This window comes from Xenopus laevis, chromosome 2L (assembly GCF_017654675.1).
Source record: "Xenopus laevis strain J_2021 chromosome 2L, Xenopus_laevis_v10.1, whole genome shotgun sequence".
Classification (NCBI taxonomy): Eukaryota; Metazoa; Chordata; class Amphibia; order Anura; family Pipidae; genus Xenopus; species Xenopus laevis.
This window is the reverse complement of record NC_054373.1, coordinates 52783203-52855291: the sequence shown is the minus strand read 5'-3', so window position 1 is coordinate 52855291 and position 72089 is coordinate 52783203. Positions and strand designations below refer to the sequence as shown.

The 72089-nt window shown below is 37.3% G+C and overlaps 1 protein-coding gene across 4 annotated transcripts; it reads left to right on the top strand.

Annotated features, from left to right (window-relative positions):
• Positions 1-18071: 18071 nt before the first annotated feature.
• LOC108707687 lies at positions 18072-46446 on the top strand. 4 transcript variants are annotated; one of them, XM_041581876.1, is made up of 7 exons: positions 18072-18472; positions 18774-18918; positions 39389-39463; positions 40089-40253; positions 40933-41052; positions 44655-44720; positions 46170-46446. In XM_041581876.1, exons 3-7 carry the CDS (start codon positions 39397-39399, stop codon positions 46415-46417), a joined length of 666 nt encoding a protein of 221 aa, XP_041437810.1. In that variant the 5' UTR covers positions 18072-18472; positions 18774-18918; positions 39389-39396; the 3' UTR covers positions 46418-46446. The 4 variants fall into 4 exon arrangements, with proteins under 4 accessions (XP_041437810.1, XP_041437811.1, XP_041437812.1 ...); XM_041581877.1 differs by having other exon boundaries at positions 18730-18918; XM_041581878.1 differs by lacking the exon at positions 18774-18918.
• Positions 46447-72089: the final 25643 nt, after the last annotated feature.

The following is a 72089-nucleotide window of genomic DNA, read 5'->3' as shown; positions in this document are numbered from 1 at the left end:
CAGCAACCCCTAAAATCCTGCTGCCTTGGTTGCCTTTCCACAAATCCGGGCCTGACAAGGACAAAGGTAATCTTATTTATTCTAAGAGAAAAAAAAAAGCCAATGGACATTTTAAGCTGTATGGTAATGTAAGCATTGATATGCCTAAAAATCAGGGCACATGTCATTTGCAGAGTACTCCTATGTCTCATTAAAACAAAACATACATATCTTTTTCATACACAGGACATACAGTAATTTCTTAGGGATCTCTAGGGATACAAATTGTGGACTTTTGGCTCTCCCAAACTGAATGTATTGTGATCATACCAGCAAACATCCACCATGTTCAGTTTAAAAGAAAATGTCTCATTAGTAAGAAATAGTTTTAACTGTCATTATCATTTTCAGGTAATATAGGTCAAAAGAAACAATCATGGGCAATTATTTATGTATCTTATTTTGTTTAGTAAAGAATGTGAAAATGAAGGCGGTTATGCTATGAGCTGGGGAATGTATAAAAGGGATAGATGAATACCCAGAGCATGTCAGTCAGAGACAGGTCTTGTTGGCAATATTTAAAAGAGTTATTACTCGGTAGACTTTAGGAGCAAGTAGCAGGAGCAAAAATCATTCTGCCACCTGAGGCAAAAATCCTTGACTGTCTCTTGCCACTCTCTTACCTTTGGCAATCATCTATGCTGAGAAGACTGCTGCTGTGCTTCTGTCCTTAGAAAACTTTTCTAGTTTATAACTGCAAATCCAGCTTCAAAATGCACACGTTTTATATGAAAGCATATAATGGATTATTTTATTCTAGGTGACAAATTGTAACAATAGATTGGTTTATAGATAGGATATACAGACAGATAGATGGATGCTGTACATTGGTACTTGAGCTGGCTGGCCTTTGAAAGTTGTTCTTGCCTAATGCGTTATATATAGATAACTATAGATAACTTACCCTTCTTTTCTCACACAAAACTCCTATTACAGAACCAGTAAAAATGTGACCATTGGTTCATAGCGGAAACTTGATTTTATAGTTTACTGCATGATTTGGGCACAAAGAATAGCTCTACTTTTCAACAGTCAGAAGGCCTAATAATGTTCTTTTCTTTTAATTAACTGACCCTTTCCAAACGTGTAAATGTTTAAATGGCAGCATTGAAATCAGCAAAGTTCATGAAGCAAGGGAAAAAAAAGTTTCGCTGTAATGAAAAAATGCTGATCTTTTATAAATGTTATATTACGACGAATAAGGAGTTGGTGGTAAAAATCACTGACATTTTCAGCTTACTATATGGATGATATCCTTTAGAACCCAAAGAACAAAATTCAAAGCACATTACTTTTCATCAGAAGTCTCTATTGACATATGATTACTGGTCATTTACTCTTTCAGCAGACAATGAAGTAGCATGGCAGAAAAAAAGAATCTAGCGGGAATGCTGCTTAGTTTCTGGTAGGAAATACACTGTTATAATAGCTTTGTCGTGTATGCACTTGTCTGCAAAGGAATTTGTTTGAAGGTAAAAAGGGTTTGGCTCATTCAAGCTGACAGTCATTTGGGGGCTTAAGAGTAGATGAACTACAGGCAGGCATGTGCAGACACATTCTGGAAGAAGGCTTTCTGGAAATGACTTTAACTTACTTGCATCAATATTTTGCTCTCTGGTGCAAACAATAAACAGAAATTAAACAGATATTAAACCATGGCTCAGCAGTAGTTGCACACTGAATAGTATTAAGAAATGTAATGTTTGTTTTGTCTAGGCTAAAAATTACTGCACATGACATGTCAATAGCCTATACATTAGTCCATTTTTTGCATGGAGTTTATTTTTCATTTAACAAGCATCTCAACATCAAATCTGAATCACAAGATGTCAAATCAAAACAGACATGCACATTTTTGCTTCAGAAGGCTCCGCCATACAACTCCTTCAGATGTTCTCTTGTGGTGAATACGCATATTTATCAAAATGCAAAATTTCATCTTGGCAAATGAACCACGGCGTAGTTTCGCTAGTGATAATTCGTCAGCGCAAAAGTTTCTTAGCGTTAATTTCTTCCTAGCGTAACTCTGTAACATACTTACGCTTACATCAATTTTTTTATGATGGGTATATAAATGTCATATGTGTGTATGTATTAGTGATGTTGGTGAAATTGCTGGAAGTGGCCACTTATTATTAAAAATAACCAAGGAAGCAAAAAAAAAAAAAAAATAGAGATCCTCTACTGTCCTAGACATGAGCCCATCCTAAATCAAATGCGGCATGAGCTTCAAATGGTTAAAAAAGTTTAAATAATCTATATTTAACAGTTACAACTTGTAAACTTAATCCCACATTAATATATGGAAAAACACTGGTGTTTTGTCTTTTTTTATGACTTTTTTTGGAGTATGAAGTCACTGAGGCTGTAACTTCAGACTCTTATCAATTTGCCGGGTAGAACCTAGTGAAATAGACTTTGGAGAAAAGGGTAATGTATTGAAAAGTTCCCATTGCTAAATTTGCAGATTTGTTCGCCTGAGAAAAAAATTGCCTGGCGAAACAAAGCAAAACTTCTCTTGCACTGAGCTTTTTCACTAGTGAATTGTCTTATTCACCTTTTACTAAATTGGTGATGTCCCTGCTAATTGTCACTTTTTTGCTAAAAATCATACTTTGCTCTTTAGTAAATTTGCTCCCTTGAGTAGGGTAGAAGTTGTACATCATGTTAACAAAGTGAAATACAGTGTTCACGGTGAAAAGGGGAAACATACAGTAAAATCAAAGTGAAACAAGAGAGACAAGAGCATTACATTACATTGTACCTACAGCTTCCTAATATAAAGAGTATCTTAGGTCAGGAGGTAAATGTCAATCCACATACCCCAAAATAAAACAAAAGTGATCTACATAATAAGATAGCGTTATTTTGGGGTAGGGTTAATTTCAAATACAGAGAATTCAGGGGAGATAATGAGGAATAGCAAGATTGTCATTAAGAGTCTTCATGGTTCCTTTCCAAAATGTCACTATTTGAGTGCAGGACCATATTAGATGGAGAAAGTCTGCTCGAGAGTGTTGTCACCGGAGGCAATCTGAGGATTGGAGTGTAGTAAATGTGATGTAGGATTTTAAATTTTATCAGTTTGTCTTTTGTAGAGATTAGAAAATAGTATTCAGAGTCTGTGAGTGAGTCCCAGTGTTCATCTACAAAACATTACTCCATTTCGGGTGCTACGTGGACAAATCATAATGTGTCCACCATCAGAGCCTTAGGGTGAGGGCAGATGGGGAGATTTGTCGTCTGTGGTTTAATCTGCACTACCACGGGAGTCAGATCTCTTTAAAATACTTTTCCACCAGCAAGAAAGTAAATTGCAGGTGGGAAAGTATTTGTGGTACACACCCTGTGGAGCTTGCATCACAGTTTGGTAGTCCCACTAAGCCCATGGTCTGTGATAATGTTACCATGTAAACTGTCTTAAAACCAATGAAACCTAATTATGCATTTGTAATCAACCTGCAGCACAAATAAGTTACAGGTATTGATATCTATACAGATAAATTGGAAATCCACCCTAAATAGCAACTAAATTAGAGCAAACTTTCAGACTAGAAATCCACCTGCCAGAAAACAGTAAATGTTTCATAGAAGCAATATATACCAGAGCAAAAATTATATGTAGATTTACATATGTTGCAAAATATTGGGCCATATTCAAATCACTCAGAATACCTAAATCTAAGTTATTGGACAAGCTATTACAATTTTGGAGAGGTTCTTCTCACTGAATTGTAAAAACAAAGTTTATGTTAATAGTTCAGTACAGGCTAAGAGAGATATATAGAATAATTCATTTTGAGGCCCCTGGTTCTTCCAAATATATCCAAGATTTTAGTCAGGTTAGGCAAGAAAACAAATGGTCCAGGAACAAACATTGTTTATGATGGTTTTTAAAGCTCCTGGCCTAATCTGACTCCATGTATGGGGACTTCCTACTGAATGCAGCCAAGGGTTCACAACTGGAATAAATAATATAACGGAAACAGGGCAACTTTGTCTTGGGCCTCTACACTGGGATGAGTTTAGACCTATATGGTTTATTAATTGTAGATGGCTTTAATAGTGGCTATATTTTTTACCCCAAACACCTGGAATGTTTTGCCAAAATGAAAATGGTGAATCAGGAGGTTTTTCTTGACATGTTCTCTTGCTTGTCTCTTACAAACAAGTTATACAGTATGTAGTCAGGATCTGTCAATATTATTAGAAAGGTATTAAGGTGTCCTGACAATATTTTAGAGAGTAACTTAAGAACCATTTTGATTATTAAATTTACAGGTCAGTTTCCATAATAAACTTTGATCTGTCTATGGCTACACTGTTTTTAAAGGGACACTAACAAGTTAATATGAAAGTAATAAGGAAGTGAGCATGTCAGTTTTACTAAAGAGTTGTGGCATGAAAATCTAGCTAACCAGAAGTTCCCTAAAAGTTCCCATGAAAATCTAGCTAACCAGAATTTCCCTAAAACCTTTAGGCTATACTGTTTCTCAACTCTTTAATACAACTGACTATTTCCTATAGATTTTTATGGGAGTGTGTCAGTATTCCTTTAAATATCTTTTGTAATAACCATTTCACTAGGCAAGTTTTTACAAGTCCTTTACTGGTGAAGCATCATTTATCCAAAATAATTGCTCAGGATTTGTCAAATAGTTTTCTAAATGGATTAGGGTTAATCTGATCAATATTGTAAACTCTTTTGTGTTGAGTGTCCCAACAAAGGGGCAAATTCACTAAGATGCGAAGTTGCGCAGGGCGCAACTTCGCCGCACTTCGCCGCACTTCGCCAGGCGTAGTTTTGCCAGGGCTCCGCAAATTCACTAAAATTCGAAGTTGCGCACAGGGGTAGCGTAAGGTTGCGAAGTTGCGCTAGCGTTGATTCGCTATATAAAGCGAAGTTACGCTAGCGAAGGCTAATTTGCATACGGCGCGAAATTCAAATTTCAATGGAGGAACACGTATCTGCACTACAAATGCCTAGAAAACCTTCAAATCAGCAAATAAAATTTTTATTTTGCCCTACACATGTGCCCACTGTCTAGGTAAGTTGCCATGAGTCAGGAAATGTAGGGGGGAGGAAGGGGAGCCCCAAAAAATTTTTGATCTTTTTCAGCCTATCAGCCATCATGTAGAAAACACGCCAGCGTTTTTTTGGGACTTAGAAAAAAAATTGACTTTTTTTTAAACAATCCCTATCTACTCTATTGCGCTTCGCCAGGTCGGAGGTGGCGAAGGAAGTCTAGCGTAAAAGGTAGCGTTCAGTACACTGCGCAAGTTAGTGAATTTGCGTAGTTTCGTCGCTAGCGAAAATTTGCCTGGCGTAAGGTTGCAAAGTAACACTAGCGAAACTACGCCAGCGTTCGTTAGTGAATTTGCGCAGTAGCGAAAATGCCAACCGCTAGCGTTCGGCGCTTCACGGCTTAGTGAATTTGCCCCAAAGTCTCATGGTATTAACATCCATCTAGAAATACATCTTTAAAAAACTACCTGGGCAAATAGGACTATAGAAAAAGTTAGAAACTGAAATTTGCAATCTGCAGAACTGCTGAATAAAATGCTACATAATTAAAAAACCACAAAAAATTAAGACAAATTTTCTTCCCCAAAGGGATGAAGCCCACAGGTCATGTGCAGCTCTCCAAAGCATTTTTATGGCCCTCCAGACCATGTTGATGAAAAAAACTATTTATTTTCAGCAACCCTTTTTTGACGATGAAGGAATTCTTGCTCAGAGGCATAATTGTTAGTGATAGGCGAATCAGACCCGTTTCACTTTGCTGAAAATTTGCAAAAAGGTGAAAATTTGCTTAAAAGCATTAAAGTCTTATTTTATGGCTGTCATTTTCACGGCAAAACATGCTGAAAAATTTTGCTTATCGCTAACAGTTGCAAAAAAGAGTCAGGGCATTTTTTTACTTTCTCATGATGAAGAGATGAAAGTCAGGATTCACGATTTTCTTTGCCATCATTTTGCAGATTTTTTAAAAATAAAATCTCAAAAATAAACATTTTTATTCATGCCACCTAAAACTTGCTGAAGTGCTAGAAAAGTCAAGAAATATATGTTCATAATTTTCCAAAATTTCTTTTCACGATTTTTCACCAGCGAAATGAATGGAAAAATTAAACTTTTTGAGCCATTTTTTATTTTTCTTTACGCAATTAAGATTAACCCATTCGTGATTTTTTGTAAATTAATGCAAAATTGTGCCAAAAATCAACATAATTAGATAATGAGATTACCAATAGTCAGATAATCACCTGCACATTTTACTTCTATTTATTTGTGCCTTGGTAATTATATACCTAAGAAGGACCAAACATGGAGTAGCTACAAGTTACCTGAAGAAAAAAAGTTGAATACAAAAAACTTTTTTCTTTGTAGCAGGGATGTTAGGTATCTAGTATGTGTGTGTTTGTCTATAATTAGAGCTGGTCCAACTATTTGACTGATGCATGTTCTGCAGGAAATACATAGTTTTAGTGTTCAGTGATAAACAGGGGCTTTTTATTTTGAAGGGGAATTTATCCTATTAGCCACTAGTGAATTGTAGGAAATATCCATTGCACATTTCAGAAATGTTCTGCCTATGGCAAATACGTTTGCACTTACAAATGATGGCTTTGCCAGTGTCTGACATAAGTGGAGCATTTGAGCAGGACAATTACAAGATACTGTTTTCTTATTACAGGTATGGGATCCGTTATCCGGAAACCCATTGTCTAGAATGCTCCGAATTAAGGAAAGGCTGTCTCCCATAGACTCTATTTTATCCAAATAATTTTTAAAAATGATTTCTCTTTTTTCTATAATAATAAAACAGTAGCTTGTACTTGATCCAAACTAAGATATAATTAATCCTTATTGGAAGCAAAACCAGCCTGTTGGCTTTATTTAATGTTTACATGATTGTCTAGTAGCCTTAAGGTATGATGATCCAAATTACAGAAAGATCCATTATCCAGAAGACTTTAGGTCCTACAGATTCTGAAAAACGGGCCCCATACCTGTATAGGGAAATAGCTAATCAGTTAAGGCGAATAATTGTTTCAAAAGGAAACAATAAATAAAAGCATTTAATGGATGTACAGATAATAGATTCTCTACTTATAACTTTTAATCAGAAAAGCTGTGATATTGTTTATATCTATATATACTATAAATGGAAGGAAAACACTTTCGATTGCTCCCCCCATCGACATCATGCATTCTGTCCTGGCAGTAAACTATTAATATAATATTTTTTTGTTTTGTATGCATACTGTAGTTTATAAGACCCAGTGCAAGACAAAGATAAAGAATCAAATGTATATTTATATATATATATATACAGTATATACCAAACTCTGCAATGGGCTGAGCTGCATTGTGTGGCAGTTATCCCATGTAGGTGCAGTTCTTGTTGAGACTCATTGTAATCCTTCTACAAATCTCTCAGATTCCAAAGTCTAGAAGATTCCAGTCTTATGACTCCTTTCTTGAACCACCCTCCCAAATTATTTGTTGGACTAGTGTATATAGTATTTTGTGTATGGAAGTGCCCTACGTCTATAACACTGGATTGGTTATGATTTTATAGCTTAATTCTTCACTTCAAGGTGAGAAAAGTATAAAGCTGCACTGAAATATTCCAAAATCCAATTTCAAAAATTACAAAAGTAGGGATGTAAAATATTTTCCTAGTATCAGAGCACACATTCTGTATGCCTCTATAGTTACTATAAGCTCTTTACTATATGCTCAGCAGCTCAGCTTTGACTGCAATGTGAGTAACTCAAGTTTGTGGAGAAATCTTTGGCACTACTGACGTGGCAATGCTTTCTTCTTAGATTTACAGCAGAACATGTGCCAGATTTTTTTATTGCTTTGTAAGAAACATATCAATTATCTTTTTTTTCTTGCTTAATCCACTTTAGAGCAGTACAAGGCACCCTGAATAAAAACTGGTTTAGATGCCCCTTAAAAATGTATAAAGATACAGGCATATGCAGGTATTTATACAGTGCTGTATAGATTATGATCACCCCCTATCCCAATAAAGTTTAAAGTCTATAGGGTATATTTATCAAAGAGTGAAGTTAAAGATCGCCCAAATCCTAGGGGTAAATTTACTAAGTGGTGAAAATTCGCCAGCAACGGCTTCACCACCATCGCAACACTTCGTCATGTGAAGATTTGCTCAGACAACGCTAATTTACTAAAATGCGATGTTGCGTCCAGGGTGCCGAACCCGGCTACCCCAAAAAAATGTTAAGTACTTTTGCAGGCTATCACTCTGAAAAAAAGGAAAAGACGCCAGCGTTTTTTGGGACTTAGAAACGTTTTCCACTAAAAATGTGATGTAAGTAACAGAAGATTGAGGAAGATAAATGCATGTCAATGTACTTCGCCTGGTCTGAGCTGGCTAAGGCAAGTCTGGCGAAAGAGGTAAAATTCAGTAAAATCCGCATCTTACTGAGTGCTAATGATCGATATCGGCTGTCTCTTTCGGTAGCAAAGTTATGCCTGCGCCTGTAAATCGGCGAAATGCCTGAAATCGAATCGTCGCCAGCGTTACTCACTTCGCCCTTTAGTAAATCACTCTAGGGGGCAAATTTACTAAAGGGCGAAGTGACTTACGGAGGCGAAAATTCGCCAGCGTGACGTCATTTTGGTACTTATAGCGTAACTTCGCTAGCGAAGGAGATACACTCTAGCAGTACTTTGCTCCCTTCGTGTTAGGGAGCGAAGTACCGCTAGAGTCTATTGCTTCCCTGGCGAATTTTCGGCCGCGTTAGTCACTTCGCCTTTTAGTAAATTTGCTCCCTAAAGGGGTGGTTCACTTTTCAGTAATTTTTTAGAATGTTATAGAATGATAAAATCTAAAGCAACTTTTCAACTGATCTTCGTTATTTTTTTTTTTATTGTTTTTTAATTATTTGCCTTTATCTTATAACTCTTTCCAGCTTTCAAATGGGGGTCTAAAACACAAATTCTCTGTAAGGCTACACATTTATTGTTATAACTTCATTTTATTACTCATATTTCTATTCAAGCCTCTCCTATTCATATTCCAGTCTTCTATTTAAATCAATGAATGGTTGCTATGGTAATCTCGACCCTAGTAATAACATTGCTGAAATGGCAAACTGGAGAGCTGCTGAATAAAGCTAAATAACCAAAAACCCACACATTCGCCAGGTGTAGATTCACCAGGACAACGCTAATTAACTAAAATCCGAAGTGGGCACCGAATGCTGGCGAAGTTGCTCTAGCGTTACTGCACCAAGCGAAGCATACGGCGGGAAGTTAAAGTTGAATGGACGTATATGTTGCAGCAAATACATTACACTACACAAGTCTGGGAAAACTTAATAAAATAAAGTTGTTATAATGCCCTACACACGAGCCCAGTGTATAGTTTATTTTCCATATTTTAGGAAATGTAGGGGGGAAGCCATACAGCCTGAGCCAGAGTGCAAATTCGCTAGGCGTTAGCGAGCAAAGTACCACTATAGTCTATCGCGAATGGACATTACTATGCAAATTCACTAAGATGCGGATTTTACTGAACATCACCTCTTGCCCCAGACTTGCCTTCACCACCTCAGACCATGTGGGGAAGACCAAGTGCAACAGAGTAGATAGGAGTTCCTAAAAAAATAGTCCCAAAAAACGCTAGCAACTTTTCCTTTTTCAGGGTGATAGGCTGAAAAAGAGTATACATATGGCACATAAACTATACACTGGGCTCATGTGTAGGGCAATATAACAACTTTTATTTGTATTTGCTGCTACATATATGTCCATTGAATTTTAACTTCCCGTCGTATGCAATTAGCCAACACTAGCGCAACTTCGCTTCGCACAGTAATGCTAGAGTAAATTCACCAGCTTTCAGTGCCCTGGACGCAACTTTGGATTTAACTGAATTAGCATTGTTCTGGAGAATCTAAGCCTGGCGAAGTGTTGCACTGTGAGCAAAGCCGTCGCTGGCAAATTTTTGGAGGTTTGTGAATTTGTCCCTAGAGGACTGTAAAAAGAGCCAGTTAACTTGCCTGCATGCCTGTGAGTGTGGAAGATAGAGTCCTTTAAGGAAAACCACAAAGACACTTGGAGAATGCCCAAACCCCTTGTATATGTTGCTGATGTCATAATTAAACACAGGGCCCAGGACTGCTAAGTACCAGTGCTACTCAATGAGCTACCATTCCTTCCATATCTGTTATGCTTTACCAACCATCATGTATGTAAGCAGCATTAAAAAAAAACCTACTGATAAAGTAGTACAGGTATAGGATCCGTTATCCGGAAACCCATTATCCAGAAAGTTCTGAATTACGGAAAGACCGTCTCCCATAGACTCCATTTTATCCAAATAATCCAAAATTTTAAAAATAATTTTCTCTGTAATAATAAGACAGTACCTTGTACTTGATCCAAACTAAGATATAATTAATCCTTATTGGAAGCAAAACCAGCCTATTGGGTTTATTTAATGTTTATATGTTTTTCTAGTAGACTTAAGGTATGAAGATCCAAATTATGGAAAGATTCGTTATCCGGAAAGCCCCAGGTCCCGAGCATTCAGGATAACAGGTCCCATACCTGTATAAATATTTCAAAAGAAAATTATATTTTGTGTGCAGATTCATGAATAACTTTCTCAGACCAGTGCCATGTACCCCAAGGGTAGAACATGAATTTGCTAGCAGCACCATTATTCTTATGTAAGAAATATCACATTACCTTGGCACACGATTTTCAGATGCCCACCTTTCTTTCATATATGCTTATGAAATTATACTTTAGAATTAGCATTATGAAATGTTCTCTTATATTGCGCAGTGGACAGAGGTGTGGCATTTCTATACACTGTTGTTTAACTATTTCTGTATTTAATTTAAAAAATGTTTCCCTGCTTCCATTTTAGTCACGTACCATTGACTTGAGACTCCGAACGAAACATTTACTTTGGTGAAAAATGATTTATTCATTGAATGCGGGGAAAAAAATGAAACCTGGAACTGTGTGTGTGAAGTGGTGGGAATTGAATGCAGCACCATGAAGTCTGCAGGTCCTAATAACTTACTTTGCCTGCAGGCCTCCGTAAGAACAAGGAGAGTGAACGCCTCGGATATATGCTGTAAATTTGACAGGTCCCAACTCGCTATTTCTCTCTCCTGGCGGGAAGGATATGACCTTTTTTAAGAAATCAAAAGTGAGCAGTCGCACTGTGTGAGAAAGACACTTCGGTAAGCAAAGCACAATGGCTGTTTTCTTTATCTTGTGAAGGCAAAGATGGGTGTGGCACAACAGGGTACAAATTCCCTTCTCATTATTACAATTACTATTATATAACACGGATAATTCCGCAATAGTGTCTCTGGGGTAGAGGTAATTATTCAAGCACTGTACATCCCTAATGCAGAAGGGAATTAAAGGGGTTGTTCACCTTTGAGTTTACCTTTAGTATGATGTAGAGAGTGATATTCTGAGACAATTTGCAATTGGTTTTCATTTTTTATTATTTGTGGGTTGTGAGTTATTTAGCTTTATTCAGCAGCTCTCCAGTTTGCCATTTCTGCATTCAGCATTGCATTCAGCATTGTTAATACTAGGGTCAGATCACCCTAGCAACCATGCATTAATTTGAATAGAAGACTGTAATATGAATAGGAGAGGCCTGAATAGAATATGAATATGAGTAATAAAGAGTAGTAATAACAATAAATGTGTAGCCTTAGCCCCCATTTGAAAGCTGGAAAGAGTTATAAGAAAAAGGCAAATAATTAAAAAACAATAAAAAAAAAACAATCAAGATCAATTGAAAAGTTGCTAAGTTTTGATCATTCTATAACATTCTAAAAAAATAGCTTAAAACTGAACCACCCCTTTAGGGAGCAAATTTACTAAAGAGCGAAGTGACTGACACGGGAGAAAATTCGTCAGCATGATTTCAGTATTTTCAGTAATTTCAGTACTTCGCCAATTTACGAATGGTCACTGGCGTAACTTCGCTAGTGAAGGAGATAGACTCTAGCGGTTCTTCGCTCCCTTACGCCTGGCGAATTTGCGCTCTGGCGAATGGACGTAACTACGCAAATTCACTAAGATGTGGATTTTACTGAACGTTACCTCTTGCGCCAGACTTGCCTTCACCACCTCAGACCAGGCGAAGTGCAATAGAGTAGATAGGAGTTCCTAAAAAAATTGTTGAAAAGTCCCAAAAAACACTGGCATCTTTTCCTTTTTCAGGGTGATAGACTGAAAAAGAGCGTACATTTTTGGGGTAACCCCCTACATTACTATACACTGGGCTCATGTGTAGGGCAATATAACAACTCTATTTTATTTTAATAAGGTTTCCCGGGCTTGTGTAGTGTTATGTATTTGCTGCAACATGTACGTCCATTAAACTTTAACTTCCCGCCGTATGCAAGTTAGCCAACGCTAGCGCAACTTCGCTTCACTTGGTGCAGTAACGCTAGCACAACTTCGCCAGTATTCGGCACCCTGGACAAACTTCGGATTTTAGTGAATTAGTGTTGTGCTGTGAGCAAAGCCGTCTATCGCGAATTTTCGGAGGTTAGTAAATTTGCCCTAATATTTCTTGGTCAAGGTTACAAAACCTTGACACACAAGCCTTAACCATAAATTATTCTCCCTAACCAGAGAGAAGTAAATTAACTACAAAACCATACCTTTTCACTCTCACTCCAACAAAAACATTTTAATGGGGGTTGTTTATCAGAGGTTGATTTTGTGAGGGTTTTTTTACCTTGAATAAACTCATATGAATAAACTCCAATATTTGCTTATTTATGAAAAAAAAAACAGAACGTAAAAAACTCGAATGAATGCAATCAGGCTGGGAGAAATTGAGTTACCGATTAAAGAAACATTGAATACCTTAAATTGACTGAGTTTTTGAGCTAAAACCATTGTAATAGAGCCGCAAATCATGAAGGCAAAAAACATCTTCAGATGGTTCAAGGGACCTCTGTCATTGACTTCTACGTGACCTCAACAAGTTTTAGCTGGATTATTTTTGGATTTGGGCTTTTAACAGCTTCGGGGTACAATAAATCTATAAAATTTGAGTTTTTTTTAATCCTGAAAAATTCGAGTTTTAAGTGAAACTACCCTTGAAAAACTAACATTTTTCGGGAAAAACACCCGACCTTTAATAAATAACTCCCTTTGTGTTTTTTTATTGCTTCATGCTAGTTGAAGGTTAAATGTCTCCTGTGTATATTGTTGGTAGGTTCATTTATGCTGTTGGATGATTTAACATTTCACTGTAATTATTCTTTATGGCTACTTTCATTTCATTGGAGTGTTATGCTATCTTAGTTAGTGCCGACAAAGTCACAGTAAGAGTACCAAAGAGTTTGATATTATCGCACTGAAGTACAATATTTGTTCTGGAACAAAGCAGTCCTTCAGAATCTTTAGCAGTACAGCTGTAAATGTCAGCCCCTATAATTATTTCAATCAAGGTTGCTCCAAACATGGATTTAGCCATGATTAAATAGGCCTGACACCCATGTCTGTTTCTAACATACAGCAGAACAGCTGATGATACAGTTCTGCAAATTTAAAATATGACTGTAAGGTTATGCACAGATTTAAACCTTTTTATTCAAGTGCCACCATACCCTACATACAGTAGTCGCAGGAAAAAGGAACTGCTTATTCAGTGAATGGAAAGGAACGTTGACCAGATAATAGCTGCAGGGTAAATACAGCACATGAGTTTGATAAACAGTATTGCATAATTGCAAGGGGACATAGCTAATGATGGGCGAATTTGTCCCATTTCGATTAGCTGAAAAATTAGTGAAATTCGTGAAATGGAGAAAATTAGAATTTTTGATGCCCGCGTCAAATTTGATGCTGGAGCCAAAAAATGTTGACGTGTGGCGGTTTTGACGCAAGCAACTTTTCTGACGCGCGTCAGAAATGTTTGCTTCCAGTGGTGAAACTCAGAAATTCGCACCTGGTGAATTTATTCGCCCATCACTAGAGATTGCTTCAAATATATTGGTGCTACAGTTCTAGTCTGCCTAATGGTTGGACAATGGTCCATTCTTTGATTAGTTGTGCATATTCATAGAGTTGCTGCAGCAGAGAGAAAACCAGTAAAACATTACTCAGATGAGAGCCCAAAGTGTCAACATCTCTTTTGATCTAGGGGCTCCCAGTCTGTTAAGAGGAGGAAATCATGAGAAGGGGCACAGAGTAGCATCCCACCCAGTTTTCCTAATCTGTTTTGAAGTTATAAGTGGGGTAAAGGTTCTTCTCTCTTCCTTTGTCTTTGTTCTTTCACAGATTATGGGGGAATACTAGCCAGTGTTGGGCTTAAAGCCCAGGTTCATATGGCTAATAGCCAACAGTTAGATGGTAAAGGTCCTCAGTGAGCATTGATCTCAGGCTCCTTGCTCCTTGGTTTGGGTGGCCAGTGTGGGAAACGTTGCATTTCACAATAAACAAGCAAGGCAGCTTGCTTGCATTGACCCTGTGTGCCTTGGGATTCTTTCTGCTAGACTGAGAGTGGCGTCCAATCCTCTACCTTTATGCACCAGGTATCGTTTTGATAATTATCAGAGGGTGCGCGGGAGCCAAAGTTGAATTACAGTGTGGCAGGAGTCACATCAGGTTTATTCTTCAGCAATAATTTCCATTATTAAATTCTAATATGTTTGTACAAACTATGATTTGTTACAGATAATGAAGCTATGGCCTTTCAGCCCTATACTGTATTTGACATTGGTCACAGGGTAAAAAAATGAAAACTAGGGTAGCAAACTTGTGAAATCTATTAGTCATAAAGTTTTGAAATTCGGTTTGTATAAGAAATGATTCATTCTGCTACTGTTGTTTATCAATTCCTGGGATTATCCTGCAAACTCTTTTGGGTCTGTGCACATCAGGATGGAAAACAAATATTATTATATTGTTGGAAATGTGACAAGACATCAAGTTATTTCCCTTTTTCTCAAAAATAAATATTTGAAAAACTTTTGCCATTAACTCCCCAGGGATGCCACATGTAGATCATTATCAAACCTTAGCCTTTTCCCCAGGTAGATTCAGTAATTCTGTATTTGTTATGGTAATTGTAAAGCTCATTTATTCCCTGTATTGTAATTGACAACATGTAATTACACGTAATTATTGTTTAGCCACAACATGACATTTCTGCCATTTTCTGTTGATTGCTAGATACCTAGTGCACTTGTTTTTTTGTGCATATTAAATTCATGTTGTCATTCCTCTCTATATTCTTATTCCACCTCCAGACCGATAGTTTAGAAGAGAGATAGAGACCATCAATACTTTGGCATTCATATGTTTTATTAATTGTGTTATGAGTCTTTTGTCTTTTGCTGCTGCTCCTTCTTGCAGAATAGTTTTGCACTTTATAAATAAAACATATAGAGAATAAACAGTTTATTATGTCCATGTATTTAATACAGACCTGTTGAAACTGCATAAAACTTATGTAAACATATTTTGATTTTCTGGCGTTATGTTGCCCTAAAGGTTTCATTATTCATTGTAACACTTTAAAGGGATACTGTCATGGGGAAAAAATTTTTTTTTTCAAAATGAATCAGTTAATAGTACTGCTTCAGCAGAGTTCTGCACTGAAATCCATTTCTCAAAAGAGCAAACAGTTTTTTTTATATTCAATTTTGAAATCTGACATGGGGCTAGACATATTGTCAATTTCCCAGCTGCCCCCAGTCATGTGACTTGTGCCTGCACTTTAGGAGAGAAATGCTTTCTGGCAGGCTGCTGTTTTTCCTTCTCAATGTAACTGAATGTGTCTCAGTGAGACATGGGTTTTTACTATTGAGTGTTGTTCTTAGATCTACCAGGCAGCTGTTATCTTGTGTTAGGGAGCTGCTATCTGGTTACCTTCCCATTGTTCTTTTGTTTGGCTTCTGGGGGGAAAAGGGAGGGGGGTGATATCACTCCAACTTGCAGTACAGCAGTAAAGAGTGATTGAAGTTTATCAGAGCACAAGTCACATGACTTGGGGCAGCTGGGAAATTGACAATATGTCTAGCCCCATGTCAGATTTCAAAATTGAATATAAAAAAATCTGTTTGTTCTTTTGAGAAATGGATTTCAGTGCAGAATTCTGCTGGAGCAGCACTATTAACTGATTCATTTTGGAAAAAATTTTTTTTCCCATGACAGTATCCCTTTAAGGCAGTTCAGAAGAGGATGCAGCCTTAACTGTGCCCTTATACACATATTAAATGGAGAGATGATGGAGAATATGTAATGGTAAATGAATTGGAATGATAAAGGAGGGGAATATATAGGGGAGTCAGCAACGTAGACAGTCTAAAAGCTAACCTTTTTCTGTGGAATATAAAAAACAACATGCCTGTCATCATCAACCATATATTAAATGCATAGTGTTTTGGTGTGAATCTGCAGAAAAAGCTTTTGCCACTATTAAAGTGGGAGAGATATCACAACACAGCAGTGAAATCAACAACATGGCTGCAGCTGCTTTTATACATTACAAAATACTTGGTCCTGGTAGTTATAAATAAGTAGTGATGGGCGAATTTATCACCAGGCGCGAATTCGCAGCAAATTCCCGCGATTCAAAAAATGGACACCGGCGTAAAAAAACGGATGCCGGCGTAAAAAAAATGGACGCCGGCGTCAAAAACGGACGCCAGCGTCAAAAACAAAATTTCGCAATTTTTTCTGCGAATCGAAACGCCCCAAATTCGCCCATCACTATAAATAAGTACAAACAATATAACTGGACTTGGAATATTACAATTTCTCCTCATGTGTTTAGATTTAGAACAATGATTGCAAAACTTGGATTTGTATGATAATCTGTTCATGTGGGGATTAGCTAAACAAAGGTGCTGATGGATCACATAGTTGACAAACTAAAAGGGGGATCAGATAACCCAGAACACAAGGGACAATGTAGAGCCAACTCAGGGCATTCCACCAGACCAAGAGGAGAAGTTTATCCATGCACCGTTTTCCTCCGACCAGTTATCTAAAGTGGGGGTTTTCTCACTTCTCTTTATAGCTGAAATGCAAATGTGGCCATAGACCTAAAATATAAGTAGCAACATGACCAATAAGCTTGGGGGGCTTTATATCAATGCCATGTGGACAAATTACAGACTACATGACTGATTGGTCCATACTTTGGGTTGTGTCCAAGACAGAAACAAAATTATTTCTGGTAAAACATCCAAGTAAACCCATTCTCTCCAGCTCTAATGGGTGTATTCACTCAATTTAGGATTACTGGGCCCAGTTCAGGGAAAGGAAATAAATCTTGAGAGGTTGATTTTTCTCAGTGTCGCATGGAGTTGAAGTGCTGATGTGTACTGTACTCTAATGTATGGAGGCGAGACTGGGGCAGTTATTATACATATGCAGATTGCAGCAAGGGGCAGAAACGAAAAAAAAAAATACAAGGGGGTTGTGGGAGCACTCTAAGTAAAAATATGTTTAAATACAATGGAAGTACAACTGATTTGTCCAATTAATCTATGCACATTCCCTGGTCCCCTGTCTCTCAAGTAATTCAGTATATATATGCAAGTGCATGTGTTTATAAAAACAGGGGTTTTTAGTTACAACGTTATGATCATACAATTGGTACGGGGCAGAAAGGTTTACTCTTCATCTATTCTGTGTCTGCAATTCTATTGTACGCCCCCTTTTTGACTGTGTATTGTGGCAGAATCAACGCTATGTGGTGTTTAGTGGTCTTTAGCATTATGCAGAACAGCTCTTTTTACCTTTTTCACTGAAAAAAAAAATGCAGCTCCTGAGACTTGAGAATGATGCTGAGAGAATTTCTTGAGTTCTACTAAGGTGTGGCTTCCGTGCAATTTCTCTTTATGCCCTTCAGGTAAGAAGGCGTTGATAGACAATCTCTTACATCTGCTTCAAAGCTCCTGATTGGCTGACTCCATCTGTCTATCACAGCCTCCTTAAATGATGCGGCATACATAAGTGATCACCTTAAAATGGGCAGAACACTCATGAAAGACTCAAACTTTTCTATGTTTCCATGCTTATCTGAACCTCCTATTCTCTTATACTTTCCTGCAGTTTCTTGTTTTCTTCCAGCAAAGCTGTAACTTTTACAAACCTAGATGTCACAAACATTTTAGCTTTCCTTTTCATACTTTTGCAATGCTACATGTTTTAAATACATGTTGTGACTTGGAATCACTGTTGCACATGTTATCGAACAAACACTGCAGCAGCCTTTTCAGTCCTGAATGAGTTTAACCTTCTCTTTCATTTACATTTTCCTGTATATTCCTCATCCTTGCACCTTTGATCCAAGGTTGCTGTTGTTTTCTCCTTATCTCTGCTATTTATCTGTTTAGAGTGGACTACAGACCAGATGCTGGATTGTAAAACCCTTGAAAGGTAAGTTGGACTATAATTAAGCTGTGTTTGTCACGTTGCTAAATTACAGTTATGCTATTAGGTCAATTCATTCACTTCTAGAAAGAGGAAGCCACGCAGAGTTTGCATATATGTTGAATATTTTAGTGCCCATTGCTCAGAATTTGCCATTTTGGAAAGAATTCTGCAGGCTTTAAAGCTTGTGTGTTTACTAAACTGGTGCTTTTAGCAAAGCTGTAGCAGTAATTCCAGTTATGTCTGTCTGTCTCTTGTCAAAGGTCCAGATATAACTTCTCAAAACGGACTTATTTTATGTCTGCAGAGCTGACCAACATATTTACTATATGCTGAGTGCCCCACCCCATGGTGCATGAAAAGTGCCAACTTCCACCAAATATGCCATAGAGAACATAGATACTCCTCTGAACCTGCAGAGACAATGGCAGAGATTGCTTAACACAATACAGGTATGGGATCTGTTATCCGGAAACCTGTTATCCAGAAAATGCTGAATTAAAGGAAGGTCATCTCCCATAGACTCAATTTTATCCAAATAATCCATTTAAAAAAAATCATTTCCTTTTTCTCTGTAATAATAAAACAGTACCTTGTATTTGATCCAAACGGAGATACAATTGATTACTAGAGGCAAAACCAGCCTATTGGGTTTATTTAATGTTTAAATAATTTTATAGTAGACTTGTATGAAGATACAAATTATGGAAAGATTCCTTAATCCAGAAACCCCCAGATCTTGAGCTTTCTGGATAACTGGATAATAAACAATTATAGAGGAGCACATATTCTATAACTGTTGTATATACCCTCTGAAGTAATCACACTTTACTTTTTAAATGTATTGGTCCACTAAGCCATAGCAACAAATCAGACGTCCGTTGCCTACTAACTGGTATTTGTACTTGATCATTGCAGATTTTGCTCAGGTTATTTTCTAACTCCCATGGACAATATGAAGCTAATGCATTGCTTACCACTGTTTTTTTTTTTTCATAAAGTGTTGGCTGACATATTGCTTGCCACTGAGGAGGTAAACCTGAAAAATGCTAATAAAACACAATGTTCTTAAATCCTTTGTATTTGGCATCCTAAGACAGGTGTTATTTCCAGGACTCCTTGCATCTGTGCTCACTTTGCACCTTATTCAAGAAAGCAGCCTTTGCATTTTGCTCCTTAATCCAGATGCAAGGGAGCTCTGCATTAACACCTGCCTTAACTAGTTTTTACTTTCAGTGCTCCCTATGAGTAAACTTGCAAACGCATTACAAGTGGGGATCCTAATTGAGTATGAGTAAACTATGAATAAACAGGAGAAGTGTTGTTTGGTACACAAAATGCAATGCATTTTTGGTATTATTGCCTTAATATCATTATTTTTCAATATAATGTTTGTTAAATGAATTTGTAACGTTTCTTGCAGCAAAGTAACATCGTTGCATCAAATTAAAAATCTGGGACCATTACTATTTTACAAAACACCCAAACAATACTTTTTTTCCTTTTTCATTCATTTAAACCTATCCCTACCAGCAAAGGAATTTGTATGTCAACCAAAAAAAAAAAAAACACTGTGGGAATTTCCTTTTTCACCAGATCACAGTGCCAGCAAGTTCTTTAAGACAATCCTTCCCTTAAGCTATTTTTGTTCATTGCAAGTCCACTTTATTTCAGTGTGCTGAGTGCTGATGCAATGGGAGCTGTTTGCACAGGGAAGGCTCGTTGCAACCTGTCCTGAAAAAGCAAAGAAAAAAAGACATTTCAATTAGACATGACTTACATGGAGGAATTTAGGTGTCCAGGTGTATTCAGTTCCAAATATGGGGATTGGAAGACAACCAGCATCGACAAGTCCAGACAGATTTAGGGAGAGGCAGAAACACTAGCAAACAGCAGACTTGCTCAAGATTTGAAACATTTTCTAATCATAAAGGGTCTAGTGTACCACAACATTGAGCAAGCTAACTTCTGTAAAGTTTTGGGGGGGTATAAAACTGTTTAAGTGAGTTTTTGTTTAACTGAACCTGTATATCAGTCAAGCAGGGCCTTTGCTACTGTTCTGTATTTCTCAGCCTTTTTTTTCTTACAACTTTCTACTCGACATGTAATAATGTAAATTTTAACTGCTTTGGCAGATGTTTATTTAATTGCAGTCTATGTTTTCATTTGGCTTTGTTTGGTCTGGATTGTGGTCAGTTGGCACATTGTCATTTATGTACAAGTGTCCCCATAACTAATACAACAGCGCTCATCTTACCCTTCACTAGTAGCTCCACTAGAAGCCATTCATTACAAAATCAACTAAACAGTTTCTTAAAATGTAGCAATATTTGTGCCACAGATGATTTATGTTACTGGATTTGCAGAGAAAACTTAGTCTAGAGAGTACAGTTAAATCCTACAGTAAAGATCAAAAAAGAAGAGAAGTGGTAACACTGTAACAACACAGCATCTCATATGCTATAAGGAACATATTATATTGAGTAATCAGTCACCAGCATTAGGGCAATAATGATCCAGTCCTGGATTTTTAGTTGAAAAACTAGTTCTCCTTCACTTTGAAATCTAACATGAAATAAGGTTCCAAAAATGCCCTGAGATGATCGTTATAACAGCAGTATTGGGTGTGTTCTGCTGGGTGTGTACAGTGTTTTTCTGTTTGACTTGGTAACAGGCTCTGCACTGGGTCATGCAAAAAGATCATTTTTAGAGATTGGTTTTGGCAATGGCCTCATGAAGGGAGACTACTGGCCATGTGAAATTGAAATAAACTGGATATTACCATTATAAAACCAAGGTTACCTCTTTATAATTGATTATTTCTGTGGTCGCCATAGATGCCATACGGGTAAACATTGTTCATCAGTTTCTATGTTGCTTTTAATAATAAAATATTGCAAGCACTTTCATAAATGCCGCCCTTAGTAGTGCAATAGAGACTGGCAGACTTTTATGTGATGAGTGGTTTAACTTTTTAGCACAGCGATTCATTTGCATTACAGCTGGCGATGGAATTTAAAAATGATATATTAAGAAAATATATTTCCCTAGGAATGCTGTAAGTGTTAACATTTTTATATTTAGGTCACACTGAAAAGAAATTTGGAAATGACAGTGGATAAAGGTTTTCTGGCAAGTATCAGTGATTTAGACACAGACATGAAATCATCACCTATCTATGAACGGAATGTACTGTATTTTGTAATAGCTTGCTTTTGAGTATTTGCAATATACTTTCTGTTGGGTGGAACATAAAAACACAAAAACTTTTGCAGACAGATAATGACAGCCAAAGCTTTTGCTGCTAAAGTAAATTTCTCAATTTATGAGACTGTTTCACCAATTTCAGGTCAACGGTATAAAGAACGATCCACATGTCCTGCTGTCCTTCATTCCACCGGAGTCTGTCTCATACGTAATCAGATTTCAATGGAGTGAAGCACAAGAGGCATGTAGCAGTCTCAGCACAACCTGCAAATTCCAAACTCAGCCAAGATGGTATGTACAATGAGAGTTACAGGCCGCTATTGTTGACTGTTGAATAGTTAAACACATTCATTTGACAATAACCTGTTCAATGCCCTTGCTAGGGAAAGGAAAATTGTAAAAATAGTATTTATTCAACACTAGAAAAAAACATTATTTGTTTTTATATCAGTTTACATATATTGCACTGAAACAAAATAAAATAAAGTATTGTCTCTTCCTTCATTGTGTCATGTGTAATTTTGTTGAACTCAGCATTCTTTGCACTGGTAATAAAAAAGAAATCCTCTCCATTATACCAGTCCAAAATCAGGAAAGCTTGGGACCTAATGAAATTCCATCAGGCATGGGCCACATGCAAAGACTGATGCAGTCTACATGGGATAGGATTTCTGTCTAGCCTATATAAAGCAGCCCAAAATAAAATAGGATTGTTGGTCAGGGCAGTTACAAAGTACTTTATCAGAAGAAACAGCTTGCTTAACTGTACTGTATGTGTGTATATATATATATATATATATATATATATATATATATATATATATATATATATATATATATATATATATATATATATATATATATATATATATATATATATATATATATATATATATATATATATATATATAAATATATAAATATAAATATATATATAAATATATAAATATATATATATAAATATAAATATATATATATATATTTCAAAAATTATTAAAGATAATGCCATAAAATGAATGCAATGTCATGCAGCAAACAAAAGTATTAGTGGTGGGCAGAGTTGGGATGGTTAGAGTCAGCATCGCATCAAGTATACTTAATCTGTAGTGATGGACGAATTTGGGGTGTTAAGCTTCACTGAAAGATTTGCGAAATTTCCCGTGAAATTTGTGAAACTATGAAAAATTCACAAAACGGCGTCTCCTTTTTAGGCGAAATTATGCCGGCATCTGGATTTTCATGGCATGGCGAATTTTCATGGCAGTTTTGCGAATTTATTCACTGGCGGCGAATCACGGGAATTTGCCACAAATTTGCAATTGGCGAATAAATTCGCCCATCACTATTAATCTGTTATCTAAGATATGTGCTCTTACATATGTACAACAGTCATTGCAACATACATTGCAAATTGTCAGTGTTTATAAGGCAAAAATGTTAGATGTAAATGTTAGATGTCCTATAAATCCCAATTGGGCATTATCTAACAGCTAATCCTGCGTGGAGCATATGACATATTCGTTTTTTTCATGTAACCTATTTCCATTTAGGATCCTTTTATGTAAACCTGAAATAAGTCCAGATATAGGGATATCATTTACAACATATTCATGGTTCTTGTGTATTATAATACAATATGGGAGACTAAAATAATATAGATAAAGTGGTTTACTGCTATCTACTGAGATGGCATCACTGTATAAATGCAAGTTGATTACATCATCAGAACAATTACAATGTATTTATAAAAAAAAGATAAAGAAGTAATAGGTTCAATTTCAACCAGGACACTTTCACTTTGATTGTGTGGGTAATAGGGATGTAGCGAACGTCGGAAAAAAAGTTCGCGAACATATTCGCGAACTTGCGCAAAAATGCGAGCGGTTCGCGAACGGTTCGCGAACCCCATAGACTTCAATGGGAAGGCGAACTTTAACATCTAGAAAAGACATTTCTGGCCAAAAAAATGATTTTAAAGTTGTTTAAAGGGTGCAACGACCTGGACAGTGGCATGCCAGAGGGGGATCAAGGGCAAAAATGTATCTGAAAAATCTGCCTGTGTGTGCTTGGAAGAGATAGTGTAGGGGGAGAGCTGTTAGTGATTTCAGGGACAGATGATAGTAAGTTTGCTGGCTAGTAATCTGCTTGATACTGCTCTGTATTGGAGGGACAGAAGTCTGCAGGGATTTGAGGGACATTTTAGCTTAGGTAGCTTTGCTGGCTAGTAATCTACTGTTCTCTTTAAACAACTGCCTACTACACTACTGCACTACTACAGCGGTGGATACGGATTACGTAAAATATATGAATGCTGCTTGAAAAAAGTGACTCCGGTGTTTTTTCTGGAGACGGTAATATTATGGATATTTAGACAGAATGGGAACAAGGTCACACAGCTCGATGGCGGGTTGAAGAAAACAGTGTGCAAATAATGCCTACAAGGCCAACGTATACACTACTACAGCGGTGGATACGGATTACGTAAAATATATTATGGCTGCTTGAAAAAAGTGACTCCGGTGTTTTTTCTGGAGACGGTAATATTATGGATATTTAGACAGAATGTGAACAAGGTCACACAGCTCGATGGCGGGTTGAAGAAAACAGTGTGCAAATAATGCCTACAAGGCCAACGTATACACTACTACAGCGGTGGATACGGATTACGTAAAATATATTATGGCTGCTTGAAAAAAGTGACTCCGGTGTTTTTTCTGGAGACGGTAATATTATGGATATTTAGACAGAATGTGAACAAGGTCACACAGCTCGATGGCGGGTTGAAGAAAACAGTGTGCAAATAATGCCTACAGGGCAAATAATGCCTAAAAGGTCAACTTATACACTACTACAGCGGTAGTAAAATAAAAAAAAGTAAAATAAAAAAAAAATGAATATTAAAAAAAAAAATTAAAGTTGGTGCTGCTGAACTACTAGGAGCAGCAGATTAGCACACCAGTCCCACTCCCCAACACTGCTAGACTAATAGCACTGGGCTCTTATAGTAGTAGTAGTAGTAGTAGTAGTAAAACAACAAAAAAATAAATAAAAGCAGTCCTTACAAGGACTACTGTTATTGCAGCAGTCAGCAGATGAGATCAGAAGCAGGACAGCTGCCCACTGCAGCTACATACAGAGCACTGCAGTAGAAGGTAGATTACTAGCCAGCAAAGCTACCTAAGCTTAAATGTCCCTCAAACCCCTGCAGACTTCTGTCCCTCCAATAACAGAGCAGTATCAAAACGATTACTAGCCAGCAAACTTTCAACTGTCCCTGAAATCACTAACAGGCAGCAGCTCTCTCCCTACACTATCTCTTCAGCACACACAGGCAGAGTGAAAAAACGCTGCAGGGCTTCGGTTTTTATAGGGAAGGGGAGTGGTCCAGGGGAGAGCTTCCTGATTGGCTGCCATGTACCTGCTGGTCTGGGGTGAGAGGGCAAAAAAAAGCGCCAACAATGGCGAACCCAAAATGGCGAACGTCGCGCGACGTTCGCGAACTTCCGGCGAGCGCGAACACCCGATGTTCGCGCGAACAAGTTCGCCGGCGAACAGTTCGCGACATCTCTAGTGGGTAACCACCTGAGGTTTTCTCCCAGACTCCAAAAACATACAGGTAGGTTAATTGGGCCTTAACAGAACTGAGGAAGGAAGACAGAAGTGTCTGAAATGTTGTGCATGCCACACACTATTTGCAAAGTATCATTTATAAAATAATAAAATATAAAGGTAGTAGTAGTTTCCCATTGAAATGCTGGTTTGCTTGCCTCTATTCTATTTTATGTAGACTTTTGCACAATGAATCTTGCTGCGAGAGGCTTAAAGCACTCGACAACCCAACAACTGTAGCGGAGTTACAAGTCGGTGAGTGAGGAGAAGTTTGCTTTCCTAATAAAATTGAACATAGTGTGTGTGTAGGTGATAGGAACCTTAGATTGTAAGCTTTACTGCGCCAGATACTGATGTGACATGTATAGTTTGTATAAATGTTGGCACTTTATAAATAAAGAATAAAAATAAAATATGCTGTGCTAATAAACTCCAGCCACAGCATTCGTTGAAATAATGCTCCGAGGTTGTCTGAGAGTGAGTCCCCTGTAATAAACATAACTCAGTATTACATTTTTGGTGCTTTTAGGTTTTCTTTTTATGTGTGTCCTGAGCATTACATTTTGGAAGAATATCTGAAGAATCTTTGATACCTGGTGGATAGTACTTGAAAATGCATATGAATTTTATTTGTTTTATGTTTAGGACTACCATCTGAAGAATTTTTGATGTGTGGTGCATAATACTTGAGAATGCATATGAACTTCATTTGTTTTATGCTTAGGACTACCATCTCTCTACAAAGCACAGGGATTGCCCAGAGCACAAGAAGCTTGCCAGTAAAGTTATTATGCTGGGTATATAGATTTGTTTGTGATTTTGACGTGTTGCTGCATTAAACGCATACAAAAACTGAAGAGCAAGCATTATTTGAGTAAATATAATAAGGAAAATACTGCATTAAGGTACTAATTAAAATATTGCCGCATAGTGCATTTTAATATGCCTCGAACAACTGTAAAATCATATAAAACAGATGAAAACAAGTGCAAATACCACTCATATCTCTGCTTATTAAACGTAAATGGATATTTAAAGAGTATTTGGTGCTTCATTTGATTACAGCAGTTCAGATAATGTTCTCTAGCAAGACTGGAGATCCTAAAGCTTTGAACGCACTAAACTGAAAACTGTGTTTTCAATGAAACAAGCAGATTACTGATTGGAAACTGCTTTGACTTCAGCCATTGTTTCTGAATATGTATACTGTAAATTGCCAGATGGAGGTCAGTACTTGCAAGCACAATTTAGTCTTCCAACTGCCAAAAGACAGGATCACTAGTCAATTTGAGCCACTAGGTATTGCTATTAATCTCTACTTCATTTTACAGATCAAGGTACAGGCAGAGTTCAAGCAGGGCCAGGCGGAGTTGAAGCAAGGTCAATCAGGCTGGGTCGGTACAGGCAGCATTCAAAGGATAGTCAGGCAGGCAAGGATCAATACCGGTAGAATTCAGAATAGTCAGGCAGGCAAGGGTCAGGATTGGCAGAGTTCAGAATAGTCAGGCAGGCAAGGGTCAAAACCGAATCAAACAATCAAAAAAGGAATCACACCCATGATACTAACAAGTTAGACCTAACAACGGGCAATGAGTTTAAGCTCACAGCCCCTTTAAATATTCAAATTTCACGCCATTGGGCATAATGACATCACGTGCACGGCGTATAAAATTCGGAATGTGAGGCGTGCATCGTTAGTAATAACAGGCAACAGCAGAAGGAAGACCACACTGTGGGCCCACTGGACCACCAAGGTACTTTACCCCCCCCCTCAAGGAGGGGCCACTGGACCCCCAGGCTTGTCAGGAAACCTAAGATGGAATTGTTTCATAAAACGATCAGCCCTGTCATCACAAACAGAAACCCAAGAGTTCTCCTCAGGACCTTATCCCTTCCACTGTACTAGGTAACGTACCCTGCACAAGGAGTCTCTGGATAAAAAATCCAGGCTGACCTTCTACCAACACTGGAAAAGATTGCTGTTGCACCTGTATGGCTGGTTTTAAAAGAGGAACATGGAAAGAGTTAGAGATTTTGAAATTATTAGGTAGTTTGAGATGGACAGAGGAAGGATTAAGAATTTCCACAATAGGGTAAGGGCCAATAACCCTGGGACTCAATTTGAGAGAAGGGACCTTAAGTTTAATATTCTTTGTGTATAACCAGACCTGATCTCCCAACTGATATTTGGGTGCCTCCCTATGGAACCTATCGGCTGCTCTCTTTTGAGTGGCCGTAGCTGCTGAAAGGGAATCATGTACCCCAGACCAAAGGAGTTAATGGAAGGTACAGGGGATAACAAACCACAGTAAGAAAATGCCTTAGGATGCAAACCATAAACAATAAAAAAAAGAGATGCATGAGATGCATTATAGGCAAATTCTGCCCAAGGCAACAACTCAGCCCAAGAGGATTGGTTATCTGACACATAGCATCTTATGAATTGCTCAAGTGACCGGTTAACTCTCTCCGTCTGACCATTGGTTTGGGGATTGTATGTGGTGGAAAATGATAAATTGATTCCCACTAAAGAGCAAAAAGCTCTCCAGAATTTAGAATTAAATTGTACTCCCCTGTCGGATACAATATTGGTCAGAAAACCATGCAGAAAATGTTAGAAATAAAAAATTTAGCCAGAGTTTTAGCAGAAGGAAGGTGTGGAAGAGGAATAAAATGACTCATTTTGCTGAACCTATCAACCACTACCCAGATCACAGTTTTCTCCTGAGAGGGGGGGAAGATCTACTATAAAATAAATAGACAGATGGGACCAGGGTGTATCAGGAATAGGCAATGACCTTAAAAAGCCTTGTGATAAATTCCTAGATGGTTTTGACATTTGACAAACAGGTCCAGCATTAACAAAATGTTGTAAGTCTTTAAATGATGGCCACCAAACATTTTGAGACAATAAAGCACTTAATTTGGTAATACCCAGATGCCCTGCCATTTTTGGAATTGTGAGCTTCACTAATTACCTGCTCCCTCAGATTTTCAGGAACAAATATTCTCCCAGAAGGAGTATCTCCAGGAGCTAATGTCTGTACCAGAAATAAAAGTGTTGCAAGGTCTGACCCTAAAGCTGCCACAATCATCTCTTTGGGATTTGGGAATAATAATAAGACATTCTAAAGGTTCAGACAGGCTTGATTCAAAGCTCCTAGAGAGTGTGTCTGCTTTAGTATTCTTGGAACCAGGCCTGAAAAATTAAAACTGGTAAAGAATAAAGCCCATCTGGCCTCTCTTGGATTCAAACGTTTTGCTGACATAATACATACAATATTTTTATGGTCAGTATAAACTGTGATAGTATGTTTAGCCCCCACCAAGTACCTCAAAGCCCCATTTAATAGCCAACAATTCTCTATTACCAATATCATACATGGCCTCGGCAGACGAGAGTTTCCTAGAAAAAAAGCCACAATTAGCACCCTCACATTATCTATCAAACTATAAACTCTGTTTATCAGAAAGAAAATCACCAAGGTGCTTGGCGTTTTAAGCCACATTTATAATTTATTTCAGAAATCCAGGAAGTTTTTGTTTTTTCTTTACAGTGTCTTCACAGTAAATTCATAACACTACCTCCATCAATTATATAGTCGGTCACATAGGCTTAGTAGTTTCTTACACTTCTTTTCATACATTTCAATAAATTGTTGTCTCTTTTTGTTCCATCCTTAGCAACAGCTTTCAGTGTTGTGTCTACAGGGGTTTGTCTTACCTTCTACAAAGTTGAACCCATGGCACCAGCTTTGTCGGGTACTTGTGAATGGACCTCTGAATATTATGATTGATTTCTGGTCCAAAGCCTATATGGGTTCTTCTCTAGCCATTTTCTAAGCATTTAGCCCTACCTGTGGGGTGCAAGCTTTATGTTCTCAGTGAGCACCAGGCCCCCTCAAAGATATTTGTGGGGGGGGGGGGTAATGTAGGTAGGATGCATCCAATGTGCATCACTGCTTTTCCTGACTTATCTGTCCGACATTGCTACAACATTCTATTATGGGTAGCTCATCTATTCTGTCTAAAGTCCTTTATCCTGAGTGCAAGTCTGGTGACCTTTTCCTCCTTTTTCCCTCGTTTCTGTACAGGTATGGGACCTGTTATTCAGAATGCTCGGGACCTGGGGTTTCCAGATAATGGATCTTTCTGTAATTTGGATCTTCATACCATAAGTCTGCTAGAAAATTGTGTAAACATTAAATAAACCCAATAGGCTGGTGTTGCTTTCAAAAAGGATTAATTATATTTTAGTTTGGATCAAGTACAAGGTACTTTTTTAGAGAGAAAGGAAATCATTTTGAAAAATTTGGATTATTTGAATCAAATGGAGTCTATGGGAGATTAGCTTTACGTAATTCGGACCTTTCAGGCTAGCAGGTTTCCAGTTAACTGATCCCATACCTGTATTATAGAAGTACTTTACTGTAGCCATCTAATGGCTAAACCTGTTAAATGCAATTGAAAATTGCAATTCTATGTAACCACCTAGTAGTTAAACATAAATATTACTGCTAAACAATTTTTTTGCAAAGCACAAAAAGATTTGCAGATTTGAACAAAAACTATAGATATGGATAGGTTTGTTAAAGCAAAAATAAGAATATCCCCTCAATTGTTTTTACACTAAATTTATGCTCAGTCAACCACTATCTAATCTTGTGGAATACTGGATTATAAAACAAAAAAAAAACCTAGCGAAAGACAGTATCTCTTCTGTTTTATGTTTACCTTATAGAAATATAAATAGAGTATATAGTATGTAGAAATAAGACCTATTTGTATGCGGAAGCTTTTCTTTTAAAATAATGTTCTCTCTAAGGGGAACCAGTATTTACAAAGGAAAATAAACTAGATTGTACAGGTGTATAACTGTAGGTACAGAAATATTCTCCCTTACACAGAACCAACAAGCAAACTAAATGTTGGACGTAACAGTACCTAAAAAAGAAGTATAAAGCCCCAGCATTGATCTGCATTATTTTACTTGCTTTAGGGCATAGTGTTACAGATATAAACATAAAGCGGCAGATTTATCAAGGGTCCAATAGTCAATTTGAATACGAATTTGAATTTTCGAGTTTAAAAATTCACACATTCAAATTTTAATCCTCCTATTCGAATGTAAATTTGCTTGTGAGATCTATTATAACCATGGAAACAGTCTTAATTCGAATATTCTCCAACTAAAACCTGCCGAGTTCATGTATAAGTCAATGTCAGAGGTCCGCTGAACCATTTGGAGATAGTTAATAGCCTTCCTGACATTCAAGTTTTTTTTTTTTCGGTAGAAAAATTTGTACCAAAGCGAATATGATTAAAATTTTTGGGTCAGAACCATTAAATCGAACATTAGCCATTCACATTTTTTCTTAAATATCCTCCCAGTCTAATTGTGAGTATATTCGTATGAAAAATACACACGAATTTGAAATACACCCTTTGATAAATAGGCCTCCCCATGTTCTCCAGTTTTACATTACTCAAAAGAACTTGAGATCACCAAGAACTGTCACAGAAGTGAGTTAATAAGTAGTATTTTTTGGCAATGTGCTCCAGATCAAAATGCATTTACATAATCATGTTTTAACTGCAGTCTGCATTTGCATGGCATCCAAATGGAAATCAAAAGACCTTCCTTCCTGGTCAGGTATTGATAATCGAATTGATTGTAATAAAAAGTTTGAATACAACATTACTCATATCCATTATAGAGTTCCTCAATTTCTGAAGGTTAGGTTGCCATGGGCCCTGTGCTCCCTTTGACCCCTGCAACAAGAAATTTACCAAACACTGAAGGCAAGTGTAGCGGGGAGATGTAACGTTTCGGGGGAGTACCCCTTTGTCAGACATGGGGTACACCCCTGAAGCTTACATCATGTGACTTAATAAACATGCAGGGGATCTCCCCGCTACACCTGCCTTCAGTGTTTGGTACATTTGTTGCAGAACTTTGAGAGAGGTGCCAATCCCTCCAACCATCACTGGGTATTCCATTTCTGGAGCGATTGGGGGAAAACGGAAGACTACTTGCTACTCCCTTTAACCCCTGACATTCCTTTTCTTTTTCAGCTGGTCTTAGAAAAGTAAAAGTGGTATAATTGGCAATTCCAAGCTCTTGTGGCTCATTGACTGTACTGTATCCTATGCAACTGAGTCTAACACTGTTTCTTTTATTACTTTATTTGTTAGTTGTATTATCTCTATTCACTGCACTTAAATAGATGTTATGCAGACAGGTTAAAGGGATGGTACACCTTTAAGTTAACTTATAGTATGTTATGGGATGGCTACTTCTAAGCAACTTTTCAATTGGTCTGTATTATCTATTTTACATAGTTTTTGAATTATTTGCCTTCTTCTTCTTCCCAGCTTTTAAATGGGGTTCTAAACATGTGCTCTGTAATTCTACATGTATCTACATCTATGTATTGTTTTTGCTATTTGTTATTACTCATCTTTCTATTCAGGCCCTCTCCTATTCATATTCCAGTCTCTTATTCAAATCAATGCATGGTTGCTAGGGTAGGTTTAATAAAAAAAATTAAAACTAGTTGCAAACGGTCTCAGAATATAACTCTCTACATCATGTTGAAAGTTAATTTAAAGGTGAACCCCTTCAACTGTTGATACTGAATTTGCGGTAAAAACTGCATATCTATATTTTTGTTATTGTATTCTTTCTTTTAAAACAATACAATTTAAGTTAAAAAATGCATTTAGATAAAAGCCTTATCGAGCAACAAGTACAAGGAGAAAAGTAATCTCTTGTTTTGTGGATTGGGTGCAATTTATGTCTGGTTGGCAGCCATTCCAGCCTTTGAAGTTGAAATGATAATGAATAAAATGATGTCTGCTCCAGATTCTTAAGGTGCATGTGCGTTGCAGCAATTGGCGCTGGAAACTGTAGGACAGATTTACGAAAGGGCGAATTGTCGTCAGCGACCGATTCGCTCACATCGCACCAGTTCGCCAGGAGCAAATTCGATACCACTACGCTAAATCCCTAATATGCAGATTTGCGCCCTGGGAGCTGAAGGCTGGCGACTTTTTGCTAGCGTTACTAAAGGTGTGCGAGCATTTCTTAGCAAAGCTGCGCTACATTCGTTTGTGCCTAGCGAAAATTCACTAGTGATCTTGCACTTAGGTCAATTTGCATATGGCAGGTAATTTAAAGTTGTATGGAGGTCTTTATTATAAATGTTGGTGCAAATGCTTGAAGTTACTACTTTTTCTTACAAATGTCCAGAGAACCTTAATAAAGACAAGAGAGTTAATATAATGCCTTACACATGAGCCCACTGTAAAATGAATGTTCCATATGTTATGAAATATCTGAAGAAAACCGGTTACCCAAAAAAAGTTTAAGTCAGGACTTTTGCAGTCAATTCCGCTTCAGAAAAGTCGCCAGCGTTTTTGGAACTTTAATGCATTTTCGGCACACAGGATATGATGTAAGTGAGAGAAGATTGAGGAAGATCTAGCTTCTTTTTAGCACTTCTTCTGGTCTGAGGTGGCAAAAACAACTCTGGCGAAAAAGAGCAATGATCGTTCTCCAGAGCTAAAAGTCGCTTGTCGATAAAGTGCAAATGAACGCTAGTGGCGGTCTCGTTCACTAGCGAATTGGTACTTACGCCTTTTAGTGAATTAGCAATGTCCCTGCGCGTGGCAGTTCATTTGTTTTCAGATTGCCAATCCATATCTGTTGGGTTGGGAAGTAGTAAAAAGTTATCAAAGTCAATATCTTGTTGGCCCCTTTGTGGTTATTATTTTTATTGCCGAATTCTGTTTTTATAAAGAATGCACATGTTGAAGTTTCTATAAAAGAATGTAATAGAGAGAATTTGTCATATGTGTCCATATTTTGCTGAACTGAAGCAGATTTGATGCAGGCAAGATTGAGGCTTTGAGGATTCTACTACTCTGTAAAGTCAGCCGAAAAATGCTAAATTGGCAGATCAAAGAGGCTCTGTCCCCAAACCAATAATCCTTTTCTGTGTATATCTTTTTTTAATAACGTCTCTACCGTTCTATATAATGGAAGGCTTAGATTTTGTGACCTGTATTTGCAATAAATCTTTGAAAATAGCAGTGTAAATCTAGCAGAAGCTGAATAAGAGTAGATACCTTGGATTGTGAGTCTTTACTAATCATGCTGTAATTGCCTTTTCATGGAGCCCTCCTACGGAAGAATTATGGAAAAGGGAATAAGAAAGAGCCAAAGAAAGGAAGGATTCACCTTTACATCTGCAATATATTATGATCTGCCATTGATTCTGTGTTAGAATCATTAGATTTAGTGTTTAACTCTAAAGCCTGGGGGAAAATAAAGCTATTTGCAGGCCTAAGCCTGATGGTATTACTTTCCATTACATGTTATTGCAGACACCACATATCACTATTAAAAAAAGCAATGTCTTCAAGAAACCTAACAGAATACTGGCGATTCTTTGATGAGGAGACAGCTTGAGTTTTATGTTCCGTAAATTATAGTGCAAGGGCCTTGGCAAATATGCCACAGTAATATATACAGTATACTGTATATATATATATTCATATAGTATATACAGAGCGATAAATATATTTTTAGTACCATTGTGTCCTCATATTAGTAAAATAGGAGGGTCTTGAAATTTCATACATTTAATACAGATGATAGGACTGATTTATTAGCATAGGTGCTAAATTGCACAAGTGGCAATTAGCGCTGCACAATATTTTGGCGCTCTAAAAATACATATTAATAATAATATACTTTCAGTAAGAAAATGGAAACAAACATCTGGTTGGGGGGTATTTTGATTGGCATGACAACCTGCCTTCCTGTCTGTATATAATGTATATATATATGTGGAGCAGGGTAGGCCCAGACCTATGTAATAACATACTTTCCTATGTAATAACATGGCAAGTGGTGACAGATAGACGGGGCAATTTGACCGCCACTGTTTTCCACTAGTTGGCAGCATTGGTCAAAATGCCTTCTGTGCTATTAGCCTGTTATTCTTCTGTTTTCTTCCTGTGCAATGGCAGCCCACCCTCTTCCTATCTGCATGAAGAGCAGCAGTGCCAATCCCCCGAAGCTATTTATGAGCTAAATAACCAATGACTAAAAGCACAGAGAGGAAGAGGAAGTAGAATAATATTGCCACACTTCTTCACTGCCGACTATAAATCTTACTTTTAAACAGCATATATGGTCATCTTTTTTACAATATATTTTTATTACAGGTATAAAATAACATTCCTTTTGACTATATAGTCATATCAACAATGCTCTGAAACGAGGGGGTCAGTTCTTTTTAGCATATTGAAAGTGTGTCAACTGGCACTTCACATTACTAAATTATAAAATTTAGTTGCTGGCCTGCAAATATTGAAGCACAAAGGGAAGCGTCAAACCATGAAAACAAACATGTGATTCTTAAAAACTGTGTGTACCATCTTGTTATTGTGTGTACTGTAACTACCTAAACAGGATTGCTATGCCGGTCCCAATTCTCGGCCCCAATTGTGCAGAGTAGAGAACTACCAGAGAGAGACCAGCAAGACCCAGCAATAGATGCTAGTTTAGTAGTATTATTGGAAGGGAATCAGGTTGTATTTGTAATTCCAGAAGGGCAGCGTACAATCACCATATGTTGTTTGAATTGTGATAAGTAGAGAACAGGATGACAACATGTAGGAGATTGGAGGCAGTGACCCTAGCTGAGTTTGCCCAACACCATTTTGAGACAGTCAGGTGCAAGTGATCCTTTATATGGCGTAAAGGAGACTATTCAGAGGGTATTGGCTAAAATATAGTCATACTTGTCTTCTATAAGAAACTGTATGACTCTGCTAGAACAGCCCTTGAAATCAAACTTTCAACTTTCAACTTCAAGGGGGTTATTTACTAAAATCTGAATTTTTCTGATTGTTTAAATAAAAAAATGTAAACCAAACTCTCATTTGACCGAGGAAACTTTGAGCGACTTCGGAAAACGAAGCGATGCGCAGGCTACAATCTAAAGTGACAGCGGGAGGCAGTTCGGGGAGATTAGTCACCCCGAAGAAAAGGAGATTTGTCGCTGGGCGACTAATCTCCTTGAATTTGAGTGTGTGTCTTTGGTAGGAAGGTAATTGGGTAGCAGCTCCCTAACACAAGATAACAGCTGCCTGGTAGATCTAAGACAGGAGTGCCCATACTTTACTAATGCAAGGTCTACTTTTAGTGATTATGTCCCACTATGATCTACATCCATAAAAACATTGTAAGCATTCTGTTCCATGGGAAATATTACTTAAATATTGATTTATGAAAAAATGTTTATTGCTATATTTAACTAACAACTATTTCTAATGTAACCTTAACATAATAAATATCTGAATAAAAAGCAGAAGGGTGATTTAGACAAGCTGTTTCTTGACAGTGTCTTGAGATCTACTGATCACCAGCTAAAGGTCTACTGGTAGATCCCCATCTACCTTTTGGGCACCCCCAGGCCTGGATTTGTGGAAAGGCCACCAAGGCCCGGCAGGATTTTAGGGGGCAGCATGCTGCCCAACCACACCCACATTGGTTCAGAAACACTGGGGATGTGCAGTAGATAAAATAGTTTTTATAATCTCCCATGCACCAATCCCCATTGTTCTGGTCCCGATGAAAATTTGCACGAATAAAAGGGAGGGGATGGGGGCGACGAACAATAGTGGGCCTAAAGGTGTCTGCAAAGTAAATCCAGCCCTTGGCACCCCTGAGACACCTTCAGTTACATTGAGCAGGAGAAAAAACAGCCTGCCAGAAAGCAGTTCCATCCTAAAGTGCTGGCTCTTTCTGAAAGCACATGACCAGGCATAAGATGGCTGCCTACACACCAATATTAAAACTAGAAAAAAATACACTTGTTGGTTCAGGAATGAAATTTTATATTGTAAAGGGAATTATTTGCAGTGTAAACAGTATAATTTAGAAAGAAAACCTACACCATAAAAACAATAGTAACATAGTGACATAGTAAGTTAGGTTGAAAAACGACACACGTCCATCAAGTTCAACCTTTTAACTATCTAATGTATCAGCCTGTACAACTGATTCAGGGAGAGAATTCCACATTTTCACAGCTCTCACAAAAAAAAACCCTTCTGAATATTTAGGTGGAACCTCTTTTCTTCCATATGGAATGGGTGACCTTGTGTCAGCTGGAAAGACCTACTGGTAAATAAAGCATTAGAGAGATTATTATATGATCCCCTTATATATTTATACATAGTTATCATATCACCCCTTAAAGGGGTTATTCACCTTGCAACATTTTTTTCAGATCTGTTGGTTTCAGATCCAGTTCACCAGAAATAAAGACTTTTTCCAATTACTTTCAATTTTCTACAGTTTTTCTAATATTGAAGTGTAAAGTGTCATTTTTCACCTTCTTAAGCAGCTCTGGGAAAGGGGATCGCCGACCCTGTAAACTGTTCTAAATTGATACATTGAGTTGATACATTTCTTATTTTTGTCCCTGCTGAGCAGACTCTCTGAGTTTCATTACAGGCAGCTGTTAGAATTGATACAATAGTTGCTAATACTCTAGAGATGCTGCTGAGAAATGTATCAACTAAATGTTGCTAAATTCTAACAGTTTAGTGTCTGCAGCTGAATTACTGAGCTGCCAGACTGAAACACCAGAGACAGGAACATTAAAATTTAAATGTATATTTTGGAAAAACAGTAAAAAATGAAAAATGGAAAGAAAAAAGTCTTTATTTCTGATGAACAATCTGAAAACAATTGAAGCAAACCCCATCTTCCCTACACCAGTCACCAGTCATGCATTTAGTTCCTAAGCCTCTACTGTTTTCCTTATGTTGCATGTTGCACGGGTACAGTCTCAAAGAAGAAATAATATTGAAAGACTTTTCCTTACATTTAGAAGCTATAATTACATTTACAGAAATACGTACATAATAATACTATATACTGGACTACAGCTTTTGCTAATTGTTTTGCTTTTTTTTTATATATTTAATTTATACGTGTACAATACTTTGCATCTTTATTATACACCAATGAAATATTTAGAAGCCAGAAAGAAAGGGAACTTTTTTTGTGTTTAATTTTAGTTTTAGAAAAATGCCTTCCTCTTTGATTCCATAAACGGGAACTGTTGCAGCTCTAGTAGATGTAGGGTTATATGTCTGCACTACATAAAAAAGATAATATTAATAATAGTATAGTAATGGTAGTTTTGTCATCTGCTTATGACCAAACTACATAGAATAATGTACTAAAAATCCTAGGGGGCTCATTACCTAACACTAGTGAAATGTACCCCATTGAAAAAAAAAACTATAGCATCCAATCTTATCAAATCCCTACTTGATTGCTGGGGATACAGAACTGTAAGGTAGCAAGCCTTAGCAAGCAATTAGCAGACATAATATAATGATCACCTGATTGGAAGCAGATGCCTGATTGGTTGCTATAGATTGCAACCTTTACAACTGTGATTATATTATCCCGTTTCCATGCGGTGAGGGATTTTGTGAGGAAGGAAGAGGAAGTGATACCAGAGATTTGTGAAGCTAGATGGTAGCACTGAAAGAGAGAGCCAAGAAAAAAGAAAGCCAACTGTAGCTGAAAGTTAAAGCCATCCTTCTGGAAAAGGATTACAATAACAGAAGTGCAGAAAGCAGGTAAAAATTGATCAAACTGATCAAGTCATTTCAGCATTTCAGTTTACTTTTTTTAATTCAAAGTTTCCATTAAGGGAGCACAGGGAATCAAGGACTTGCCTGACCTACATATAAGCAAAACCCCTTCCTCCTACCTGTCCAACAGGCAAGATTCAAGTATTTTTAGCCTCATTGAAAATGAATGGAACAGTGTGATTCTCGCTGGTACAGTATGTGGCTTTTTCAGCAAAAAAAACATGCATGTTGCATTTTTCTTAAGTACAGTAAGCCATCATGCGAGAAAAAAAATCACACACGTTTTGTTGCTGTTTCTTTTTTTTATTGGAACATGGTTTTCTTGAACTTAGTAAGAAAAATAGTAGTAAATAGCTCTCTTACTGCTGTTGTTCAAAGTTGTGGCATTATACAGCTATATACTTTATATACCTTTTTTTCAAAATGAGCTCAATAATTAATTATTTTTTGCAGTTATAAAGCACTGATGGAAAATTAACTCACTCTTCTCCGTCACCCACTATAAATGGATCATGGAAAAAAAAACGTGAAATTCGAAAGTTTTCACAAAAATCTAGCCATTCAAACGTTTTCACTTAAGATTTGAGCAATTCAAACGTTTTCACGATAAAATCGAGCAATTCGAACGTTTTCACTAAAATCGAGCAATTCAAACGATTTCACTTAAAAATCGAGCAATTCGAAACTTTTCATGAAAAAATCTTGAAAATCGGAAATTGGCGCGAATGTGTGCCAGGCAAATTTATTTGCCGATCACTAATTTACAGGATATGGCAACATTAATTTTACAAGAGCATTTATAAAAGACTTTATATTTAAGATTCTTGCTTATCCTTACAATTAAAGGTTTACAGAGCAGATTATTCATGTGTGTATTTTAGTGGTGGGCGAATAAATTGGCCAGGTGCAAATTCACGTTGAATTTCTGTGTTTCGCTGCTGCGTCAAAAAAAACTTGGGCACGCATCAGAATAGTTGCGCGCCTAATCATTGTCGCTTGTCAAAATTATTCCATTGACTTTAATGCATTTGGCAAAAATAGTGTATATGTACATGTATAATAATTTAAATTTTTGCTTTATTATGAGTGATGCTGGTGTTTAAAATATCAAATTGTCAGGAGTGTGGTTGTACAAATTTAAAATAGTTAAAGGCTAACAAATTTCTTTTGCCAAACAGCATGACTGAGTTGTTTGCAACAAAAAAAAAAATGATGTGCTAAGTGGTCAAATTCAAAATGTAAAATAAATTAAACCTATATGTGAAACAGATTAATCAAACATACACAACTTTTTAGGTGTGTTTTACTCCCAAAATTGCTGCTTATGAGACCGCAAGTTGCCAAGGCACTGCATTATAGAACTATTCTAGTTTATTCATAACATTTCTGCTGATTCTGCCTCTCTCTCTACCTCAGGTACAATCATGGACCTTTTCTGCAAGGCAATACTTCTGGTCCTTCTCTTTAGGAAAGTATTTTGTGGCGACTCAGGTAAATAACTAATAAAAAGTGGAGTAACTGAATGCTTATGTGCCCCCACAGTACATATAAACACTCTGACAATAAAATATTTTTTTTAAAAAAACAGGACATGGCTGTAATCAGATCCAGAGAGCAGTTATGTATTAATGAGAAATGCGGAGGTCTTTGCACTCCTTATAGCCTGGTTGTGGTGTTTTTTTAGAATTTCAACTTGTGTTCACCGCAACTTGTGTGCAATGCATCATTAACCTATGGCATTCCATTAAAGTCTTTATGGGGTAATTCAACTGGAGCAGTTCAGTTGTGGCTATTGATGCAACTTGCTAAGGGAACCCTGGAATTACCAATATCCTTGACCTGGGCAGGGCCAAATAGCTGCCTCGCTTTCCCTTCAACCACTGGCTTAGAAATAGACGGAATTTACCCTTTTTTCAGTTGAATTTTTATTTTTCTTCGGCCACAGTTTTATTAGAGTAATATAAATAACAAATAGCAAATACAATATTATCACAAATAAATATTTACAAATTCAGAACATAAACACAACAGTAAAAATAACACCTGCAAATGGACCAACAATAATAAATAATTTAATTTGAAACAATACTTTTTATTTTATATCATTCTCCTACAGTTGCAGATGGCATTGGGCCTCATACGATCAGACGCATTGCGTATCATCTGTCCCCCTTTCAGTGTGATAAATTTTATAAAAGGCTGAGTGGATCAGAAGAGGACCTTAAAAAGTCTGTACGCATTGTCTCTCCAGGAATACTATCATACACAGACCTAGAGATCGGTAAGTGAATAACATGATTTGAATCGGAAACAGAAGTGTTGCATGAAGAATATGTTGACTAACTATTGCTGGACTCCTGCAGAGGTATCATTACAATTGTGATGTCCCTCAAAATAAATCTGTTCTCCAACTCAACTGAAGGCATTAGTGCCCGTTGTCTACTACTCTTCACCGCTAGCTGATGTTTAAGTAGAAGTGAAACACTGTAGAATGAGGGGAGTCCCGTTGCCGCAGAGCATCCCAGATACTGTATAAGCTAGAATTTCTTGACCTGTATGAAAATTTAGATACAACTAGTCCAAAGTTTGTACATCATGATCTATTTCTATGCTTTCATGCAAATATTAGGTCCATTATTCCTTATTGACAATACAGTCAATGTGTGCGTTGGTGCATTTCTTGGCTTATAAGGGAACACCTTTTAATAATAAAGGCATGTAATTATGTTGAATACTGCCGAAATTAACCTTTAACCTTCTGTCATCAGCCTTGCATGTTTATTTGCATCTCCAGACTACATAGTGTTTGTATGACCTGTGCAACACAATAATGCAGGCTGTAGGAATCTAGATGCAGTCACGCAGTTCTGTGATTCTTTGGTCACTAGCTGACAAAGGTTTTTGTTTCTTGTCTTTAAATATTCACCAAGTGTATCCTTTTCTTATTTTATTCAATTCAGTGACCCACGAAGAGTGCAAAAATAAGCTACATGCATGGTTTGTAACTAAAGGAGACACAGTATATTTGGATCAGTTTCTAGATGAGCTGTATAACGTGGGACGCATGGATATAGCAAAAGGTAAAAAGTGGAAAGTGACACTTTACAGTTATTTCTCATTCAGGATGAGACAAACATTTAAAGCAGTGACCCCCAACCAGTTGCTTGTGAGCAACATGTTTCTCTCCAACCCCTAGGATCTTGCTCCCAGTGACCTCAAAGTAGCTGCTTATTTTTGAATTCCTGGCTTGGAGGGAAGTTTTGGTTTCATAAAAACCATGTGTACTGCCAAACAGCAAATCACAGTCCTCAGTTGGCACCCCAGGAACATATTTTTATGTTTCATTGCTCCCCAACTCTTTTTAGATCTGAATTTGGCTCATGGGTAAAAAAAGTTTGGGGGCTCCAGATTTAAAGAATGCCCCCAGTATACTACATCATTTAAAAGCTGCAGATTGCCAACAGTGCCAAATTTTTTTCTACATTCATCAACATTTTACTGACTGTCAACAAAATAGCCTTCTATCTTCTATCAAAGAAGCTATCTGCATAATTTAGTCTGAATTATTTTGACCTTTCTGACCAGTCAAAAGAAGAAGGAAAATAATTCAAAAGCTAAAAATAATAACTTTAAGTATGTAATACAATGGCTTATTATTTTAAACTTTTCAATTGGTCTTCATATTTTTAACTTAAATGTGAATCACCCATTCAAAAAATCTATGTTATGGTACCTTGGCTCAGCATGGTTAGATGCAGGTATTTATCATATTCTGCAGTACAATTCTCTGCTAGGGATGGGCGAATAAATTCGCCATAGTTAAATTCGCTACGAATTTCCGCAAAATTGCGGCAAAAAATTAGCATGTGTCTAATTATTTTAACGCGCGACGAAATCGGCCCACGCGTCTCGTTTCGCAAATTTTTCGCCGTTTCACGAATTTCGCTGGAAATTCGCAAATTATTTGGCGAAGCGAAACGCCACAGATTCGTCCATCACTATTCTCTGCTGAGACTGAGTCAATATTAGCTTTTATTCCAGTTCCTAATCAATAAGCTTATTCCAGTTTATGGGCATTGGTCAAATGGCATATACAGTAGACAGGTATGGGATATTTTATCCAGCTACCCACTAACAAGAAATCATGGGAAGGCCATCTCCAACTAACCTGCATTTGTACTTATCATCTTCAATGTGGCTTATAAGACTGGGAGCAGTGTTTGCATTTTCTGCATTTGCCCTTAAGGGTAAGGGCACGAGGGCAGATTTAGGGAGATTAGTCGCCCTGGCGACAAATCTCCTCTTCTTTGTGGTAACAAAAGAAGAATGAAAAATCACCAGCGGGATGGCACGTTCGTTTTCTGAAGTCGACTTTGGAAAGGCAGCGGGCAGGAAGGCAGTTCGGGGAGATTGACGCCCCGAAGAAGATGAGATTTGTCTATTCTCCCCAAATCTGTCCGTGTGCCCTTCCCCTAAAGCTTTTTGAAGATATAGTTGATGATGGGTGGGTTTTTAAAGGACATTGCTTTAAAAGGGGGCGTGCCATGAATAAAATGGGTGTGGCTTTTATTTTCCCTTCTTTCCCTGCCCCCCCCCCAGCAAAAACATCTTCTACTGCCTATGGTAAATACAACAGTATGCGTCCATTTCAGATAAAGCAAAGGACTGGAATAAGTATATAAAAGACAAAAGGGTCTTAATAACTGCAGCTAGCTTTTGACCTGTGTTAATGCATTTTGACTGTGCACCAACAATTTCCTGCTATCAAGTATTTATAACAGCTGTTCAGGGGCCTCATTAGCGACCTTGTTATAAGGGACATGGGCTGTGAGAGAGACATCTGACTGAAATAATGCATTTCTATGGATTATTAATGCTTTGGTGGCCATGACAACACTAACATTTGTGTGCTATAAAACTCAGTGCATACCAGACAGTGTAAATAAACATAATTTACATCCTACATTCCATAGCAATATTATCTTTTGTCCTTGGCAACTAACAATGGGGGTACGTTTTAAAGGACCACTCTACCCTTGAATTTACCTGCAAAACTGGGCTTATGATTGTATATGGAGACAAGGTGATAATATTGTAAGTATTACTCTGCCTGCTCCCCATAATTTATGACTTTTTCCCTTTAATTCTTTTACGGTTATAAACAAAGCAACAGTTAAAACACGATGAACAAAACAGAATACCAAATAACTATGCTGAAGCAGAAAGTAATTTACAAAGGAATTTATACAGAACATTTTGACGCAGTGCTTTATAGTATATATTAAATTTTTTCCTGCCTAGAAGAAGCTTACAGTCTAAGTTCCCATGAACTCACGCATAATTGACCTGCCCACAATAAAAGCTAGGCAAACATTATCTTATTTACAATTACAAACAAAGCAAAGCCACCAACAATGCCCCCCCCCCCCATAACATGCACTATAAATTGACATAAAATCTTACATGTGAAGATACATGAACAAAATTTGTAATTCCCGGTTCAAGTTGCCTTTGCTGCTTTATGGACATAACACAATGCTAAATACCCTCTAACTGTAGGTGCAAATAAAGAAGAGAATGCATAGATGCACCTAGATTTGCACCTAGAGCTGCATCACTGACAGTTTACCAGAGAATGCAAAGAATTAAGGACACTTTGAGAAAATCCAGCTAGACGGGATGCACTGACCATTGTTCAAATTATAGGCTATAGTTAAAACTGCCACCTTGTAGCACTGGGTTTCATCCCCACAAAGGCACACTCTGTAAGGAGTTCCCCAGTGCTTGTGTGGGTTTTACCTGGGTACTCTTGTTTTCTCCTCAACTCCAAAAACAAACTGGCAGATTAAATGGATCCTGACAATACAGGTATGCAATCCCTTATGCAGAAAGCTCTGCCATCTCCCATAGACTCAATTTCATCCAAATGATCCAAATTTTAATAATGATTTGCTATTTCTCTGTAATAAAACAGCACCTTGTACAGGTATGGGACCTGTTATCCAGAATGCTTGGGACCTGTGGTTTTCTGGATGTTTCCGCAATTTGGATCTTCATGCCTTAAGTCTACTAGAAAATAATGTAAACATTAAAGGGATCCTGTCATGGGAAAACATTTTTTTTAAAAAAAACACATCAGTTAATAGTGCTACTCCAGCTGAATTCTGCACTGAAATCCATTTCTCAAAAGAGCAAACAGATTTTTTTATATTCAATTTTGAAATCTGACAAGTAAAGAATGATTGAGCACAAGTCACATGACTTGGGGCAGCTGGGAAATTGACAATATGTGTAGCCCCATGTCAGATTTCAAAATTGAATATAAAAAAATCTGGAAATCTAGAAATTATTTTTAAATATTTGGATTATTTGGATAAAATGGATCTATGTGAGATGGCAATTCTGTAATTTGGAGCTTTCTGGATAATGGGTTTCCGGATAACAGATCCCATACCTGTACTTGATCCCAACTAAGATATAATTAATCCTTATTGGAAGCAGACCCAGCCTATTGGGTTTATTCAATGTTTACATGAATTTGTAGTAGATTTAAAATATGAAAATCCAAATTACGGAAAGATCTGTCTTCCAGTTTGTGAATTTATTTGGCATGTGCCAGCTATTTATTGGTATGTTCTTCAATGCAGTATTTAATGATTATGCCTATTTATTTTTAAAATAGCAATCGAGAACAAAATGGGCCAGAAATTACAACTTATATTGAAGAAATACATGGAGCCCTTTCAGGGTAAGTGCTCATGGACTATCCAGTTCAGGCTTCAGCCAAATCTCTGCTATTTTTACACGGTGGGCCCAGTAACATCTGGTTACGCTATTGGTGGGTATTACTCGAATTTTTAAGAAATGTATTTCACCCTGAGGCTGCAAAAAGTCAGAATCCAGTAATACTCCATCTTCAACCTGTCGAGGTCCTGTAGGAGTATAAAAGTCAATAACAGAGGTTCTATTTGCAATTTCAAGATATTATTGTCTGTGCTGGGTTTCGTACAATAATCCAACCATTTCTGGCTTTTCCACCAAACGTACCTTTCGGGCTTCAAATCTGAAAAATTCTGATTTTTTGTGAAACAATCTGAAAAAGTAGCAGCTGTTAAGCTGATTCATTTGTGTTTTTCTAATGAAAAGTAATGGTAAATCAAGGATTCTCATTTGGTCAGAATTTTTTTTTTTTTAAACAAATTAAAAATTTAAAACATCAGAAAAATGAAATTAAAAATTAAATAACCCCCATAAAGTAATTGCAATAGAGTGCACTGTAGGTCTTCACAGGGGCGTTTAACCCTTCAATTGCTTTAATTGAACAAATTTCAACCTTTAATTAGACAACAAATGTAATGGCAATTGAAATTAAATGCAGAGGGAAATGTATTTTATTGTATAATGTGCTGGAGGTGCAGTATGTTTGCCAAACAGAGCCTCAATCTAGGTTGACAATCCACACAGGAGCTACCAAATGGCCAATCACAGCACTTATTTGGCACCCCAAGAACATTTTTCATGCTAGTATTGCTGTCCAACTCCTTTTACTTCTGAATGTTGCTCCAGGGGTTCAAAAGGTTGGGGATCCCTGCTTTATACAATGAGTACAAGCATCCCAAGCACATTGCACATTTTTGCTTCACCATTAGTGATGGGCGAATTTGGGGCATTTCACTTTGCCGAAAAATTCGTGAATTTCTCGCGAAATTCGCAAAACGGTGATTCGCTGGCATCCATTTTTTTTGACGCCGGGGAATTTTCGCTGGTGAATTTTCGTGGCGGTTTCGCAAATTAATACGCCGGCGGCCAATCGCGGGAATTCGCAGCGAATTTGCGCCTGGCGAATAAATTCACCCATCACTAATTACCATTCTCTGTACTCCTTTTCTTGTATTCCTTTCTGCTTCCAGTTGCAGAAACAACTGATCAGGTGAGAAAGATTCTCACTGGAGGATTATTTCACATTTTAATGAATCTGTGGGCCATGGAGAAGTGGGGAAATGTGTAGTTCAACGCAGCAGTGTTTAAATCCCCCCTTAATGTTTGTTTTACTGTAACTCAGTCCATATTGTGTTCTCTACACCGAAAGGTCAACATCTGTATTCTTAGCAGGATTCAACAGCTATGGTTGAACCACTTACAAAAGAGAATCTACATGTATGATTCGTTACTTATATTTTTTTCTGTTCCCATACAGGAAAAACACTTTATAATGAGGAAGATGATTACCTGGACTTCATTGTTGAACAAGAAGAACTCCCACCATTCAATCAGACCCTGACAGATTGGATGTGGCCTCTGTTTAATGGGCTAATTATTGGTTTTCTTGGAGGAGCTGTCTTGGCCGCTCTTATTTTTCTGCTGGTTTTTAGCATTACTGGGATTGATAATTTTGACCTTGACTTGGCACAGCTTGCAGAGGGTTTAGATGAGGATGTAGGCTAGTTAACAAATTAATAAACACTGTCTACATGGGTTGTATAATTCTCAGCATTTATTATTGATACTGTTGTTCTTTTGGAAACTAACGGTTTGCATTCCTTCCTAGAAAATGGAATAAATATTCCAGAAAAAAAGTTTGTATTGATATACATTTAGGGGAAGTTTTATAAAAATCTGAGTTTGTGAAAAAAAAATGTGGGTTGAGAAGAAAAAAGCCAACAAAACTCATGCCACTTTTTTCTCGAAGGCTGGTTTATTTAAGAAAAAAACGACAAAATATTCCTGCCCGTGTTTTTTTGCAGAAAAAAGTTGTATGTTAGGGAGAATCTCATTGTCCCATTAATTTTCAATGAGGCTGAAAATGTTCAATGTTTTCATAAACTGGGAAAATAAATAAATAAAGTTGTCAGAGAACATTCCCAATGACTTCTATATAACCTTGCCAGCTTTTACTTGCCAAGTTTTTTCTGGCGACTTTTCATGGTTTTATCCTTAAATATCTGGTGACTATTCAAGGTTAGAAAGAATATTCTTGAGTATATTCTTACTCGATTTTTTTCTTAAATCGTGAAAAAAACCCAACTCAATTTTTGATAAATCAGCCCCTTATAGTTTTGCATTTAATGCAATTGTCTGCCTTGGACATTTCTTATCTAAATATTAAAAAACTCAATAGTTTGAGAAACTGTTATATTTGTTATAAAGGTACAGCTCCTTTAAATCTGCATGTTCACACAATACACCTCCTCTAAACATTCCCCTGCAAATCATAGCCTAAACCTACCCATGAGCACAGGGACAAGCCCAGACATAGAGGTGGTGACTTCGAAATGGCAAAAACTCCTTGTTGGAAAAGCAGAAAATAAAGATAATAAAAAAAGAAAATTAAAGTTAAAACAAAGGGCAGAGAGTCTGAAAGAGAGAAAGGGGAAAAGTGAAAGAAAATGGGAAGAGGAGAGCAAACAGAATAACTGGTTATAGTCTTCCCCAAACTTGCAAAAAGGATTCCCCCAACTGAATGGGCAAGTACAGTTACATTTACCCTGGAGAAGGTGTGGAAGGGAGACCGAATGATTTAATTCTCAGACTTGAGAGTCCAACAGGGCCTCCGAAACACACAATGGTTAACCTACCATGCAATCAGCGCAACCCTGAAGAAATAAAATGGGAAAAAGCCAATAGAGCTTGGGCATACAAAAGTTACGCAAACAATATTGAGTACAAAATACAAAGGTAAAATATCCTTAAGTGCAAGGCTGGCTGGGAAACCGATATTGAACAACTTACAGACCACTAATCGGAGAGAGCCTTCAAAGCACCCAACCTGGTATCAGTTTCCCAAAACTGTGTATCATCCCTGAAATAATCACCCTACACACGGCTTAGATATTCCTGTAACAGGTGCTATTCTTAACCCATAGGCAAATTCCCCTGAAGTGGAAACACCCCCCCCCCCCTCAACTACGAGAACTGGGCAACTACTATGTCCAAGCAATGTTAGAATTAGAAAAATACATGTACACCCAATCTGGCCGAATGGAAAAATATAACTCTATATGGACAGTATGGTTAACAAACAACAAGGTTTAGGGTAAGGGCATACCTGGAGATTCGGGGAGATTGACACTAAAAATTTTCTTTTCAAAATATTATTCTACATTAAAAGTTACCTATAGGTCATGTTGGTTCCATTTTATATAACCAGATTCTTGTACAATAGGCTCTATGTATAACTTACTATAAATAGTACCAACCCTCTGGCTCAAGCCCCCTTCTAGACACCATCTCTGAAGAGGTATAGGGGTTGGAAGGTGAATATCTGGACTTATAAATATTTATTTGTGAAGGGTTTAGCTAGGCTGATGGTACTAAGAGAACATTTTTGGATCCATAGAAATCATCAGATTTTTTAACTGTATCCCATGTTTTTACTTTTGGGTATGGACATGTAAATGTATAAATATGTATTAGTGTTTATCTGAACTGGTTCCTCAAACCATCTTTAGAAATTACAAGCAGCAGTCACTGGTGTTTTTCAGATGTTCCCCTTAAATACTGTATAGATCCAGTATTCTACATATCAACAAGTATTATTTTACTTTATAATAAAAACTATGCCTGTTCTTTATTTTGTTCCTTAACAGGAAAAGTGTTTTCTTCATTCAGCAGGTATGTTTTAAAATCACTTGAAGGTTAAATAAACCCAGTAGGATTGTTTCGCCACAAATATGGATTCACACAGCTCAGTTATCATCAAGTAACATCAAATCAAGGCATGACTAGCTGCCTTGGAGCCATGGGGGCAGTCATTTGTCTGCAAAAGGAGACAAGACACAGGTTACCTAGGAGATAACAGGAAATTTCCGTTACTGTAGAATCCCGTTGTATTCTACAGTGCTTATCTGTTTATCTGCTATGTAAACCTATGCCTTTTCTCCTTCTTCATGGGTAATTGCTGTCCCAGTGGCTACACAGCAGCTTGCTTAACTAAACTATAGTAGTCTTTCTGAATCAAACACAAAATTTTAACCAATGCAAGGCAACAGTCTTCATACAGTATTTCAATTGCTTTAACCCCCTTTTATTTAGTGTGTCACTGTTCCTTTAACCCTTCTGACACAGCACACTGATTTAGTGGAGCCTTTGAGTGTGTGGAAATACACTGTCATTCTCAATACAGCATGTCTATTGATTTTGCTTCAGTTTACAACCCTGGTTGCCACTGAATTTATGACACTGTGAGATACAATGTATTTTCCTAGAGAAGATAACATACCCAACCTCAAGTACTGTAAGTCATGGATTGACGTAAAGGTTAAGAAATTGTTGTAGGTAAAGTGTGCAGGAAAGGAGACTAAGTTGGCAGTGTGACCAAAAGTTTATTCCAGAAAGATTTTTAAAATGGTGAATATATTCAAAACCCTCCACTGCCAAGAATAGGTATTTATACTTTCCAGTCATTTGTTTTACAGGAACATGACATTGAGAAGGGATGAAGAAGAAAAAATCAAAAAGTCAAATAATGCTTTTCTGTGTAAAACAAGAGTATTATTTATTTACGTTTTAGTAGTTAATATCTTATTTTATAAGACTTAAGGTAGGGGATCCAAAAAATGGAAAATCCGTTACGATCCCAAGAAAATCCCACATCCTAAGAAATGCTTAAAACCTCAAAAGCATATATTCAGGCTGAAAGGAATGTATTCTGGATGTCTGCTATTCAAATGATTGGGGACCACAAAAAGCAATGTGTGGTGAATTAAAACTGTCTGAAATGCACTGTACTGAGAAAGATCATGTGTGCCATAGCCCTATAGCACCTTCTTGTTATACAGTATATACAGAACCATAGTATGTTATAGTTATTGGGGATGTGCAAGTTGTGTTGCCTCCTGATAACACTACTGCAAAATTATATTTTATTCATGACAGAGTTTATAGTAGAAAATACTCTTATATCCCCAGCTTTTAAGGTTACAATGTTTTTGTAATGTTCTTGTAATTGTAAACTTCAGTGATACCTTAATAAATATATTGAGTGACCTCTGTCATAAGTAAAATATCAGTAAAATAGCAATGGTATTATCACAAGGCTACACAGTTTGCACATCCCCAAGAACTATAAAATAGCCTGGTTTGTGTGTATAACATGAAAGAGTGTTATGATCTATTATAGTCCCCATGGCTTGTACAACAAGGTTTAAAAAAAACTTTACCTTATCTAACTTGCTATAGCAAATAACACTGCGTTCGAGTTGTTTTTTTTTTTTCCACGAGTTTTTGAGTTGTATTTTTTGGTCAAAACATTTTAGGGTTACAAAAAAGCTTGAATAATGCTTTTATTTTAAAAAACACTCGAATATTCGAGATTTATTATAACCAAACCCTGGAAATAGCTTGAATCTGAAAATACACCATCTAAAACCTGTCGAGGTCATGTAGGAGTCAATGCCAGAGGTCCCTTGAACCATTTGAAGATGTTAACAGCCTGTTTGATGTTCAAGTTTTTTTTTGGAGGACTTTACTTGAAAACTCAAATAATTTGAGCTATTCGAGTTTGTTTTTGCCAAAAGCTCAATCAATTCAAGTTTTTGGACTCAAACTCACAGAATCTGGTTTTTGCCATTTGAGTTTTTTCTTAAATAAGATACGATTCGAGTTTTGAGTTCATTTGAGGTATAATCTATTATAATCCCCATGGCTTCTACAACAAGGTTTAAAAAAAACTTTACCTTATCTAACTTGCTATAGCAAATAACACTGCGGTTCGAGTTGTTTTTTTCCACGAGTTTTTTGAGTTGTATTTTTTGGTCAAAACTCACATTTTAGGGTTACAAAAAAGCTTGAATAATGCTTTTATTTGCTTGAAAACTCAAATAATTTGAGCTATTCGAGTTTGTTTTTGCCAAAAGCTCAATCAATTCAAGTTTTTGGACTCAAACTCACAGAATCTGGTTTTTGCCATTTGAGTTTTTTCTTAAATAAGATACGATTCGAGTTTTGAGTTCATTTGAGGTATAACAAACCTTTAATAAATAACCCCCTTTATGTATATAGATATATATTCAAGGCATTATTATGATATTGTAAAAGTAGCTACGTGACAAAAGTAACAGCAAAATTGCGGAACCTAATAACCATCAACTTGCTCGAAAGGAAGTTAAGATATCAATTGTTAAGAAACAAATTGCTTAAACTTAAAATCTCCCTAGAGATAAGCATTTTTTTAGTATTATGACAATTCTACCATTAATTAAAAGTAAAGACATGATTTTGATATAACCTGCTATGTAATAAAAGTGATTGTAACAGTCAGATGGGTAGAGATCTTTCCTAGCTACCAAATGCATCTGTATTCTGTCCTGGATTGATAACATTTTCTGAAAGAAAATCTTTGATCAAGACTTGGCTGAAATTATTGAGGAAACCAAGGTACAGACCCAACAGCAGCTATTTATCTGTCTGCAATAATGCAATAATGCATTTTATTTAAAACTTTGCAATAACATATACAGATGGAGCAGACTAAAAGTTCATTATCACTGACATGAAAGGTGTGATATGTTGTCATTGGGCACTGTGTGAACTGTGTGATGTTAAATGGTTTGCTCCATCTGTGCATCATCAAACAGCCATACAAATACTTATCTTGAAATAAATACTTCAATACTACACCATTTTTGAAAAAAAAAAAAGTCTCATGCAAAGATGATTGCATTGCATCATTCACATAATTACATCTAATTAACATTCAATTTGTGAGAAATATCAGGCCCATTTTGTGTAAATGAATATCAATTTAATCTGACTAATGCATTAGCTGTGAGTTACATTTCATAAAAAGAGTTAGATCTAGTGAGGGGTAATGATTACTTACGATGTTGTATTGATTAGCTAGGGCAATTTGTATAGACATTTTTAATGAACAGCGCTATCAATCCTGACAGATAAGAGGATACTGTTAAGTGTACAGACAGAAATGGGATTGTGATGATACAAGCAAACCTTTATTGAACTGGGAATTATTTATGTTTATGTAGGTGCATAATTAGTAGTTAAAAAAAAAGAGAACAAAAAGTTGCAGAAAAATAAATAAACCAATCGAGTCTGTCACTAGCTTAACCTCGGTCAATTCTCATTCTCATTCTCAGGACTTCTACCATATCTATCTCCTGTTTAGCTGGAGCCCAGATGAAGACTGAGCACAACCCCTCCCCCTTTATAGGTGAATCACAAACTGCTAATCTACTCCTAAACTGTCCTTTCCACAGGGCATAGGCAACTGATTAAGGACTTTCTGAAAAGTAGCAGGAATTTAAGCCTTGAGGTACCCTACAGTAACTAATAAGGATTTAAAAATTCCTAGAGTAGATCCTTACCATTCTAATTCAATGGCATTATTACAATATACTCTGGGGGCTCTTTAATAGAAGGTATGTCCAACTATAGTCTTCCAATTGCATATGTCATGCAAAAATACAGGGAATCGTTGCCCGGCAACACATTGATATCCTTCAGTTACTAAATGTTGGTGCTGGAATCAGAAGTTAGTATCTCTACGTTTTATGGATTTATTTAAACTATAACCCTATAATAATAAACTTCTACAGCAAAAGCCTAACAGTGTTCACTAACCTTGCATGTGCCATTCATTTTTAAAGCTGGACAGGGCTTTAACATGAATGGTGCAGTGATCACAATGTCATAACCCATAACCCACTGACACCTGTCCCTCCACCTGTTATCATCTACCCACCCCCAATGTTACCTGGACTGAACCTAATGTCACAAAGCCCATCCCCTGCCTGTCTCCAGCCCAGCAGAAGGTAACAACCCTAGGCACCACCCTCCTTATTCAAGCATTTTTCAGCATTGAGCATTGAGTTCCCTTTATGTCACATCTACTGCTTTCAATACTTCTAGAAGAAGGTCCATTAAACGATCATTAAATTTAAATTTTTGGTCACTAGCTTCAGTGGCATAGGACTGCTGCCATTGAGAAACGCCACAGCAGGTCATTGCTTTATGACTAATAAAATAAAGTAATATCTAGCTGCCCTTAAAATCTTTTCAGATTGTTTTATATCAATTTACTATGTGTGTGTTCCACAAAAGCACAAATACATTTGTACTCTTGATTTGCCATTACCCAATATATAATCTTCACCTCCTTGTTCACCTCCTCCTCCGTTAGGGAAAAAACTTCACGTTATCAAACAAAGGCACCAATTATAAGGGAAGTGTGAAAGAGGCCAAAATACTTTCAATATGAAAATATTATTAAAGAGAACATCCCTCCCTGTTCGTAGTGTGCTTTATTACTCATTGATTTTCAGATTTTGAACAAATTTGCTGTAACTTTATATAATTTGTATTTTCATGGCTTAATCGTTGAGAAATCGTGTCATCAAATTTGATTTCTCTGGAGAAAGTTTACTTATTTTAATACTTTTTATAACTCTTTTATGTACCACTATCAAGCTGGTAGGAAAATATCATTGCTGCAGTAGCTGCACAGCAATCTCAATTAGTTTTGAGGCTTAATTTACTTGCAGCACCACTGGGAGGAGGTGTTAGATGTCAAATAAGTTCATTTGTTTATTTGCACAAAGATTGCTTACTGTGTGCTATCAATTTAATTTTTTTAAAAATTGTTGCATTCATTTGCTAAGTACACTAGGTTCATATGCTGGAGCATGTGAAGTGTGTGGCTCTTCTTCCTAGCACCACCAGAATGGTGACCCATGAAAGGTCATACAACGAGATGTCCCGGCCTTTCTGTGTTGCAAGTTGACACAAGAAACAGGTACAACATTTCGGGCTTCACTGCAAAGGCCACAGTGATCCACACACATACAATGGGGGTTACTGTCCATGTACAATAGAAGTCAACAAGCCAACCATGCTCTGTTATACCAAGTCATGATACACTTATTGGATCAGTAGTTATAAATTGCGTATATTGACCGATTTTGGGATTTAACCTTTCATATAATATTTGAGAATTATTCTAAGGATATTGTATATGTGAAATATCGGGACTTCATATAGTCTCAATCCCATGTATTCATTTGGTGCCTTAAACTGTTGAGTATGCTTATCAACCAAAATTAAACATTGCTTTCTAGAAAACTAAAGCCCTGCCATAATGCTTTGCTTCTCTGCTCACATTTCACTGTGTGAGACCGCAAAAAAAAATGTGTGACTTTTCTTTCCACTATACAATGTAGAACCAGTGCTAAACTTTATTTATGGTTTCCTTACCCCACGATATCCATGTTATCGTATTGCAAAATACATAAATACACACAGGGTAATCCACTAAACAAGACTAGCTCTTTAAAAGAGGAAAACAATAGGCAATTGTTATTGCCCAAGGTGTCAACTGCTGTTACCCTTTGGGAAGAATGAATATACTACAATTCCAAATTATCCTAACCAGTTTATCATTTCAATAATATAATTATGTACATGAATGAAACACATTTGATCAAAATGCTTCCTATAAAGAGAAATAAATTACAGTTTTCCCAGATGTAAATCCACAGCTGTTATAGGTCTATTCCTTATGACTGTGTCAGCTGTCTTTTGGGCAATGTACGATCCATATAGCTACTTAATTATTTGCAGAAGGATCACTGGCAGCTGATCTGAGCATGCTCCAGAGTCCTGGACACCAGCATGTGGGCGGAACCAAATATATATGCAGATGTAAAAGAAAGTGTACTTGGACATTAAAGGTTGTAGATCAAAGCCCATTGTTATATCTAAGGAAATAAATCCTTCTGAGTAGATGAATAACAAGACAAATATATGCTAAATAATCATTGGGCAAGTGCTGCCTAAATTATTTTCTATTTCGTGCCTTTTCATTCCAAGTTGCTCATTTCCCTAAACATTGTTTCAACTCAGTGCAGCTCAAAGCTTTTTTTCCCAAACAAGTGAGAAGTGAATAATTCTGTCATGAATATAGATAGGATTAGGTTTATTACTGAGATTCTGCAATGCACCGCAGTACTGGCAGAAGTACTAAATGTACATTAAATGGAATTTGATTCTGCAATTTAATTTTATTTACTAGATTTTAAAACTTTATTGCTACATGCTCAAATTACACAACATTAAAAAGAAGACTATAAAAGCTGCATTTTGCCTGCTTTCTTTATTAGCTCCAGGGCTGAATTAAAGGGGCATGATTAGTACTCATGTTTCTTCATGCTGTTTAGTAACTCTTATTCATTTATATATATTTGAACCCATCCACGTTTCCAAACTTTTTCCCAGGATGCTTAGAAAATAGCTTTGACAAAATTCGTAATTGGTGTGTCTTACTTATGTCCATACACAATCCTAGCACTATAAAGTATTTGCAGGGAGTCTACAGAGGATCATCCCTTCCATTCTGGCTTCCTTGATTGGTTCGTTCTCTTTTTGCTTAGTGCTGCACAAGTTAGTGTAAATCTATAAGAACCTTTTCATTTGTGGTTACTCTACTTGGGTTTTAATCTGCAGAATACAGGCAGTGCCACCGAGCCATTGTGATATGGACAGTTGTATTAACACATGGTAAATAGGCAGACAAGAGGCCTGTTTGGCAAGGGCAGGTTAGTAGTTGGTTTAAGAGAGCACTACAACGTGGAACCCTATATCTGTTCATAAACTAACATATAATCCATAGTGCTTAGTGAATTTCTTTCTTCCCCGCAAAATTCACGAAACAGCAGAAAATTCACAAAAAAAACGCGAAATCAGAAAGTTCACTTCAAAATTATGAAATTCTAACGTTTTCACAAAAAAATTGTGAAATACCAACATTATCACGAAAAAATCGTGTAATTCCAAGTTTTCACTTAAAAATCGAGCAATGCAAACGTTTTCACTTAAAAATCTAGGAATTCGAATGGCTTCACTAAAATCAAGAAATTCAAACGTTTTCAGTAAAACATCGAGCAATTCGAACGTTTTCAGTAAAACATCGAGCAATTCGAACGTTTTCACTATAAAAATTGAGCAATTTGAATGTTTTCATGAAAAAATCAAGCAATTCGAACGTTTTCATTAAAAAATCGTGAAAATCGGAATTTTCGCCAGCAAATTTTCACGGGAGATTCAAAAATCTATTTACCCGTGGCACAGAAATTCGCTGAATTTATTCGCCCATCACTAATTATCCACTCTTTGGCTGTCAAAATCCATTAAAAATGAAGTTTTATTTATAAAGTAGCTAACAATTAGTCAGTCGAAGATCACCATTTGGAGAGGCTTATATATTATTGATCGAGCCTCCAGGCCTGAGCAATTGGTTATAGAATGTGTTGGGTTTTCTATAATCTATTACTTTGGCTTGCTGCCAAATGGATTTTAAAAGAAGCAAACAGGTTTTTTTGGTTTTTTCTTTTTATATAAATGAAAAGCTCGCCAGGTTGTGAGCTTTTTATTTTTTCCAGAAAAATAATATTGCTTGGAGGCTTTAAACTATAATAACTCAGGCCCTTGATCTTAACAAGCCAATAAGTCTTCTTAGCTTGTGACTCTGGCTGAACTACAAATCTTCAAAAATCTTCTGTTCAACGTGGACTCTCAGGAAGACATGCCAGCAGTTGCAGTTCCGCAGATATATAATAATTATAATGTTTATTTATCCTTTTCTCTGTAATAATAAAACAGCACCTTGTACTTGATTCTAACTAAGGTATAATGATACAAAATTTGGAATGATCCCTTATCCAGAAAATGCCAGGTCCTAAGCATTCCAAATAATATATCCCATGCCCTGGATACTTTAAAACAAAACATCAACAAGTTTCTTATGGATTCTTGACTTGCTGTAGACATGAAGGGAAATTTACAGGTTGCACTAAGTAAAGCTGCTTGCCCTGGCACCACAGGCAGACCCAGAGGCGGAATCTAGCTATGAATTTACTTAAAACCAGAAGACTTGTTGAGATAATAAATTAGCCCTTTGGCGAAGTAAACCTAGGCCTACAGCTGTGAAGTAGCAAATTTACCACCGAGAGCTAAACAGAACGTCCAATTCAGTGCCTGTGTGAAAACAAGACCATTCATCACATATGTTTTATTCTGCTGTAAATTCACATCTTATTTAATCCAAAGGCTCTGTGATTTGTTCTTCTGCATTTTTGGCAATGAATCCTACAAAACCCTTGTTCAGCATTGCTGGAGTGTAAAGCAGGCTGCTCAGTGGTAGAATAATATACATTTATCTAAACAAAATAATTCTTCAGTTAATTATGTAATATATTAATAAAATACAAAGAAAAACCTGCTAACAATCCAAAATAATGGTATTTTTATGTAGAATTCTATTTTCTTTGTATTTTTATAATTATATTTTAGATGATAAACAGGGCAATGCTTGGAATCAAAATAAATTAAAACCGAATCTTGAACTTGAGCCAAACAAAGATTCAGGTATGGCACCTGTTATCCAGAATGCTTGGACCTGGGGTTTTCTGGATAATTGATCTTTCTGTAATTTGGATCTTAATACCTTACGTCTACTAGAAAATCATGTAAACCCAATAGACTGGTTGTGTTTCCAATAAGGATGAATTATATCATAGTTTGGATCAAGTACAGGGTACAGTTTTAGTACTACAAAGAAAAAGGAAATAATTTTTAAAAAAAATTGAATTATTTTAAAAGGATGGAGTCTATGGGAATCAAAACCAGCCTATTGGGTTTATTCAATGTTTGCATGAATTTCTAGTAGATTTAAGGTATGAAGATCCAAATTACGGAAAGATCCATTATCTGGAAAAACCCCAGGTCCCGAGCATTCTGGAGAACAGGTTCCATGCCTGTAGTGTATTTCACACACTGCTTTGAAGAAAATAGCCATATTTTTGAAACTTTTTTTTCCTCATGCCAAATACATTGGAGTCAATGGGTAAATTGCAAATGACCCTTTAGTCTTGATGGATAACATAAACAAGAAAACCCCATACCAGTAAATATGCAAACAATATGCATGAACAACAGTTTACAATCAAATTTCTCATCTTAACCATCCTATTGAATCCTGCCAAACAATGTAGATGGCCTTTCTTTTATGTACATGCAGGGCCGCCATAAGAAATCACGGGGCCCCGTACAACAACATTTTAAGAGTCCCCTGGGCCCCATGGGCCCCACCCACAGTGGCGCCCAAGCCCTGCCCAGACCCTGCCCACTCCACGTCACAGTTAAAAGACCACACAGACATCAGTGCTAAAAAAGTAACCCTCCACACACACAAGTTATAAAAAGCACCAGGGCCCTGCTAACAAATTAAAAAAAATTGGTACCCCAAAAATGTATTTTTTTAAAAAAAACATTAACGCCAGGGCCACCCTTATAAGTTAAAAAAAAAATTGGGGCCCCTATAGAATATTAAAATAATACATTGGTGGCCAAGGGATTAAAAAAAAAAAACCCCACAAATTGGTGTTCAGTAGAATTGAACTCTTGTCTTCAGGACTTCAACTTTGCCTCCTTTCGTGCCTTTGGGTCTTTTTGCTGTTTCAGGACTTCAATTCCGGATGTTTTCATGACTTTGGGTCTTTTCGCCGCTTCAGGACTTAAATTTCGTCTGTTTTTGTGACTTCGGGTCTTTGCGCCGCTTCGGGACTTTGGCTATTTTCGTGGCTTTGGGTCTTTTCACCGCTTCGGGAGTTTGGCTTTTCGTCACTTCCGCATTTTCGGCACTGGCAAGGGGGGCCCTGCTCTTTCTTAACTGCAGCACTGCCGGGCCCCCTTTCATGCCCGGGCCCGGGACACTTGTCCCCCCTGTCCCCCCCCCCTGATGGCGGCCCTGTGTACATGTTCTAGGCACTTAATGCTTAATGTATATTATTGACCAGCATGTGTTGTCAGAGCTAGTATACAGAAAAATGCCAGAACAGAGAGGCAGAATAAACAACCAGGATAGGTAAATAAAAGAAAAATAATGGCTGAGAAGAGCTGGTACAGGGCAGATGGTAGTAAGCCAAGCAATCCTCTACAGAAGCTGTATCAGCAGGTTTAGACAAGAAACATTAAACAAGCAAAGGCAGCAAAAGGTGGGAAACAAAGTACACATATGTCTAGTTTAATTATAGAAGATGAAGAAAGGAGGGAGTAACCGATGGAAAGTGTGAACGTATGTACTTTTGTCTCTTTGGAACAAAATGTTATTGCATTTTCTTCTTCCGTGTACACAAAAAGACAAAATAGGAGCATGTTTATACAGAGAATTCCATAGAAAGTGATATAACAAAAGTACAACCATATCTCAAATTGACTAGTCAAGACTGGGAGATGTGATTGTTCTAATAGTTTTAATGTTTATAGGTGACATTAAAGCAGAAAATTGTGTAGCAAACCATATGAAAGGGAAGGCAGGTAGTGATGGGCGAATTTGCGCCGTTTCGCCGAAAAATTCGTGAATTTCGCACGAAATTCGCGAAACGGCGAAAAAACGCCGTTTTTGACGCCGGCGTCCGTTTTTTCGGAAAAAAAACATTTTTGACGCCGGCGAATTTTTGCCGCGAATTTTCACGGGCGTTTCGCGAATTTATTCGCTGGCGGCGAATTCGTGCCTGGCAAATAAATTCACCCATCACTAAAGGCAGGTCCTCTTAGGGGGAATAGAATAGAGATACAGGATCCATGATCTGGAAACCTGGTATCCAAGAAAGCTCTGATTTACAGAAAGGCCTTCTCCCATTGACTCCCATTGATTCTATCCAATTTTTTAAAAGCTCTTTCCTTTTTCTCTGTATTAATAAAACATTACCTTGTCCAAACTAAGATATCATTAATCCTTATTGGAAGTGTAACCAGCCCATGGGTTTATTTCATGTGTATGTGATTTTCTAGTACTTAAGGTATGAAGATCCAACTTACAGAAAGATTCATTATCTGGAAAACCCCAGGCCCCAAGCATTCTGCATAACAGGGCCCATACCTGTACATGATTTAGTTTGGTGATGGTTTTAAAGGAGTACTGAATCTCTGTCCAGTACACTAGCTGCATGATAGCTTCATTTGGACCAGATCATCCCCACTGTGTTCTGTGGCTTCAAATGCTAGATGTAATGTTTTTAATTTTTCCTGCCCATTCCTCCATGCATTGAAAGTAAGATATCTAAAGACCCCAAACTCATCATCTCATAGGTATGAGCTAGGGTCAATAGGGGAATTCCAGAGTGATTCAATATATGCCCATTTACTAATGGGTGAGAATCTAGTACAATCTCGAAGCGCAGGTGGGCCGTCACATAATGGAGAACTGTGAGATCACCTTGTGATTTACTAGCTGTCATCACAGTTCTTTTTACCGTATGTCTATCTTTACTCTATATAAACTTTAAAAAGTTTGCTTCTAAATCCATGAGGTACCTATTGAAGCATTGCACATTTAAACAATATATAACAGGACAGACAGGGATCAACACAATATTAGACTGTTAATACAAAAATAGAATAACATTTAGGGGCAGATCAAATTGTGAAATTAGAGCTCATCACAGAAATTCCCATAGGAATGAATTGAAAGTGGGTGAACTTTTCTATGTTAAGCTCTAATTTCACACTTTGATACATCTGCCCCCTAGAGAGAGGAGGAAGGATGTCCCTGCTCTCTAAAGTTTACAATCTGTGTGAATGTGGAGAAGTGGTTATCATTGTGGCTTGGAGCACTGGGGTTATATGTTCAATCCCAGGCAGGTGCTGGCACTTTTCAGGAAGTTTGTATTTTCTCATTTTGCTACTGAGGATTTCTGTAGGGTACTACAGTTTCTTCCACAAGCCAAAAACATTCAGAAAGGTTTATTCGCTTTTGATAAATTAGGCTCTTGTGATATGTGCATGTGATAAAGACCTCAGATTGTAAGTTTCAAGGAGCAGTGAATGATGAGTAATCTTCCAAGTGCCGTGGAATATGTTGGTGCGATGTAAAAATGGATGATAATAATTGTGCGATAGAGAACTTAGCTTGTAAGCTCCATTGGGCAGGGAATGGTGAGAATGACAAATAATAACATACTGATGAATATGTCAGCCCTATATAATAAAATAATAAACAAGAACCATTGGAAGGAATCATTTACTTTCAGTTTCTGTCAAGGATAGGTAGGGGGCACTAAGTAGGAGGAAGGTGAGTCCTTCAGGCAGGAGCTGATACAGTGCTGACAGGAGCGGCATAGATCAGGACTGGACAGAGCAGGACAGGAGCAGGACAAAGCAGGTGAAAAGAGCAGTACTGGACAGAAGTGGGACTGTGTGGGCAAAGAGAGCAGGACTAGACAGGAACAAATAGAGCAGGACTGGACAGGAGCGGGATGGTGCAGGCGAAGAGAGCAAGACTGGACCAAAGACAGGACAGGAGCGGGACAGTGCCAGACAAGACAGCAGGACAGTACAGAAGCAGCAGAGTCAGGAGCAGGGTGAAGAACCAGGTCAGAATGGGGGATGAACAGGAGGACTGGAGTAGGAGAACTGGAGCAGGAAAGACAGGACCAGAACCAGGAGCAGGTCAAGGAGAGACTAGAAGCAGAAACCAGAAGTGGAGAACAGGATAGAAACTAGGTGAGTTGAAGAGCAAAAGCAGGGAACAAGTGCCAGGGACAGAGCCTCACAGTTCCCTTATAAAAGGGTAATTTGTGGTCATTTTAAATGTGAATCAAATGTATATAAGACGGCCTAATTTGGGTAGTTGATTTAAAGTTACACTTCAAAAGTGCATAATTTGTTCTAGCATGAACGATAAAGGCCCTTCAGCTAATTCACTTGCAAAAGTCCAGCAATATAGGAATTCTAAGTTGTTTGCCATGTCTAAAATGAAATATAAGACACTATCTCTAGTTGTCAAATTAGGTGGGTAAATAGTAGATCTGTCCTTGAATTTGCCCCAATTAAGTATCTCAAAAACACATCAGACATTATATATCATTCTGCAGAAATGTCTATAGTTTTATTTAATGCAATAGCGGGGCATTTAAGAAAGAAAGAAGAATACTACAGTAATACTAGGACACTATATATCAGCTGGAGAAAGTTAACCTAGAACATAGCAATTCATTTTGCTGCCACATCAGAAGCTTAACTGGAAGGGAAACTTAGGGCATGAGCTGTTTGAAGGATATCGCCAATTAAAGAAGCATGCAAATGCCCTGAAATACCTCCCTAGAGCCATACAGTGATTTTCCTTGAAGCAAGGATGCTAAGAGTGCTCTGAATTATGAGTGACAAACAGCTGGCAAGGAAATTACTCATTCAGAGTGTCAAATAAATTGCTGTTCACAATGTTATCCTCTGGAATCTGTCTTCATGCATCATCCATAAACTGTTGGTCTTCTGGGTGGTTTCTTTGCTAATGCTAAACGGGAAATAAGGCTTCAATGTTCTAGTTTTCAAATAAAATACTCTTCACCTTAAATATTACAACAATATGGGTTATCTATTATATATATATATATACTGGGCTTCTAAATAGTGTTTTCCTAAAGTAAAACAGAAGACATAACTTGATGAAATGGTTGTTTATAGGTAGTAAACTTTAAAATTCCCCTTCTGGATTGTGCTTAGAAGAGAAGAATAACATAACTGTTAGGGATACACTGAGCCCTGCTAATCAGGGTTCTCTGGATTTGGCAAGATACCAAAACAAACCCAAATTCTCCTCACTCCTCACGCTGTGGACAAAAATTGCAGATGTGCACACAAAGCACAAATTGATGTGAGTGCCACGTGCACATGGCAAGTTTTCACTTTTTAGGGGGGTCGGAATAGGTTCGACCAGGCTCTTGAATTTTCTTGCCACAATCCCAAACCAAATCTTGGATTCTGAGCATCACTAATAGCTTTATGATTTATCTATCTGCATGCTTGGAGAAGACACGCTAAAGCTTTGTGGTGTCCCAATAAGTGACTTCCAGCAATCAATATCCAGCTAGGAAAACAACAGAGGATAATGCATGCCCCCTGAATGATCCCTAATAGTACTACAGTTTGCTATAGGCAGTAGACATTTTTAAAAAGACTTGAGATGGATCAGATAGTTTTGGAAAGTTGAAATTCCATTTAAAGCACAAAAACAGCGAATGGAATGTTTGCACATGTAACAGCAAAAGAGGTCCTCCAAGCTTCAGCATACTGGAATAAGAAACATTTTATATACCAGGGATCCCCAATCTTTTGAACCCATGAGCAACATTCAGAAGTAAAAGGAATTGGGGAGCAACACAAGCGTGAAAAATGTTCTTGGGGTGCCAAGTAAGTGATTTGATTGGCCATTTGGTAGCCCATATGTGGATTGTCAACATAGATAGAGGCTCTGTTTGGCAGTACACCTGTTTTTTATACAACCAAAACTTGCCTCCAAGCCTGGAATTCAAAAATAAGCTCCTGTTTTGAGGCCACTGGGAGCAACATGCAAAAGGTTGGAGAGCAAAATGTTGCTCACGATCTACTGGTTGGGGATCACTGCTATATACAATCAACTAAATCAATTAACAAGTTCATCTTCACTATTCCTCTCTCAGCATCTGTTTCTCTTCATTCACTCTTCATGCAGCAGTTGTGTGTCAGATAATCATTCACAGATACAATATATCTTATAGGGGGGCTTATTTTACCTAGAAGATATATTAGAACTCACTCTATTAAAATCACCAGAAATCCTGTCTCTCTACATACAGAATTTGTGCAAAAGGCAGTTATTTTTTTAGAATTTGTTTGAAAGTGGAGTTACTTGAATTCGCTCTAATACATCTGTTAGGAAAGGAACCCCCCCCCATAAGACATATTGGATCTAACTGTCATTGACTATCTGACACTCAACTGCTGCATGAAAACAGAATAAAGGGAAACAATTTCAGAAACAATGCAGAATATTTAATTGATTGTATTTAGAAAGTTTCTTATTTCATTTACTGTATATTAAATTTTCTTTTTCGTGATAGTTCCCTTTTAATATCAATAATGGGTTGAGTGCAATGGACCTCTTGTATTTGTCTATATTTGTCTATTGCCTAATGGTTTAAAAGTTAGTGGTGAGCACAACTTTCCCTTTTTGTTATAGTTCACAATCACATGTAATAGTAATGAACCCTTGACTATGACTGCAGTTTCCTTGTATAAAGATGTCAAATTTAGTATGGCTTCATGGAAAGTTCTGCACCTATAAAGTGCTTGCACATATGTCTACATAAATAACTGAACAAATGTCATTACTGATAAACTTTAGTGACCCTTTAATTATAGTAGTTTGACACATTAGGTTCACATGTTAACTCGTGTACACAGTGGTTGAGTTGCTTTGCAGTTATGTTTTTTGCCTGCAGATTTATTTCTTGAATGTTCTGTTTGGACTCTCAATAAGATTAAAAAAAAAGGAAACCCATCAGGGACTGAAAAGCAATCTGTGTAACATTATTTAATATTCAAGTGGAGTGTGACACAATGTGTGAAGTACTGACGTCACTACCAGCTGTCACCCGTGGCTTTTAAATAAGGCTTGTGTTGGTACTGAGAAGATTTGTGGAGCTTTGAAGCTTTGTGGGAAATATCCCAACTTCTCACTTTTATGCATAAATGCAGCAGAAACATGGTATTGGTATTTTCTTAAAAGGGATTAATGGAATATATTAATTTTCTGACTATTGGCAGTGACGGGCCACAAGCGTCACTCTATCTCAATCTAGAAAAGTCAATACAAATTTTTGTAAGAGTTATGAGATGAAATCCCCTCTGGTCCAGGTTATTCCTGCATGTAAATTAGGTAAAGTCATATTGTTGATTAAGTAATCTGAGTAAAGCATCACGTCACAGGGACTTTGTCAAGCACTGATGCCTTTCAGCACACTGATTCCAACCTTGGCACTGCCTACAATATGTCTGTATACCCTGTATCTCCAAAAACAAACAGGTGTAAGATATATATATATATATATATATATATATCTTCATTTATAAAGCATTACAAGGATATGGAGCGCCGTACAATCTCACAATGTGCAAAAGTACAACCAGGATGAATATTATAATAAAAACAATGAATAAGTATAAATATAATGACTTATAACATATTAAGACTAATACCCTGCCAAACCAAACATTGAAATTCATTGTTTAGCTTTGCTTATTAGGATACTGATTATTCTATAGCAATTGATAACTTATGTACTTTGATATAATTTGTCTCAATATAAGGTACACTTACTAATATGTCATATCTGGTATTCTTATTTATCTCTGTTTATAGCACTTTCTTCTTATTCTTCTCCTGGAACCACTTTTCCCCAATAAAACCTGTTCCATACCCAACTGACAGACATTTATAAAATGCTGAGCTATAGACTCGACTCTATATGTTTCTTTGTCTCTTGAACTTCAAAAAAGCTCCACTGATCATTTTCTAAAATATCTTTGTATTGTAACTGTTAATCAGTCACATTGTTGGAATTTCTGTATTGTATAAAAAATAAAAATTATTAAAAAAGTAGGAGGACCCTGCATTGTAGAACTTATAGTCTAAGTGGGTGGATAATATACAGGCAGAATTGGAGACCAAAAGTGCACAAGGTTTGGCACAACCCTATGATGTTATGCTGGACATGGAACACATTCAAAATAAATAACCCAACAGACTCGGGCTCAATGCCAGCCTATGGTAAATTCCAGGGTACACCTTATCATCTCTATTCTGCCTGATAATTTGGTGCCTGATACTGACTATACTGATTCCTGCTAGACCTGACTATTGCCTGTATATTTACCTAGTGGATGATTAACGCTTCAGGTTGGATACTGTTTGTCAGGTTGTTTATGTTCCTCCATGCTCTCCAATTGTCTACTTCCTAATTCTTGATTGGTCCTTTCAGCATAAAGGTTAATTCACGTTTACACTTTCATTTAATAGAATGTTTATAGCAGCAATACCTATGTGACCAAATGCGCACAGTTCTATGTGGTCTTTAACCTGCTGGCTCAGATGCCTCCTTGACAAGTAAATCACATAAGGTTATATACAGTATAGTGACTAACCCAGGCAGGGGTGGTTAATGTATTGGCTGACCTAGGCTATAGCCTAGGGGTCCACAGTGTTGAGGGGCCCATTGGGTTTTATTCAATTTGTGTTTTCATTTTGTTTAAAAAACTTTTTTGACTGTGCTGCAGGTCCGTAGATGACTTGACAAAGGGGCGTGACCCCGAAACGTTGCACTACTGCATAATAAAATTGCAAGGGCTTGCCCTGCTACTGCAACTCCTGTGTGCCGGTGAAATTCTTCTTACCGTAGATGATGTGAGCCCAGAAGGGTGCCTTACTAACCCCCACACACACACACACACTGCTTTCTAGCTGGCTGGGAAAGGATAAGGCAAGGCATGGTATGCTTGACAAAGGGGGTTACCCCGAAATGTTGCATTGCACGCCTCTTCAATAAATAATTGATATTTTCACGCAGATCTGAGTGCCGTGAGGTTTTTCTACACTATTGCATTGGGAGGTTGTCGAGCCTCCACTCACGTGCACCAGGCATATCTATATCAATTGGAAAGAGGGTGTGCGAATCCACACTACACTGTTTGGACCTGTGTGTAATAACACTATAGCTGCAGCAAGCAAGTAGTTCAGCCACAATTAGTTTATCTAGTTAAGAAGAAAACCAAACATATTAAGGTGGAACTAACTTTAACATTACAAGGCAATATTTAGAGGTACTATGGAACACTGGCTGAGGCTACATGTCTTGGCACTGACATGAAAGCCAGCACAAAAGCCTTTATAAATCACTATTTATCCTACATTTTTTCATTATAAAGGTTGAAATGGCTGCATTCCATGGAAACATGCAGCATTTTCATTATTCATGTTACTGACAGTGCCATCAGCATTTTGGTGGACAAATTGTCTGCATTTCACTTTGTAGAAATAAAAAATATCGGTTCTAACATTTCACACGTATCTTTTTAGAAATTCCTAGATTTTCAGATGAAGAGGGGAAAAAACGATGAACACGGCAGGCACTGCCAGGCTAACTATTGTGTTACATTCTGATTTTGAAAAGACATTGGTAGAGATGACAGGTTTACTGAAGGCATGAACAATGCGTCGTTAAATAAATTGTTACCATTCTGGCCTTATGCTTTTTTTAAACACCTTTCTTTTATGCAAGGATAAAAAATGCTGTGCTACTGCCCTCCAGTGTAAAAATGGTAAATTACAATTCACAGTGATTTAGTAAGAATTGTGTATGTTAAGACATTTATCAATGTGGTTTAAAGTATTGTGCAGCTTACAGTTATACAGTTATATATAAATGATTGTAAATGGGATTATTAATCTAGAAATATAGTAAAGCATAGCTGGCCTACATATACTGTATGTAAAAACAGGTCTAATATTTTTGTAACTAAACAGATGGTAAATTTACATGAATTCAGGTCTGATTTTCAGTGCTTTATTTATTATTCATTTAATATCTTAATTTTGCAGGAGACTGGCAGTGAAGATATATAAACCTCGTGTATGTTTCATGTGTAACTCATGCAGTAGCTATTCACACAATACAGTCTTATGACTTTAGACAATATATAGGTTATATCACATGCCAAAATTGCAGTAATACTGAATACCATTGGTGCATTTCTCCTATAGACCAATATTATTTTCCATCTTCCATTCTTCTATCAGATCTCAGGGAGTGTAATATTATTGCTTAAACACAGTTACCTCTGGTCTATTTTAGGATTTTGTTGTTATATACTGTATGATGTATCTGTAATTCAGTGCTGCTTTTCACAGTCATGTCATAATAATTGTGGTAGAACCACTGATACATTAATATAAAGTTTTTTAATAGCAAATATTATTACTAGTGATGAGTTAATATTTTTGGCAGCCATGGATCTGTGGCGAAATTACGCATTTCAACATCTGTGAATTTTTCTACCGAAACAGATAAAATTTGCAGCAGAAAAATTTGCAGAGACAAAACAGTCACCATAAGAAAAAAAGCCCATTGACTTTAATGCATTAGGACAGAAAAAAAACAAATGTGACAGATTCGCTCATCACTAATTATTATAGCGCTGCTTTTCACATAAGTCCTGTTATAATATTGGTAGAACCGGTGATACATTAATATAAAGTTTTTTAATAGAAAATATTACCGTATTACAAGTGATGAATATTTTCGGCAGCCATGGATTCGCGACAAAATTCCACATTACTGCAACAAAACTTTGCCTCAACAAAAAAGTCACAGTGACAAAAAATTCTGCAGAGACAAAAAGCCACCGTAAGAAAAAAATGCCCATTGAGTTTAATGCATTAGGACAAAAAAAGTCACCATAGGAAAATACACCCATTGAGTTTAATGCATTTGAACTAAAAAGTTGCCATGAGAAAAAAACGCCCATTGACTTTAATGCATTAAGACAAAATAGTCGCCATAAGAAAAACGCTCATTGTCTTTAATGCATTTGGACAAAATAGTCGCCATAAGAAAAAATGCCCATTGACTTTAATGCATTTGGAGCTAGAAAAAAAAATTGACGCTCATTGACTTTAATGCATTTGACTGCTTTGTGAATTTTTTTGCCGTTTCGCAAATATTTTGCCAAAACGAAACGGGACAGATTCGCTCATCCCTAATTATTACAGGTGCCTGGTCCTCTTATTACAATGGAGGCTGCCATATTGTTTCTGGCTGGTTATTGGCAAATGACCTGAAACCTATTTTGAATGGGCAAGCAGCCCAGAAATATTTTGGGAAGTCAAGAGAGGGAGATGTGGGGAAGGGGTCTGGGCAAACAAAGGCCTGTCTAGGAAAGCTGTGGCACCAATGAGAAGCAGCAGCATAAGGGCCAGTCCTCCACTTTCCTCCCACATTACAACAAATACAGGCAGGTTCACTGGCTCCTGATGAAATTGGTCCTAGTGGGTGTGAATGTGATGAGGACATTAGATTGTAAGCTCCACTAGGACAGGGACTGATGTGAATTATGTATAACCTCTGTAAAAGTGATGTGGAATAAATAAAGGATAATAATTATAATAATACGTAGAAGTGATTTGACTGCCAAATGAAGACCTAATTCTGTGTAAAACACCTTTTAAATGTAAGTGTTAAGAGAGATCTACAGTGAACTGTATAATAGTAATTGCCTTAAAAGTGCTGTGATTTGTTCTGATCTGTGAACCCACTAGGGATGCACCAAATCCACTATTTTGGATTCAGCCGAAGCCTCCAATCCTTTGCAAAAGATTCGGCCGAATACCGAACCGAATCCTAATTTGCATATGCAAATTAGGATGGGTGGGAAGGAGAAAATATTTTTTACTTCCTTGTTTTGTGACAAAAAGTCACTTGATTTGGTGATCCAGATTACAGAAAGATCCCTTATCTGGAAAACCCCAGGCATCCCATGCATTTTAGCATCCCATGCATTTTAGCATCCCATACCTGTATATACCATTATGCAGCTCCAGTTCATCATTGTTCCTCATAAATAAATACTAAGCTGAACACTACAATAATTTAGTAGTTGTAGTAGTAGTAGTAGTAAAAGTAGTAGAAGTACTACTGCTATGATTTTCATGTGCTACTTTGACTGCAATACAAAAATTAAATGCACATGAACCTGCATGGTGATGTATCACCAAATATAATAAAAACCATATATGGTAGGTCAGATTAGATTTGCATTTAATCAGTGAATACTACTATCCAGACTATACCAGATGCTACTCCTCTTTATTTATCCTTTAAGCCTAGAATCATGTGATGCCTTCCCTATAAAACAATGTTATTGTTGCATTCTCTCACTGCAGTATAATATGAATATATTGTTGTGTTGTTACATTCAGTTTTACATTGTTTAACAATTACAATGGAAAAAGTATTTTAAAGGGGAACTAAAGCATTGTTATTAGCTCTAAGCTACAGTGGCCTTTTAGTAGTGATGATGTGTGCCTTTAAATATACCCCAGTAGCCCATTATTCTTTTCTGCTGACTCATTGCACATACTCTGTTCTGCTGTCAGTTACCTGAGCTTAGGAATAAACACACAATATACAGTAGAGACATTTAAATCCTTACAAAATCCAAAATGGGATTGCCTATGTACAACTTTGGAGGCCCTGGATCATTACTGTTGCAGGGATGCTGAACCTCTGGGCTCGTACAGAAAGTACGGTAAGCATTATTAGCCATATATATAACTTTAGTCATTAGTTCCTCTTTAAATCGAGATAAACAACATTACAACAAAACAAACACCTCTGTAGTTGAAATGCTAATAGCCAGTGGCATAACTACAATAAAGCAGACCCCATGGCCTTGGGGGGTCTGGGAGACACGGTGGCAGAGACCGTGGGGTCTGCTGTATTATACTTCTCCTAACCACTGCAGTTGTCAGGGGCACTCTGGCAAGGAGAGGGGTTAAACCTACCTGAAGCTTTCCACCAATCAGCTGCTAGAGGAAGCTTTTAAGAGACCTTGCCTCTGTTCCCTCATTGCCTGAGCAAACAGGTTTTGTGTGTTGAATTGGGGGTGGTGTGGAAAGCTTATTTCAGTTAGTCAGTGAATTGCAGCTATCAGTTAGTTTTTTTACCTTAGCCTGTCTGACTTTGATTTTGTGATGATCTTTGGTGAGGTGGCAACCCTAGTTTAATCCCTGGTACTGCACTATCAGTTCCCCCTTGTGTATGATCTGGCTAGCTTCCTGACCACGCTCCTGTCTCACCCCTTAGTAATTATCCTCCTTCCTTGTGTATGAACCAGCCTATCTGACCATTCCTTTGCTCTCAGTGACACCTCTCACTCCCTGACTCTCTGGCACTGTTTGAGTTATAGTTCAACATCCAACTGTCCCGTTTTGAGCAGGGCAGTCCCACTTTTGACAGCTCAACCCGCAGTCCCGGATTTGTACCGATATGTCCTGAGTTTCTATTTCATCTCCTGCACTGAACAGCCAGAAAAAGATACGTTTCTAACTTAATTGGCTCTTGTCAGAGAGCCCAAAATATATACTTAAGATACTTTTGTAACAGTTTTAGATAAGAATTAAAATTCACAGCTTAAAGGGCAATTCACCTTCATTAGCAAAACTGGAATAACACATAAAAACCACAGAAATGTGTTCAGACTTTCACAACTTGCCAAATTTTGTAAAATGGACATGGTAATTAGCGGGTGTGGTCGCAAATGGGTGTCCCTCTGTTGGGAGGTATACTATACTGACAAGCAAGGATTTGGGGCTCACGAATACAATTCCTGTCACTGCTGCAAGTTATAGTTCTGCATCCAACCATACTCGCAAGAAAGTAGCTGGGGCTCGCTAATACAATACCTGTCACTGCTGTGAGTTGTAGTTCTGCACCCAGCTATACTCACAATCAAGAAGTTGGGGCTGGTTAATATAATTCCTGATACTGTTGTGGGAATATAGTTCTAATAAGCACCTTGAGTCTCTAGAGTCCCCCAATCTGTACTGGTCTTACAGGCTCAGTCACTGGGATCCAGCACTTAGTCAAACCCTAAGGCTAGGGCTAGACGATGCATACGATTGCGGATTCTACTCAGGCAGAGAATCCACTGCCCTGCTGCTCCCCTTGTCTTCTGAACTGCGGACAGATTTCAGCTGAAGATGCAAAATGTTGTGTTAAAGGAGAACTAAACCATAAAAATGCCATATATTGAACTTATTGAACCTAAAGTTTATTCTTGCAGCAATGATCCAGGACTTCAAACTTGTCACAGGGGGTCACCATCTTGGAAAGTTTCTGCGACACTCACATGCTCAGTGGGCTCTGAGCAGCTGTTGAGAAGCTAAACTTAGGGGCTGTTGCAAATTATCCAGCAGAAAATTAGGTTATCCTGTAATATAAGCTGATGCTACAGGGCTAATTATTGAATTCTGATGCTAATTGCTCTGGTTTCTGACATGTAGGGGCACATTTACTTAGCTCGAGTGAAGGATTAGAATAAAAAATACTTAGAATTTCAAAGTTTTTTTTTGGCTACTTCGACCATCGAATTGGCTACTTCGACCTTCGACTACGACTTCGAATTGTACGATTCAAACTAAAAATCGTTAGACTATTCAACCATTCGATAGTCAAAGTACTGTCTCTTTAAATTAACCCTCGATATTCGGCCCTAAGTAAATGTGCCCCATAGTAAT

Excerpts from the sequence above, each read along its gene's own strand:
- LOC108707687 (XM_041581878.1), top strand. The coding sequence starts at position 39,397 with ATGGACCTTTTCTGCAAGGCAATACTTCTGGTCCTTCTCTTTAGGAAA. Across the intron at positions 39,464-40,088 it reads AGTATTTTGTGGCGACTCAG|TTGCAGATGGCATTGGGCCT; the intron begins GTAAATAACTAA and ends ATTCTCCTACAG. Across the intron at positions 40,254-40,932 it reads ATACACAGACCTAGAGATCG|TGACCCACGAAGAGTGCAAA; the intron begins GTAAGTGAATAA and ends TATTCAATTCAG.